The 72,089-nt window shown below is 37.3% G+C and overlaps 4 protein-coding genes and 1 long non-coding RNA gene across 5 annotated transcripts; 3 read left to right on the top strand and 2 right to left on the bottom strand.

Moving 5' to 3' along the window:
* Nucleotides 1-6,223: 6,223 nt before the first annotated feature.
* On the top strand, nt 6,224-7,956 carry LOC103335905 (2-oxoglutarate-dependent dioxygenase 19-like). The gene is made up of 3 exons (XM_089054977.1): nt 6,224-6,597; nt 6,768-7,331; nt 7,466-7,956. Exons 1-3 carry the CDS (start codon nt 6,346-6,348, stop codon nt 7,718-7,720), a joined length of 1,071 nt encoding a protein of 356 aa, XP_088911103.1. The 5' UTR covers nt 6,224-6,345; the 3' UTR covers nt 7,721-7,956.
* Nucleotides 7,957-25,649: 17,693 nt separating this feature from the next.
* LOC148916443 (uncharacterized) lies at nt 25,650-27,224 on the top strand. Its single transcript, XM_089053829.1, has 4 exons — nt 25,650-25,665; nt 25,737-25,832; nt 26,317-26,723; nt 26,819-27,224. Exons 2-4 carry the CDS (start codon nt 25,830-25,832, stop codon nt 26,961-26,963), a joined length of 555 nt encoding a protein of 184 aa, XP_088909955.1. The 5' UTR covers nt 25,650-25,665; nt 25,737-25,829; the 3' UTR covers nt 26,964-27,224.
* Nucleotides 27,225-38,962: 11,738 nt separating this feature from the next.
* On the bottom strand, nt 38,963-40,447 carry LOC107881436 (uncharacterized). The gene is made up of 3 exons (XR_016128033.1): nt 40,219-40,447; nt 39,966-40,133; nt 38,963-39,450 (listed from the first exon to the last, which is right to left on the bottom strand). It is a non-coding gene; the product is annotated as an uncharacterized LOC107881436 (long non-coding RNA).
* Nucleotides 40,448-42,982: 2,535 nt separating this feature from the next.
* On the bottom strand, nt 42,983-44,820 carry LOC103335906 (2-oxoglutarate-dependent dioxygenase 19-like). Its single transcript, XM_008238941.3, has 3 exons — nt 44,463-44,820; nt 43,796-44,362; nt 42,983-43,529 (listed from the first exon to the last, which is right to left on the bottom strand). The coding sequence occupies exons 1-3, from the start codon at nt 44,694-44,696 to the stop codon at nt 43,284-43,286; spliced, it is 1,047 nt and encodes a 348-aa protein (XP_008237163.2). The 5' UTR covers nt 44,697-44,820; the 3' UTR covers nt 42,983-43,283.
* A 22,316-nt stretch (nt 44,821-67,136) lies between these two features.
* On the top strand, nt 67,137-69,411 carry LOC103335907 (2-oxoglutarate-dependent dioxygenase 19-like). Its single transcript, XM_089055528.1, has 4 exons — nt 67,137-67,505; nt 67,662-68,225; nt 68,361-68,660; nt 69,224-69,411. Exons 1-3 carry the CDS (start codon nt 67,233-67,235, stop codon nt 68,613-68,615), a joined length of 1,092 nt encoding a protein of 363 aa, XP_088911654.1. The 5' UTR covers nt 67,137-67,232; the 3' UTR covers nt 68,616-68,660; nt 69,224-69,411.
* The last annotated feature ends 2,678 nt before the right edge of the window (nt 69,412-72,089 follow it).

Genomic DNA, 72,089 nt, shown 5'->3' with positions numbered 1-72,089 from the left:
AGAAAATTCATCGAGGAGTGTCAATCTCAAATAATAAAATCATCGCAAAACAAGATAAATTTATCTAATAACATAAAATCTTTAGTAATAACTCATATATGTCATTCCAATACATTCATAAGCATTCATCTCTTGAAATATTTTTATAATCACTTCATTATCAACAATATCAAATTTCAGAATTTAGATATTAAAGAAATCATATAAACATTATTTTTCTTAATTTGAGATAATAAAGAAATCATTTTAAAAAAAAGTGGTTTTGGGTTAATAATTCTTAAGTTATTAAGAGAGAGAGAGAGAGAGAGAGAGAGAGAGAGAACAAAAGGAGAGTTATAAGAGCTGGAAACTTCAGTCAGAAGGGTCAAATTTTAAGAATGAATTATAGACAAAAGGTAAATATAAACAAATGCAGAGTTATTTAGAGAACTTCAGAAGGGTCAGTTGACCCTTGTGGGCCTTCATTGGCTCCACCAGTGCCCATCGTAAGGACTTTGATGGTGATCTTCAGTCAAAGTATACATGTCAAAAGAAAAATAAATAAATGATGTTAAATACTCTTATTTTATTAATGATTCATATATATTTCCAAGCTGGTGGAAGAATATTGTCTATTTCATAAGACGACTTTGACCCTTTTTTGTAAAATTAATGACGGATGGAAGATTTATTTAATATATTGTTGTGTTTGGTAATTGGAGAAAATTTATCCATATTCGGCTCATAGTTGCTTTGTACTTTTATTTGTTCGTTAATAATATACCATCACTTATTTTCAAAAATGACAGATGGAAGGTATATATGTGGCATGATCAAATTAACAGTCAAGGAAGGTATATACAATATAGAATTAGTGCTAATCAGTTTTCCGATATTTTTATTTATGAACAACTGAAAATAGGCAAAAAAAAGAATAAATCAATGCCGTGCAAATTTTATGTTATCTATGAACAACTAAAACCATACATGTTATAATAAATTCTTAGAGTTCAAGATCCCAGTTTGGTTATAAATTCTTAGAATTCAAGATCCCAGTTTGGTGCAAAGACTTTAAATAATCTTTTGATGATCATTATGCCTGAGGTGATTTCTGGTGTTCAAAATGCCTTTGTTCCTGTCCAGTTCATTACTCATAATCTCTTACTTTTGGGCTCATGCATTCAGTCAACAAAAAAAGACAAATAAAGGAGCCAAACGTTGTTGTGAAGGGGATGCAAGATTGGACCGAAATGCCCCTCCATATTAAAGTAATTTGACGAAAAATTGGAGATTATCTTTAAATTGCTTAGAATTGAAACTACATTGACAAAATTGATTAAATTGAAACGACAATGACCAAAGTGGTAAAAGTAGCAAACTACAGAAACCAAAAATGACTTTTTGTCATATTATTATTTACTTGGTGAATGGAAAGATAATGAGTATCTTAGAAATAATGATAAGTAAAAAGATAAGATTTTATTTTTTGAAATTTCCATAGTAGATAGGAAGATAAAGTTAGTGGGACGGGAAATTAAGACATGAGTTAAAATAGCAGCACTCAAATAATATTATTTAAAACACGTGAATTGCCATTTCCTTCTCTGTTTCTTATCTCCAACATCTTTGAATCCACTTACCACCCGCATATTTGTTTTCACTTTTTTCTCTTTTTGTGAAAGGACATCGTAAGTCAACTTGAGGTGACTGCTCTTAAGAAAAGGGCACCCCAACACATCCAAAGGACAAAATAGTAGATTGTTTCTTTTAATGGTTTGTTTTTTTTGTTATTAATTCAAGTTCTCAAGTTTTTAAATAATATTTTTTTTTACATTAATTTTAATTGGTTAACACATGTTTTTATTTATTTTTTCATGCCAAGTGACTGAAAATGCAAACTTTGTAGAATAGAGTGACTAAATTGGCTAAACTTTTAGGAGATCAATTTTCATTTTACCATTTTTACTATGTCACCCTGTTCCTCTCTTATTTTTGTCACACCTGTCCTCTCACTTATCATTAATTAGCTTATCTTTGAATTAAAAAAAATATTAAAATTAATAAAACTAAAACCCAGCAGCCCAGCAGCGCCAAGCAACCACCCACCCGCCCAACTCCAACAACTGAGAACCACAACCATCCCACAGTCTCTACCACATGCCTTGCTCTCTCTCTCTCTCTCTCTCTCTCTCTATATATATATATATATATATCTCTAACTCTCTCTCTAAGTGAAGATGATCTGAGATCAACAATCTTGATCTGGTTCGGGAATTTTATGAGAAACAAAGGGAGGCTTGGGCGGTGGGGGCAAAGTTGGTTGCTGGTGAGGTGGGGGTGGTTGTGGAGAAGATGAACGAACCAGGTTTTGAAAAATTAATTTATTGAATATTAATAAAAATTAGTAGACTTAAAAAAGGAGTCTGTTAAGTTAAAGGACACGTGTCAAAAGAACAAGGAGGAAACAGGAGGGCACCTAGGAAATGGTAACAGGAAAATTGAACTCATAACTTAGTGGTAAGACTATTTAATTTCTTGCATATTAGTGGTCTCAGGTTGAAACCGCAATTACACCTTTCCCCTTCCCCCTCTAAACATTGACCCAAAAAAAAAAAAAAAACTAAACTCGAAACACAATGACAAAAATATATGAGTGCTGCTAAACGAACCCTAAAATTAACTGAATACATCCTACTACCAAAGTATTTATTGAATTACTAATTTACCCTAATATAAAATGACCAAAAAGGATATATGGAATAGTGAAACAAATATAATTTTAATAAATTCACCCTACTCACCATATTTAACCCTAATCAAACGTAGAGACGTTTTTGTATAATTTTAAGGGCCCTTGATGCTTTAAAGTTTTAGAGCTTCCTTACAAACACAACGAAAGACCAGTGTTGGCATTTCTCCATGTACTTGATTCTTCCTGATGCGAAAGATGGGCAGCCATATTTGAATGAAAAAGTTTGTTTCGTAGTCTCACTTGGCTCAACATCATCCATACAATAAAGTTGATGTGGATGACTTTGAAATCCTAGGGTTTAGACTTTTCTTCTAACTTAAAAGCATCCAAAATTCTCAAGGATTTCGGACTGGTGATGATGCATTTCACTAGTAATTTGACAGAGATGTTTGAGTCCCCTCCACATATTTCAAAGAAAATCACATGGATTTACAAGAATCAAGCTTTGAATTGAAGGAGCTAGCAAATCTACTCCCACAACAGCTTACAAAATTAAAGATTTTGATGCGAACCCAAAATCTGAAAAGAGGGCACGAATTCATGTAAAAAGAGAAACCTAGTTTAGGATTGGTATTAGGGTGTTGTGTGATAGAGTGTATTAGGGTGTATCCATGACATTTTTGGTAGTTAAATAGGGTGTACTTAGCTATTAATTTTACATTTTGATTAAAATATTATAATGTAATTAGATCATAGATTGTACTTAGTTAATTTTAGGGTTCATTTAGCAGCACTCAAATATATTCCAAATTAAAATACAATGACTAAAAAGATATTTAATAATTTGTCTTTCTATGGAAGGGTTTTATTTATTTATTTATTTGGTTTCCATGTATATATATTCAGTGTCATTTTGTAGTAAATGTCTTTTAGTGGTGCTTCTCTTTGGTAACTGTCGGGTATATATATATATATATATATATATATATTTTAGGCGAGGGTTTTTATCTTAAAAATCTCGTTACCACCCCCATATGAACACCCCGTGATATGAACAACCCCATTTTTGGTGTGTGATAATGGTATTCAATCCACAATTCCTAACACAATTTCCCCCTTTTGTTTATATAAGATATGAGTGCAAAATGCCGTTTTTGGAGTGCTAATAATTGTTTTTAACGCATCAAAATTATATATATTTTTAATGATAATTGTAAGTGTAATTTTATTTTATTTTTGTTATTAGCATTTGGAAAAGGGTTCTTTTTATCCGTTTATTTTATTTTATTTTTTTTGATAGGTTGGTTTTCTCGTCTTATAAGTCCAATAAATGGGGCTGTTTGCTTGACTTATATTCATGTTCCTGTCAACTCACAAACGCAGGAGGACAATTCAAAAGAAGGATGAACGTTTTCACAAAACCGATTCCTAAAGCATCTGTTGGCTACCCGTGGGGACTCAATCACACAAACTCCTAAAAAAATTAGTACGTACAGATCATATATTTTTTTTTTTTTTTTATATAAATGTTTTGGCATTTCTTCTTATCCCTAATTATATTTTTTTCTTGGCTGGCTTGTTTTGAATAATTGGGTTTTTGAAAATAACAGAACGACTACGTACAATCATTGACCACAAGGAACACGGGGCATTTATAGGTGTGAGTAGTCATTGGGCACTTGTACTGGCTGGTGCAATAGTCAAAATCTAAAGTGATAGCCATTATGTACATTTTGTAATTTTCTGATCAATACAAGCATACCTTTCATCAATAAATTTTTTTTATCTATTCGATGTATTTTAATTATTCTTTTTTATTCTTTTTTTTTTTTTGAGAAATTCTATGATTGCATTCATAATTCAGCCAAAAAAGCCATTAGCCACAAGGAGCCAAAACAAATTAGCCACAAAGGGCGATTACAATAACGGAGCGGTCGAACAACAAAATTAAGACAATCTGGTGCGCCTCCACTAACGATCACGCAGGATCGAATAAACTCTAGCATAGGCATTCTAACTAAGATTGCAAACTCAGAATAATCAAAAATAGACAAAGCTTGAAAAAACCAAGCCATAATAATACAAATAAAACTCTCACAAAGGAGAGATAAAAAGCTCTCACAAAGGAGAGGTGAAAAGCTCTCACAAAGGAGAGGTGAAAAGCTCTCACAAAAGGAGAGGTGAAAACTCACAGAGAACCTACAGAGAATAATTAATCTATATATATAAAGCAAACCACAGAGAATGGTGAAACATTCAAAATACCAGAAAATGCCATTGGTTAATTCAAACATTAATAATTAAAATTATTAATTAAATGAGGATAATATGGTAAATTCACATTTTTCATACTAAAAAAATTAAAATTTAATACAAAATCAGATAATAGGTCATATTTTTATGAAACATAACTACCCATATTATCTTTTCTTAATTCTAAAAAAAAAACAAAAAAACAAAAAAACCAATTGGCCAAGGGCTAGTAGCTTTTTAAAGTTTAACTTCTGTAAAACTTGTGGTGCTTCCACTTTCTAGTTTTTTTTTTGTTTTTTTGTTTTTTTTTCTAAGAGTCTTGTAATTTAAGTAGTTAAGAGTATTTATCTATGTATTCGATGTTCTAAGTTCAATTCCTTTTTCTCCCAATATCTCTTGTATAATAAAAAAAAGTAATGCAAAAAATGTACAAAAAAACACGTAAAACTAAGACTAAGAATCACAGTCTAATTCATTGTACTTTTGTGTTTTGTTCTTGTGGTTTATTCGTATTGCTGTTCTTTTGTTTCTGCCCACTGCATGTTGAATAAATCTTGTGTTGTACAAAGGACTATGTTTACATAGGAGGTCTTCTTTAACAAAACCTGAGAGGCGTTGGTGTGCTCCTTTGTTGGGTTGTGTTTTACTTTAGTTTGTTTATTTGTGTTTCGTTCCCGTGGTTATTCGTCTCGGTGTTCCTTCGGTTCTGCCCATTGCATGCTTAACAAGTCTCACGCTCTACAAAGAATTATGTTTACTTGGAAGGTCTTCTTTGACTATAACCTGAGAGGTGGTGTGTGCTCTTTTGATGGGTTTTCTTAATTTGTGTTTGTGGGTTGGGTAGATTTATTTTAGAGGTGTTTATTATGTGATTCTAGTTTTGTTTGGACTATATTAATGGAATTGATCTTCTCAAAAAAAAGAATTACAGTCTAAATTAATGAAATATACACAAAAAGGTTTCCTTTCAAATCAAATATACGCATCATTGTCCCACTTTGACCATTCAAAAAACCAACAAAAAAATAAAAATAAGCAGAAAAACGCGTTGCAGATTTATTAATTCACTAGTAGATTTATTAATTCATCTGAACATACAGGTTTAACTACAAAAAATATATATATATATATATATATTTTATTCTGTTGGAACTTGTTCAGCGTTGGCCAACTTATGTCTGTAAAATTTCTAGACCTTGTGGTGAAGGGCAACATTAAAATAGCAGCCCCCATAATGTAGAAATCCTCCACGTGTAAAATCAGTACATCCGTGCTATAAATACCCATTCCTTTTCTCTCAATACCTCCACAACTGCCCAACACTTCTCTCTCTCACTCAAAGATATACAGAAATATATCTCTTTCTCTCTCTCTCTCTCTCTCTCTCACTCTCTCCCCCAATAGCACCTACACGGACTTCAATGGAGGCATCTAATGGCCATGAAATACCCAAAGTAGCAAGCATCAAAACACTAGCTGACTCAGCTTCCTTCACTGTTGTACCTTCTGAGTACGCCTATACCAAAAATCCTAATGAACAAGGCGATGCAAACGACCCAGAGCATTCAATCCCCATCATTGATTTTTCCCTTCTCACGTCGGGATCACCTGATCAACGAGCAAAAGTGATCCAGGAGCTGCGCAGAGCTTGCGAGGAATGGGGCTTCTTCCAGGTATATACCTTAATTTGTTTGTACATGTGTACATTTATAGTAACGGGACTTATGTTGTTAGACAAATACTTAAGTTTACCTTATAATATCAACAAAGTATTTGTCAAACTGTACCTACAACTCTCATGATGAAAGCTAATTAAGCATAAATTATGTATGGGAATTATTAGGTGACCAACCACGGTGTACCAAAGAGCCTGATGCAATCAATGATCGACGCGTGTCATAGATTTTTTGATCTGCCGGAGGAGGGGAAGAAGGAGTTCCAAACAAGGAACCTGTTGGATCCAATCAAATGCGGCACCAGCTTCAACGTCGAGATTGAAAAAGTTCATCTCTGGAGGGATTACCTCAAGGTCATAACCCACCCTGAGTTTAACTCACTCTACAAACCTGCTGGATACAGCGAGGTTTCACTGGAGTTCAGCAAACGAACCCGAGAAGTAGCCACAGAAATATTGAAGGGAATATCAGAGAGCTTAGGTTTGGAGGCTGACTACATAGCAAAGGCCATGAACTGGGACCGTGGCTTACAAATTCTGGCCGCAAATTACTACCCAGCGTGCCCACAGCCCGATAAAGCCATCGGTCTACCTCCTCATACCGATCATGGACTGGTGACCCTCCTCATTCAGAATGAGATGGGTGGCCTTGAAGTCAAGCACAAAGACCAATGGGTGTTGGTGAATGCTGCTCCCGGAGCTTTTGTTGTTAACATTGGTGACCAAATGCAGGTACCAGAATAACACCCAACTTTTTTTAATCCAAGACCCATCTTATCTAAGAATTACAATCTAATAATTCTCTACTTATTTTCATAAATTAATGGTACCCATTATTTATGCGCATGGTTAATTTTTTGTGGCAGATTTTGACAAACGACAAGTACAAGAGTATATGGCATAGGGCTGTTGTGAACAACAAAGCTACAAGGATATCAATAGCTGTGCCCCATGGACCCTCACTGGACACACCAGCTTTACCAATCCCAGAGTTGTTAGAGAGAGAAGGCCAAGCCCCAAAATACATTGGAATGACATATGAGAAATTCATGGAGCTTCAAGCAAGCCCTGCTGGCCTCAAGAAACCTTGCTTAGATCACCTGCGGGTCAAACATAACTGAAGCTACAGCCTACGCATATATGCATATTCATTAGAGTCCTCTTATTGCCGTGAATAAGAGCTTTGTTGCTCCTATACATTGTCTTGATCCGATTCTGAATTCATGATATTTCGCAGTGAGACATTCTCATCAAGTATCGGATATATATAATGTAACCCTAGCACATGTTACTCGAGATTCGAATTTTACTTGTATCTTCTGTACTTTCATAATATTATATATGTTTATAGCTCTAACTATGCCATTTAGTGTCCCGATTTAATTTACTTTCAATTATATACCACAATCTCTGGTGTAAGAAAATTAACGGGATAGTGCAATGATTACTTGAGAACGTGACTACTGAAGAAGCAATAGCGGAACTAGAGCCTATATATTTAAGGGGCAGCAATAGCTGACATTTTTTTTAATATATAAATTGCACACAAATTGTCAAGTTTAATATAAAACGTAAAAAGAGTTTCTGAAAATTGGGGCACAACCACTTCTAGCCTTGAAACTGGGGAAACATTATTTTGCTATCCTCGGTCAATAACGCTTTGATATTGTGACACGCGTGTTAACACTTCTACATGACATAACATTATAGGGCCGGAATAGTAAAACAGTGCTATCCATGTTGTAAATAAGTTTTTCTTGAATTATGTGGCTCCTCCTTTGTGACAAAGGCTTCTTGCTTGAGTTGTAAAAAAGTATCTCCAACCGATGTGTCAAAAGTACTGCATAGACATTTAACTGCTAGAAATAACATCTCACATTACTCCAACCGATGTGTCAAAGCTGATGAATGAAGGCTGGAGGTTGAGATGTTATTTTTGACATCCCAAAAGCAAGATGTCAAATGAATATTTTATTATTATTATTATTTTTTTTTAATTAAAAATAAATCAACACCAAAATGTAATAAAATAAGAATTTAATTTGACATATCGGCTGGAGTGTAAAGCTATGTAAGATGTCAAATTGCCACATCCGCTATCAAATTTAAATTTGATGTTTGGTATTTGACATCTCCCTTTGAGATGCTGTTAGATTAAATATAAAACATTAAATTAAAATTTGATGACTTATTTGGCAATTTGACATATATTACATGATTTCATTCCACCTGATATGTCTTTTGTGTTCAGTAAAATAAGCAATCAATAAAGTAATGATAAATGAAGAAGGAGAAAGGCATGAAATAAAATAGTGATAAATTGTAGAAGTGGTGACTCCCATTTGTGCTCCTCTAACAAATGTAATAATTTTAAATAAAAGTCATGACGGTACAAAGCCCAAAGCAATGCTTTGTGGGGCATTTGGTTTAAAAAGTTGCAAATTATACGCAAATAACGCTGGAAGCTTGCAGCAGCAATTTTGAAGTTGTGAAGGGTCAACATGCTATGCCATGTCTAAATTAAGGTAGGTTTTGTTTTTTTGAAGTAAAATTAAATGTTTAAAGCATGATAAAGGAAAAAAAAACCTTGAATTCAACTTCAGAGTCTAGGTCATACTTTGGATGCCAATAAATGAAGGTGGGGGTTTTGGAAGGAGGGTGGGGTGTGACTTTGGTGGAGGAGGGGGTTTTGGGTCAGTGAGAGAGAGAGAGAGAGAGAGAGAGAGAGAGAGAGAGGCGATGGGGGATGAGGACGTTGCATAGTGGGTTGGAGAAGTGCAAGAGTTGTTATTAAAGTTGGTTTTAAATATGAACCATAGAAAGAATTGGACTGTTAAACTCTCTCTCTCTCTCTCTCTCTCTCTCTCTCTCTCTCTCTATCTTATCCTTACACCAGATAAGTTCGAATTGGCTTGGATAAAATTTTAACCTATGTTTGTTTTCACTTGATTATAGTTTTAAATGGGGATTGCTAATGTCGGCCCCACCAAAAACAACTCCTTATGGGGGAAGCGACAAATAAGCCTGCATATGCCCCAAACCCCACTGTCACCACCACTCAGTCAAACTCTATCTACACCTGCGATACCACCATCCATACCCAATTGAACCCCATCCCACCCATTATGTCAGTTCAAATATAACTCTATATAACCTTGAAACTGTAGTACACACACAAAATCAAACAATCACATCACCATCAACCATGAGACACACAGAGAGAGAGAGAGAGAGAAGGAAAAAAAGAGGAGAATGGGGATGGATGGGAACGTGAGGGTAATTGGGGTTGGGCCTAATGGGGTGGTGCTTTTGTTTGTTTTTTGTTTTATAACCGATGGTTAGGTTTGTTTTAATTTTTTTGGTTTAAGATAAATTTAGGTAATATTATTTTATTTTTTTAGTATATCTTTTTTTTTTGGATAAGATATTAATAATAAAAAATAAAAAAGACAAAAACATTTTGGTAGATTGATGCATTTTAGTGAAAAATTAAAAATTGAAGTGATACATTTATTATTTATGTTATTTTAACATTATCCAGCTTCTCAGTTTGGCTTTACATCAAACACCAGATAAGTCTTATTTAGCCTAAACCAAGCCTAGCCAATTGAGGACAGTCCCTAAGTATAGTCCATGCTAAAACAATAATTCGTGACAAACGAGGCCTTAGTTTATTAAAAATGAGTTAAACAATATTTAGGACAAAAATGAGAAACCAAACCACCACCACCATCCTTTGATGGAGAAACCAAGCAAGCAACACCATCATCCGATGAAGAATTACCCACCATCATCACACTGCCGTATAAATATCCATTATAATATCACAACCAACATGTTTGCTGTGACGACGAGGTTATGGTCACGAAACATGCCGACGAAATCATTTGTTGAGATTGTTCTGAAGTGTATCGTCGCCTTTATAGATTATCATGATACTACTAAACTGCTTAAAATGGCTTTCGGGATCGGAATCCCCTTTGAATGGTATGAAGGTAGGTGTCACGAATCGCCTTAGTGGAGCTGCTTGCTTAATCTCATCAGTGAATGACAAGGAATTAACCTAGTTTGCCTCTTTATGCAGGGCGTCTTCCATGTCTCCTCAGACTTTTAGGTCCCAGAGTTGATCATTCACAAGCTTCTCAACGTCCTACACTCGCAACGGTTGCGGTTCTTGTTGAGGGCGTCTATGGCGTTGGAGTCATTAGTCAACCTCCTCATTGGCTAAAAAGTGTTGTTCTACTCAGCTGCCCTGTCAGTGCAGTGTATTAGTGGATTGAGCTTGTGAATTATTTTTTGTGGCACGTAGCCTAGAATTTACCCTTTTGATGTGAGTCAGTGAGCATACTCCCTCACCTCTCCATGAAGTGGGGTACGGGCTGGTCTCCTTGTTGGCCTAACCTCAAATGAACACTTCCTTAAGGGCCCAAGCGAGCATGGACATCGAACTATGCCCCCAGCATTAAGTGGACATTGGTTCGCAGGCCCAATCTCGAACAGATACTCGACCTACTTTTCGTGACTCGTGGATGCTTGTGACATGCCAGCATGCTGGTATTTTTTTTTTATTGTCCTCATCCTTGCATGTTGATTCATACTCGACCTAATTGGGACCTCTCGTGTCCTCTACCGGTGCGTTCACCCATTGTTGGAGCTGTGCCGAGGAACCACGAATGTCAAGCTTGGAGGAAATAAGGGAACATTTGTTCTAAGATGGGGCTCTATTTCGTAACAGCAGCAAGATTGGCATGAGTGAGGGTACCACTGAGTGTAGCGGTGCCACTGTGGAGGTGAACTCCAGATCGGACTGTGGGGCGATGAGGGTAATTTCTGAGCTCCGCCGTGTGGGCATAAGGTGGAGCTGTGGTCTTGGCCATGAGGCCGTGTGCTGGAGCTGTGCTCACGGCCATGGGGAGGTGAGATGGGAAGTTAGCCTCGGCCTAAGGCCATGAAGAGGAATGGTGGCTTCGGCTACTGGATTGTGAGGTGGGCTCAGGCCTACACCTCAAGGTGGGTTCGATGTTGTCCCTTGGGAATGGTTCGGACCAATGCGTCGTAGTGGCCTTGATCTTGCGATTATGCTTCTAGCCATGGTTGTTTGAAAAGCTTCGAATGAATGATGAAAAGTTGGAAACGGATTTCCTTAGTTTAGAATATTAATGAAAGCACCAATTTGTTTGCACAAATAAATTTTGAGGAGAATATTCATGGATGATCCTCTCTTCTATCTTGATCTTCTTCTTCCTTGAATCCTACAAAATAAATGCGGTCAGGGGAGAACACTCGAGGAGTGTTGGCCAAAGGCCCTCTAATGCCCAAGTCAATAAAATGGTCTCAAGGAGATGCAGATTGAACTGAAAGGATGGAGCTTTCCTCTATGTGAAAGGAGGAGGCACGTACGTTGGGAAAGGAGATGACTGCGAAGCCATGAGAAAGGGAGAGAGAAAGAGAGTAGCGTGAGCTTTGCTAGGATTTTTGGAATTACCTCATCTGTGGTGAGATGCAATCTTTATATAGAGTCTCCATTGTTGGTAAAGTTTGTGGAGAATAATTCCCTATTTATATGAATTATTTTTTGGGAACTTCACTAATATACCCAAAATAGGGGCTGAAATTATTAAAAAAAACTACATGGAAAACACTTTATAAACACACCCAAAACCCATTTATTAAATAACAAATTAGTGTTGAAGTTCCAATAAATCACAACACTGCCACTATAAAGCCCAACAAAAAAAAAAAAAACTCAAAAAGCACCCAAAATAACCCCAGCCCAATTTGATAAAAAAGCCCAAAATATGGAATTCACTTTATAAACATACCCAAAAACATTTACTACATAACAAATAAGTGTTGAACTTCCTATATATTACATCTCTGTCATTGATTAACTTAAAACAAGCCCAATACAAAAGACACAAAAAAAAACCCCAAAACAAGCCCAACAAGCCTAGCTCAGATTTAAAAAAAAAATCCAAACTTTAAAAAAAATCACAAAAACCAAAGGCATGTCCCTCCTTCTCAACCGAACCTCCGCAAACCATTTCATAGAAGTACATTGTTAATACTATATCATAGACGTACATTGTTAATATCATGTCATAGAAGTACATTGTTAATGCAATTTCATAAAAAAAAACATTGTTAACATCATTTCATAGAAGTACATTGTTAATACCATGTCATAAACGTACATTATTAATATCATGTCATATAAGTACATTGTTAACACAATTTTATAAAAAACATTGTTAATATCATTTCATAGTTGTTAATACCATTTCATACAAAAAAAACTTTTAAAAAAACCCAGAAAAACATCCGATATCCTGTGCAGAAACCACCTCCAATTGTCCATAGTTTCACCAGAAATAATCGCAAAGACAAAAGGAAATACCTCTATAAGAAAAAAAAAAGTATACTATTAATACTATGTCATAGAAGTACACTGTTAATACTACGTCATAGAACTATCTTCCTAGTAAAAATCACATTCTGCATATCATAAACTTCAAGTGCACAGCTATATATAGAGCAAAATATGGAGCATGCTTTGTTATTGAAAAATCTGTTAATATTATAGAAAAGTAGTAAAATACTCATATTATGTCATAGAAGTACATTGTTAATACTATGTTATATAACTATCTCCCTAGTAAAAATCACATTCTGCATATTATAAACTTCAAGTGCATAGCTATATATAGACCAAAATATGGATCATGCTTTGTTACTAAAAAATCTGTTAATATTATAGAAAATTAGTAAGATACCCATATTATGTCATAGAAGTACACTGTTAATATTATGTCATAGAAATCAACTCAGTTGCAGGATATGAACAGTTCATACCACTTACTGGAAGTTAACAACTACATCATTTCCTTTGCATAATATGTACAATAAAAGTGAACAACTGCAAAAACCCCATGTCCGTAAACCAGCTACCTCAATATAGCACAGCTTTGTTGGAACCAGAAAATCTACAAGAAACTGAGTAAGAGAAAGTTTGATAGCACTTGTTTTGCAAGAAGAATTTCTTATTGAATTCAAAGATGGCAATTGCCTTTAAAAGCCTTACAAAGTAACTAAATGGAAATGCAACAACCCACGATTTTACGGCACCTAGAATCGAGGTATATGACTAGACTTTAAACTGAACGTGCAACAATACTTGTTCCTTAGAAATAGGAATTATTAACAGCTACGTAAGTATTAGACCTGAAAACAAGGAAGTCTAACCTTAGTGACTAAGAAAGTCCTAACAACTTCAACAAGCTTCATAGCTTTTGAAAGTAAGCTTTAGAGACTGTTTTCTACTAACTGAAAGTGTTACCTTCATTACCTCAGTTATAGTGAATGGTATCATGATGTGAATGGCCCGGCAATGGCTATGGGCACCTTCTTTCACTTGAGATTAAAGTTGATCAACTAAACAGAGTGAGTAACCAAACAAATACATCTTTGTAATAGATTCTTTCTTCAATAAAGTTCAGATCTTCTTTCCCGAATTTGCCTATGTGAAAGCGTTTCTTTTGAGATATGAAGATCCATCTAGGGAGTTTTCTTGAGATTCAAAGTGGGGTTTTTTGTATTGAACTTATGATCACAACAACATAAAAGACGAAAATCCCTAGGCATCATGCATAGATTGGATTCCATAAACAACAGAGAGCACAACACATAGTTAGAAAGTAGAACTGGCTCGCATAACCTCATTTTAGCACATAGCTTCTGAAAGTAAGTTTTAGATACTGTTTTCTACTAACTGTAAGTGTTACTTCATTACATCTAGGCTAATGTAACCTCACTCTAGCACATTAGTCCTACCCAAAGACCTTGACCACATGAAATGTCAATCTAAAATTTTTGAGCTGCTCTTGACTAAAAAGTAAACATAAATTAAACAAGCCTGCAGCTTCTTAAGGCAAAGAAGCAGAGAACTAAAAGACTCAAAGGTATTTAGTATGGTCCAGGGCATATGGCAATTAGTTTTTCTATTTTTCTATTTTGAAAAAGCCCATCTTTCACAGCAGTGTAGCTGCAAAGTAAGTTTACAATGAAAATTGCAGTCAACTCACAAAACAACCTTGGAAGAGTTGTAAATCCTTGATATTAAAAAAAAAATTAATTCAACTAAGCTAAAACCTAATCCAACTCAGAAATTCCAAGTACTAACCCAACCCTCCAGCACGAATATACTCAGATTCAACTGAAAAAGGATACCTCAATTAATATGAAAACCCAATCCAATATCACAGATTTTTAACCACAGCTCAAACCAAAACACAAGATCAAATTCACAACCAAACCGAATTTGAAATCAATCCAAATTATAAACAAATAAAAAATAAAAAATTAAAATCACAATTCAAAACTCAAATGAATATCAAATACAAATTACCTAAGTGGTCTATACCGAATCGTCATTGAGACGTTATCCCCACCGCCTTCACGATGGCCGCCACCTCAGTAGCCAACACCGCCATATCCTCCGCGGCTGTAACCTCCGTTACCGTCGCCACCACTGCCGCTTGCACGAGATTGGGCCTCATATACGATGATGTTACAGCCGTCGAGGTTCTAGCAGTTTATGCCTTCGATCGCGTCACTTATGGCCTTCTCGTTGTTGAAAGTGACGGCCGAAGCCCCTGGACCTCTCTGTCTCACGGTCGTTGATGATCTTCGATTCGATTATCTCACTGAACAGAGAAAATGCCTCTGCAACGCATCATTGTCGATCGAGGAAAGAGTCAACCTCATGGATCAGAACCCGAGTCCACCTCCTGAGTTGTAAAGCAACCTTGCCTGTGACTAAGATGCGAGAGATTGAGGTATGAGATCTAGAAATAGCTGCAAGATCTGTGAGAAAACAAGTGAGAGATCTAGAAAGCAAAGAAAATTAGAGCTGCGGCTCCGACAGTGAGGTTAGTTAAATCGGCCACTCGTCGATTTCTCACAAACCAACTTCGAGATTTTGAAGGAGCAATCGTCGATTATCTTAATTGAGCCTTGGAGCTGGGTTTATTTTGGGCAAAAGGGCAAAACAATAATTCAACATTGCAATTAAATTTAAAAAATCGACAGCTATCGATTTTTGGGTTTATTTTGGGTGTGTTTCTATACTTTAAATGGTATAGGGTATATTTATAGTTTCATGTCTAGGAATGGGTATTTCACTAATTTTGTATTATTTTTCTCCTTAAATGAGATGACACGATAATATCAAGGAGATTTGGCGTAAATCGGATCCTTGATTTAGGGAGATATTCCTATCTTAAATCAGGATAATTGGCTAATTAAATAGGATTTAATTAGCACAATTATTTGACCTAAAGAATATTCATTTTTTGACAGGACCCGACCCAAACTTCACTTTGGAATCCGAATGAACCCTGTGCGTGTCCGACATCTGGCGGGTGCTGGGCACAAATGACCTAATTGCCCTTCTATTCAAAATTCAATTTATTTCGAGTTTGGTTTCTACCGAAAATTTGGCAGAATCTCCCCTAGAAATTGAACATTTCCCAAAATTTCCACCAGTCAACAAACATTTATATATCCCAAACATTCAGCATGTATTAAAGTATACCCAAGCAAATCAAACATCATATCATTCTACCCCTAGGGCTCAGTAATTCAAGTAAATCATTCTATCAACTGGAACTTATTCTAACTTTCAGAACATCCATAGTGTATTAGCAATCTCAAGGACTCTCCAACTCGTGGATGCACCTTGTAGCTTCAAGCTGCCTACGTACCCTAACTGAGGGACACGTAGTTCTTCTATTTCATCTCAACTTCCTACTTCAAGCTTCCTGGCATTACTCACTTGACAATATGGTCAATTGAAGAAATAAAAGCATTTATATCAGGTAATCATGCTTGGAAAGCCATAACCATCAATTTCTCGTGGCACCAATGGTGACACGTCCTGACCTGTAATCCTCGCCGACTCAGGAGACATCCGTCAACCTAATCCGCAATCCTCGCTCCCACGGTCTGGATATATCTAAGACTCGTGAGGCAAAATATGCTAGAAAAACTTAAGCTATTTGATACTATATAAAATAATGGAAGATAAAGATAAATCAACATAATAAAATAAAATAAAATAAAATAAGTTAAAGATTTATAAGCTTCGAACACCCTTGTATCGAACTCAAGTAAAGTTCATAAATGAATATATATATATATATATGTATTTATATATATATATATATCAATAACTTGATTAGAATCTATATATATATATATATATCCATCTATAGCTTGTAAAACAAAGGTGACGCTTAAGAAAATAATGGTAACTATATAAAATCCTCAATTTAGTTTAAAAGCATCTCATAACTTAAATTCTCTCCACCTAGGCGTACCCCTATTTCTGATCCGTTAATTCCTTTAATACCGTCAATTCCATATATGCTGTCAATTCCACATATCCGTCAATTCCAATAAAAATCAGTTAATTCCAATGTTAGTTTGTCAATTCCATCCTCACAGGTCTCGAAACCATAAGGTTAACCGAGCCGCTTTCCTCACAGGTCTCAAAGATAACACTTCAATTTGAGCCGCAATCTTCGCACCACATGATTCAGGCGTCCCCGAAACTCGTGGGCATTATCATAAATAAAAATTGTCTCAAGGCAACCGGGGGGTACTCCTTAGGTGGGTTTAAAAACCATATTCTAAAACTTATCTCAAAGGTCCTCTTGTTTCACAAACCTTGCTTATATTCTCTCCTCAATTTTCCAGAAATCAATTCTCAATGGTACATAATCTCGAATTATCAAAAATACCCTTTAGGTTTACCATCACATACTATAATACACCTCCAAATACAAAATAACATAAATAGAAGTATATAATTTAGCAATCCATATGTATACAATCATATCTACTCACTCCATAGTTATATAATTTCATAATAAGTGATATGGTAATATAATCCATGAAATTAATGCCATAATTAAATCAATGAGCACTCGTACGTACAAGAACTTCCTAAAAGCTCACACACAAACAATAAAACTCATCAACGTTATTTTATCCGAAACCCTATCCCTGGGTTCCTAGAAGTACGTGCACCAACTTTAAAGTCATTTCTATCCTCACAGTAGCTCTTCCCAAGGTTTAGAGCGGTCTAAAGGTGCCTCGTCCACAACCTCAAAATTCCAATCCGAAAGTCCCCATCTGTTCCAATATGTCTAGGACACATGTCCGGAGAGTTTGGTCTCGATTGGACGGTCGGACTAATCACGATCACACGATCGGACAGTCGGACTAATCACGATCGCACGATCGGACAGTCGGACTAATCACGATCGCACGATCGGACAGTCGGACTAATCACGATCGCACGATCGGACAATTACTATAAACCTAGCCCTAGGGTTGACGTTCCTGGAGTATCCGGGACTCCGTTTTACAATCCTCGAATCCTACACGATCCTAAAATTATCTAGATCGACATATAAGAAATTGACTATGATCCAACAGCTCAAACACAACGAACCCGGAAATCGCACAATATGCGAGATCCGTTCGGGGTTTAAACGTTGTCCGAATTGAGATCTGCGAATTTCTACATGCTCGTGACAGAATAAGGATAATTTTAGAACCTAATTTCGGACCACCACTCTGCCACACACCGCCACACGGCAGTGCTTGGGTGGCTTGATAAATTTCTGGCATCTGGAAAAACTCTAAACTGTCAGCCCAAACTCCTACCCTAGGTAAAAAAATCCTATTTGGAACCACTTTTGTTCTTGGACCTACCCCAAAAAGTGGACGGAAGTGGCCTGAATCGAAGGCCGAAAACAGGCAGATTTTCCATCGCTTAGTTACCATAAAAAAAACACAGAAAGTTCTCCTATCCAACACAACCAGCAGCTAGAACATCTCGAGAGGTTGAGAAAGCATACCTGGATCGCAAAATTTGGCCTTCGGAAACACCCGAACGAGCTTCCAAAAAATCTGTCAAAAACTGTCCAAAACAGCCTGGATTTCATCACTTTTCGGCCAGAACCGGTGCTTCCAACGGCTGAGGTTGGTCGGGATGGGAAGAGGAAGGTGGCCCGGTTCTTTTGGGACAGGTACCACCCAAAACGGAGGCATGTGGTGGCGGTGGTGGAGGAGAGAAGTTGCTGGCCAAAGGTAAAACCCCCAGAAATTCTCGTTGTGTCGCTAGGAGGAAGAAGAGAAATAGGAGGCCCGGGTGGGGACTGTAGCATTACTGTAGCAGTAACAAATTCTAAAATTCCCATCACGCCCTTATGTTTCTTAACCTTTTCTCATTCGTTACAACTTGGAATTGGGCGTGCCACATGTCTACGAACTCAGTATCGTCGAGCTCAGTACAATGGTAACACCCAAATTCGCAAATTCCTTGCCAGTCAACAAATCAACTTTAAGCCTAATAAAATACTTTAGGGGTATAATTATCTTTTCATAGAATAAATTAATAATTAAAAATAAATTCAGGATCGGGTTGTTACATTTTTTCACTTGTCAGTTTCTGATTAGTTGTCAAAATTCATGTTCTAACAGGGTGTTTGGCTAGTTTAATCTTTTCTCCATGTTTTGGGTGATTTACGAAGATTATTGCCGACTAATGATGATGCTTTATTAATTGTCTCATGAGGATGGGCTGACATTATCATCAAACAATTAATTTTTGCAATATATTTGTGTTTGGTGACTTTAATTGGATTGGATTATGAGGTAGAATTAGATTACATTGGGCTGGATTGGATTTGAAATGATAACAGTAGTCTAATGATGTTTTTGGCATGCAATGGACTTGTATGCTCAAGGGTTTAAAAGCATTTACCCCTGCACTAGGAGAAACACTTGTGTGAAATGGGGATAGCACTATTTTGCTATCCCAGCCAATCATGGCGTACCATGCGAGATAACTTTTTCACGTGAAATTTTGTGATTGGTTGGTGATAGCAAATCAGTGTTATTCCCGTTTCATACGAAATTTTCTGATGCACTAGGGGTCCTAGGCTTGATTCCCCGTGATTAAAATGATGCATTTGGTACTACACATAATTAAAGAATTTAATTAATTGAAATGTGTTGTTATATGGGCTTAAATATTGTATTAGACATAATCCTACTATACTTAATCTTAGAAGGATTAGACATAATCCGATCCAGGTTGTTTTCAGGCCATCAAACCTTTGATAACGATTATGAATCCTACCGAACTACATAATTTAAACCAACAATATTGATTATAATTTGGTAGAATTGTGGGCGCATGTTATGAGAATTGTTGATCAATGCATAATTGTATATAATTTTGTACCCTTCTAGCTTAGAATTTCATTATGTTTTTTTTTTTAAATTTGTGCTTTTAATCTCTTTTGTATTTGTTTCAGCATATTAAGCTTTAAGACTCATTTAATGTATTTTGGAGTCAAGTTAGCTCAAAACTATGTCTACAGATCAGTCAATTTCACGGATTGGACTATATGTGCTCAGTAAGAACTAGCTAATGAGCCTTACACCATTAGAAAGATGTGGGAGTGTAGCTTCTATAACATTTTACGGTTCATGATTCCGAGTCTTCTAGAAGAAGTTATAAAAGTTTTGGCAGCTTAAGGTGAATTTTGGAAGCATCTACGCTACTGTGCCAAAAAAGCTATTTGAAGGCCTTTCCAATTTTTCCTTAAGTTGGGCTACATATGGTTGGAAAGATACGATAAAGAGCTTCAAGATCAATATTTTTCCAGAATTTTTGGAATGGAGGAACAAGCCCAAAACGAGCCTACAAGCATACTGCAATGCATTGTCATGCATGACCTATGCATGAGCTAATTGTTTTTTATGGGGAAGTTAGGTAAAGTTGGTGAAGTGAGTATTGTAGGTAGAAGCGATACTCAATTCATATTTTTCCTTTCCTTATACCTATAAATAGTGAGGTTCTCCAAGCTTACAAACACACCCTAAGAGGGGAGCTCTCAAACATCTCTCTAGAGCTCTTATCCCTTCTCTCCCTCAAATTCTCTTAGTTTTTTTCTTTTTAGTTCTCAATTGTTGCAACAAAACCCTTTGGCTAAATTTTCCTTAATTTTTTTCTTAATTGTACTTTGTTTTTCATTATCATGTAATTTCTTATTTTAAGTTTTAAAGTTTGATTAGTTTCCAAGTTTAAATTACGGTTCTTGTTCTTGTTGATTACGCTTATAAGTTAATATACTTGTTTGAATGATTGATCATCATCAAAAGTTGTATGTTAGCTATCTTGGTTGGAATTAGGAATAGATACCATATGCCTTAATTCGAATTGAACTATGAATAGGAAAAGTATGTATGGACATTCAATCGACAACAAGGATAAGATACATATTTGGTTATTTAAAACATTCTTTTATGCTTAATGGATTTCTAATTCTTAATTTAGGTTCGATAACAAATAATCTAATTAAGGAATTAGGAATACAAGGTTAGGACCAGACACTATAGCTTAATCATACTTTAGCTAGAATCAATCTGTAAATCTGAATTGAACTTGTTAACTGATTTGCTTAAGTTAGTTATTTTCTTTCTTTCTTGTTTTTGTTATTTTCTTTCTTGTTTTCTATTTTGTACAGGGAATCGAATTGAAAAATCTATCATCAATCCTCGTGGGATCGACCTCACACTTACATATGCTATACTATCTAACGGCTCGTGTGATTACATGTATCACAATTTGAGGATGCAACTGAATCAATTTTAACGCAACTAAATTGGACACAAAAATTATTTTTTGTTTAATTGAAGCCATAGAGGAGGAATGTGGACTCAAAATAGGACTGGACTTCAATTGCATGATTTTGCTCTAAATAATATTTTCATTGAATTGTGTCATCACATGACTATTTTCTGCGTATCAGTAATTTCTTATTGAATGTTGATGAACCACCTGGCATTAAAATCAAATAAATTAAATACTAACAGTCATGGGAAGAGATGAATAAATAAATTGCCGTCTGTCCCATCTAACAGCACACCAACACTGGAGTAAAAGAGACACATTGATTCAAAGTACATGGTAAGTTCCATATAAATCCAAATGAAATTTGGAATTTTCTTACCAAATCTTCATACTTGGTAAGCTAAAATTTGTAGAAGTCTCATTCAAATATTACCGTCTATAAAAAAACAAAAAACAAAGCCCAAGTGCCCCAAGGTCCAAGGCATCTTTTTGATAAATAAATGTTGTATATTATATATTCAACGCGGCGACTATAATGAGGGGTAAGTTATAAGGGGTTCACTTTATAGTCATTGGATCAATCCAAGGGCTGGGGAGAATTGAGATAAAGTTGTGCAATCGGGTAGGTGAGGAACCCAAACCCGAATTTAATATCCAGCAATGAAGTTGGTCCCAACAAAAAAAAAAAGAGAGGCAAGTTCGAAGTTTGAACAGAAAAAACTCATTGATCTCAAACTCATAGCTGAGAGAAACCGCTAAGCTCTGAGAAACGGTTGAAGGCAACGGGCAACGACGGTTGAAGGCAACGGGCAACGACGGTTGAACGCAACTCCACTATCTAAACCGTGAAAAAGTATTTATTTTGAGTGGAAGGAGCAAAGGCGTGGATTCTGAAACAGTAAAAAGACGAAGCAGTGGAAGGGGAAGGAGAGAAGCCGTATTCGTTGGAAGTGATAGGTTCCATTTGTGGAGCAAAGCCGCACAAAGACCCAACACAGACACCTTGCGATTGTTCAATAACCAGCATTTGGTGAGTAATTTATGGAATTTGAGTTTAGGGTTAGAGTAACCGTTTTCCCCAATTTGTACCATGAATGTTGTTAGATTTGGCATCTCTTCTTTGTGCTTCACTTGCATGTTAATTTTTGCTTGGGTATATGTTAAAAAACGAATGAATATAAAGTCAATAACATGTCAATAACATGTCAATAATGATATGAATAAGGTAATGGTGTTGAATTGGAGGAGGCCCTCAAAACCTTCCACATTTGAAGCAGTGCAGAGTGCAGATTATCTCTCTGGAGCTAGAATATATATAATTTTTGAAATAAATATTATTTCCGTTGTTACTAAATTTGCCTGTTAAAAATGAGAACAGATAATAATAAACTCATGAATAAAAGTGCAAAGCATTTGAAAAAAGGTTGATCTATGACGATTATGGCTGACTGAAGAAAAAGCTAGAAAGAAAGAAGGATGTGGCAATGGCTTAGCGAGCAGATAGCAGAGCAGATGCTTTGCTTTGCTTCCTTCCACCATCTTTCTCATTTATTTATTTATTTATTTTGTGTTGTGTATGAAATGACAATAATTGTCATGTGTGTGAAGTGCAGAACTTGCCTAGATTGCACTCACACTCACTCATGCATCAACCATTGATTGGAGTTTGGATCCATAAATAAAACACATGCTAGTGCTTGTAATTCACAGAATCATTGCATTAACAGGTATTTGCACAAAATATGTCATATTGCTTTGATGATGTTAAAGCCTGTGATCAGTAATCCCTATGCGCATGTACTTTGTAAAATTTGTAATGTGCTGGTTGACTAGTTGTGTAAATACCAATGTGATTGTGCAAATACGTGGTAGTATATGTGTTCACGTTATTTCATCTTGTATTTCAGGAAATGGGATCCAACGTTGAGCTGGTATGGCAGAGTCGAGGCATATTCCTCACGGGTGAACAACTGCTCACATGCAAATTCAGCCCTAGCTGTAATTCGAGCGAAGTTGAGTGCCGAACAATTAGAACAATTCAAGACATCATGCTTTGGCCATCTTCTGAATATAGATAAGATTCAGTTTAGCGGGCAGATTGTGCATGGGGTTGTGTTGCGAGAGAAGCGGGGCAGGTGTGAAAGACTTGGATGGACTGAGTTTCTTAATAGGGTGCGACGTTGCTCGTTCACTCGTCAGATTTCTATTTGATCTCGTGGCTTCGTTTTGGTGAAGTTCAAGTTTCCAGTGGAGAAAGTGATGAAATTAGACTTCAGAAAAGATATTTTATAGACGAAGGAATTACATGTAATGCTTTAGAAGAAGCATTTGTGAGGTGCACAGAGGAAGATGACGTCTACAAGCTAGCTCTTGTTTACTTTGCTGAGTTAGTGGTTTTGGGAAGGGACAAACATTTGAACATCAATCTAAATTACCTGACCCTTGTAGAGGACTTGGATGCGTTCAACAGGTTTCCATGGGGTTCGGTGTCGTTTGACAAAACCCAAGACAGTCTGTTTTCTGCACCAACAAAGTATGTGAAAAGCTTTAAAAATGAAGAGGGAAGAGGGAAGGGGAAATGTAAGGTAACCGGAACAAGCCGGAGAAATGAGAAGGGCAAGAAGGATAACCATGGTGAAGTGCAAAGGGGTGGCTGGAGTTTTAAAGGTTTCACGTATGCTTTCCAGGTACATGGTAATAATGTTCATGTCGTTATGTTTTGTTGACTTTAAAACTTAAATAATAACTTGTGTCCTGTGAATTGTGTAGATTTGGGTATATGAATTAATTCCTAGAATGGTGGACCTGAATTACTGCAAGGTTGTTGATCCGACAGCTCTCCCGCGTATTTTGCGATGGAGAACTACTACGTCGTTCCCGAGATGAGAAAGTTGAACAATTATTTTTTCCAAAGCAAAGAGGTTTGGTTTGCAGCCCTTGGAACTATTTATAAGATTCAATGAAATTATGAAGTAGAATGATTGCATATGACTCTTGTCTGTTTTCTGAAACAATCATTATGGCGCTATGTCCAAGTGAAGAGGAAATGAGACAACCATATTGGAGTTGGCCACAGGGTCGCCCTGCTGTTGTCTCGGCAGAGTCAATTCCTTCTTCATGTGCTGACCTTGATGAGTTGAACAAGGCGGTAAGCTTGTTGAGGTCCGAGTTGTTTCAAGTAAAGCGGGAAAAGGACGTCCTTGAGTTAAAGGTCATACGGATGGAAAAAATTTTGGGCCACTGTTTAGGTCCTCATTTTGAGCAGGAAGTGAGAAGGGACATAGCTTTACTGAAAGAGAGGACGAATCGTTGTGTCGTGTCACATCTATTTAAGGGATATGAGGAAGTGGATGGCATGCAATGGGATGAAGGGCCAAGTAATAGAAATGAAGGAGAGGAAAATGAAGAGGAGGACATTGAAGGGGGTGAAGGGCCAAATAACAGAAATGAGGGAGAGGACAAGGAAGAGGAGGGGATTGAAAGGGGTGAAGGGGCAAGTAAGACAAATGAGGGAGAGGAAAAGGAAGAGGAGGGGATTGAAGGGGGTGAAGTGCCAAGTAAGAGAAATGAGGGAGAGGAAAAGGAAGAGAAGGGGATTGAAGGAGGTGAAGTGCAAAGAAAACCAAGGGAGGTAGAGGAGGCTCAAAGGAAAAGAAGTGAGGGAGAGCAAGTGAAAATAAAAAGCAGCAAAGGAGAGGAAGCGCAAAGAAAGAGCATTGAGGGAGAGGAAGAACTGCAAAGAAAAAGCAGTGAGGGAGAGGATCCAAAAAAAAAGGAAGGGCAAGGAAGTGAAAAGACAGAGAAGTGAGGAAAAGGAAGTGCAAAGAAACCAATGTGAGGAAGAGGATGATGAAGTTATGTTGGTTGGCGATGACATTGGCGAGAGCACGGAGGGGACAAAGGTTGAGGTTACTGTCGGGGAAATGGATTTGGATCAACCTACAGCTGTGTTATCTCAGTTGAACGTTTGGTTGAATGATGAAGGTGAAGGTGTGGAACGAGGGGTCCAATTACGGAAGAGGAAGAGGATTATTCCTATGTGGAAGATCGTTGAAGCTAGTGAAGTGGTTAAAAAAAATTTGCCAAAGACAACCGGACTTCGGACGTTAGACCCAATGAAGGCGATTCCGCATGATGATATGGTGAAATTGCTGAAACTTTGTTCGGAATGGCGCCATAACCCAAAGTAAGTCCTTTGTTTTTTGAGATAGAAGGCATGAGTGTATATATTTTTTAATTGTTGTGTTCTAAAACTTTTTTATATTCATAGTTTGGTGATGCAATTTGGCAACGTGGAAGCTGAGATTGAATTCTTCGCTTCCCTCGTCAAAGCCTGACGGTTGGCTGAAAGGAGATGTAAGTTTAATTGATTATGCATTTGTTTGAATGTGCATAGATTATGAGATTGACAAGGAAAACATGTGCAGCACATTGATTTGGGCTTGTATCTCATCCGGAAGCGACAACAACAGTTGGAGGAAGTAGAAATATCGGATTGGACAACGACCGATGTATTTTTTATGGTATGTGATGCAGGATGCATAGGACCTAAATTGTTTAGTTTCCTAATTGATTTGTTAGTTTCCTATATTCTTTAGTTTTCCAAATCCTAGTAGGATTTCTAAGTTAGTTTTCCAAATCCTATTAGGATTTCTAAGTTTCCTATTTTATTAGGAATAGGATTTCTGTTTTACCTGGGGATTTTAATTCTATTCTCTCTAGGTTTTAGTTTGCTATAAATACCCCTATGTAGTTCTTTACAATTCAGATTTGAATATTGATTAAACATTCCTTTAAACTCTCTGATTTCTGCCTGCCTTCTACCTTTTCTTCCCTTCAGCTTTTCTTATCTGTTATGTCTTATTGCTCTAAGTGTTTAAACTAACACACCCAGGGCTGTGCTACATCAGTATGGCATAGGCCTTGACCAAGTGCAGTTAATAATTACAAATTATCCATACTTGCTTTGTGGAGTTGTTTAACCATTGATTGTTTTCTATTTCACAGAATCACATCCATACTTGCTTTGCGGATAATAAAAGGAAAAAAGAGCAAGTTGGGTGGAAAATTAGAACCAGTTTAGTGAACGTTGTAAATGGCAAGGTTCCGGCTTGTGGATTGGAATGGCAGAACACGTATAAGGTGTATGTACCTTGTATGTTGCAAAAATATAAGCATTGGGTGGCTCTAGAGATTGATCTGATTCAGTGTGAAATCAAAGTCTACGATTCAATGGTTTCACTCATTCCAGATCAGAGCTTAAAGGAAGAACTCGGCCCCCTGTCAATTACGATTCCAAATCTTCTGCACACCCTCGACTTTTATGAAGAAGGTGTTTACGCGAACGAGTGCACCCGAGATTGGTGGTGTCCATGGCCAATACATCGTGTGGATGTTCCACAACAGGCTAATCAGTGAGCACAACTTTTTATTTAATTTTATTACTTTAATTTGTCAATTATGTTAGAATGTCATTAGTTGAATTGATCGAGTTCTTGTTTTGCTTCAGAGGCGATTGTGGTATGTTCGTGTTGAAGTACATTGAGCTGTTGAGTGCTGAGATTTCCTTAGCTACTTGCACCTCGCAGAACATGCCATTTTTTCGGTTGAAGTTGGCTGCAGAAATTGCACGGGGAGATGCTTACATGCCATGATATCGGTTGAACTTGGTTTAGGCACATGATGATGAAATAGGTTTTGGGAATGTCAAATTTCAAAGTCATGTAAATACACAATAGAGACCCATGGGTCCTTTTCGAATTCCACCTCTGCTCCTGAATTCTTCTTCGTCTTTCTCAATCTTAGTGTATTTGTGTACAGAAATTTAGATTTAAGTTACTGGACAATAACAATTAGAACCAAAATAGTGGCAAATATTATAGCGGATGCATGCTTTCATTTTGATTAGTGTGATATTACGCTATGTTTATTCTCATATTGTGCGAAATGTATATGGAGCTGGTTGCAGAGCATAGAAAAATGAAGACTCTGAAATGGAGATGCTTGAGGTTGGAGAGGAGAAAAGTAACTGGATCTGTAAATCTATTGCACGTGGGTTATCTAAATGGATAGGCAGATGCGTTTTTGAAGTTAGACACATGCCATTCCCATACATAGAATGTGCATATGGAGTGTAAAGTTTTTTTTGATGTAATGAAACAAACATCGGTGTAATATTGGCCTAACTCCTTGACGACATTTACCTAACCTCAACCAAACTGCATTGAATTGGGATTTGAAGACTGCATATGTGAATTTGGATTTGAAGAATGCATATTCACATAGGGACTGATGGCTTTTTAAGTGTATTACATCATTGCAAAGTGATATGTCATCATTTATCCAAGCCACCATTCCAAATATCAGATCCCAATCTTTAAGCCGTTCAACATGCCTTGACTTAATCGCAATGGGTTGCATCTTAATAAGGTAATTCTGTAAGGGGAATAGGCTGCTATGGCCTCGCCTCCAATATTTTATTCAACCATGCCCTCCTTATAGAAACACATGAAAAAATGTCCCCAGGTGCAATGCTCTAAAAACTCCCTATTGGTTCCGCACTGCCCCTCGGGTTTGAATCCCTCTCTCCTTTATAATCGGTTAATAAATTGGTTGATTTTCTTTATTTTATTGGTTTTGGGCAGCTGAGTAACATAACAGTAATGTATATTGGTGCGTCTATATTGCATGTCCATGGGTCTATATTGCTTGTCTATTGCGTGCATATCTTTACATTTATTGCGTCAGTATTGGCCCTGTATTGTCATTTTATCGCCTTCGTATGACTTTATTTTTGTAAAGTATGTTGAAATATAATCCGCACTGATTTCTCGATTCACTGATTTCTCGATTCGCATGATTTGTTACATTCACCTGATTTCTCTGATTTGTTCTGTTCTGCCTGATTTCTTAGAGCAGAAGTAATTTTCTATTTTCTGTTCTGTCTAGTTTAAATGATGTAATGAGAACCATTAGATCATAGTCTAGGTGGATTCTCTAGCTTAGATTTGGTCTGACACGTGTAAGCACCTAATAGGGTGACAGTTGTAATTCTGCTTGAAGAGAATCACATTTCTCTCTCTATCAGACACACTATGTAAGCGGCAAATTGTAAGAATTCAATAGAACAGTGCCTTCCTCATTTTCTCTTCAAGCTCTCTAGCTAAATTCTCCAGAAAATACTTCTCTTCCTAATCTGAAAATACATATACTAATGGCGAATTCTAACAAAGTAAGTCTAGGAAAGTTTTTACTGGGTTTCTGACAAGTAAATGCTTTTGTTTCAAACAATAATTTAAACTCAATGCTAATCCACCTATTTCAATAATGAAAATTACAAATTGGGTTTGAAAAGTCATTGGTGGTGCGTGCAACATGTGTTTTTGGGGAGAACTTTTACAATCCTTGAAACCGTGCACTTAATTGGTCATTAAAAGAACAAATAATATGACAATTGATACAACTAATAAAACTAATACCAAGTCCTTAATGGACTTCAGCATATTAAGCACTGTAGCATCATACGTGTCACTTGCTGATCTGCTTCACGGAGGTTACATCAACCCATTCGAATCCATTGCAACTGGTGGCTCCCTAATTGCAGGCATCATATATGCAAAATAATTCTGTCAGAGTTAGACCTAGGATTTTTTTTTCACCCACATACATATTCTGGAAATGAGAACTTACATAGGAGGTTAGACACTTCCAAAATGGCTTCCCTCGATTTTTATCTGATTTTGAAACCCGAAGCACCATTGCAGCTCCACAATACTGACACCTCTTTGTTTGAGCGGGAGATGAAGACGAAGACATGTTGAATCTTATCACTTGTACCTCTTCTCACTCAGATCTTCTCACTAAAACCTCTTCGGACTCATACCTTCTCAGTTATACCCCTTCACTCATAAGTCATAACCCTAAACTTCTCACTCAGCTCTCTCTCATCTCTGCCCAAATCGAATTATATCCTTCTTTTCTGTGTGTGGGTGGGTTGGTCACGATCCGACACTGTACCGTCAGAATTGTGACACATTTTACTCCGATAAGCGTTTATATACTATTTCACTACCAATTAATCTTACAATTGAGGGGACACTGCTTTAAATATATTATTTTCTTTATATTTCATTAAGGCAACTAGTTGGATAAGAATCCGTCATTTAATAGGGGTAGTGTGGTGTGGGAAAATGAAAAAGTATCTGATGGGACCTTCTGTCACTAGTCAGTAATCCATCACATTTGTATCAATGAATTTAATGGCGGGAAAAGCCTAACAATGGCTATGGAAATAGGTTAGTAATTGACTTTTGGACGGTCTGATTCCCTTTGCATTTTGATGACGTTTTCCCTTCGCCTGTCTTATGTTTTGGGTGTTGAGTTCAGTTTCTTTAAAAAGGGTCAACTTGGTAAAACCCCAAGGAAACACCTTTTCAGAACAGTGCAACCAGAGGCTAAAACAAACCCAAAACCCCGTATATTCTCATTTCTCCCCTCTTGCAGTCCTCAAATCGTTCCATTCCAAAAATATTTCAATGAATTCCAAACATTACACTACAGTCGGAGGAAAGAGAAGGAAGCATCTCCATCTGGATGTGCCTCAAGCCTTCATCCCGGAATTAGCTTGGTTTAAAGTGATGTTATACGTGGCAACCAACTCCTCGGAAGATCTCTTTCGTATGGCATGTGTGTGCCCATTGTTCAATACGTTGGCAAACACTCCACAAGTGTGGAACACAATTTCAATGGAAAAGTACCAAGACCATCCTAACTGGTACTATGCCGCAACGCAAGTCCGGCATTTCGTGGACCAATGCAGGGCTTGCCGAACCCCGAGGCGATATTTAGAGAAGCGTTCGACATGTTTTTCGGCAGGTAATGTGGAAGCATTGTGCGGGATGCGCGTTGCAGCCACGGCAGGCCATATGGAAGCGTCATATATAGTTGGACTACTTGGCATGTCCGGAATTGGTCAGTCAAAAGAGGATGCATTAGAATTCTTGTGTTCTTTGAATCAACGTAACAACATTGATATGAAAGGAACCAGGGATGCTTTGAGACGACGATTAAGCGGAATTTTCTCTGTTGGAAGACATATCGTAGATATGTTTCACTATCGGAAGATTAAGTTCAATCAGTGCAGCGCTTGTAACAACAACGACTGGTGTTTTGTTATTCCAGGCTGGCCTAGTGAAGAAAAGATCAATCCTGCCTTCTGGACTTGTTGCAATCGATGCAAATGGCACCGTGAGAGTGTTTTTTGGTTCAAGGTGATGCGTGTCTATGTTGTGCCAGGGAATCCATACCCTTATAATTAGTTGGAGTATGTTTCTACGGTTTTTATGCGTGTCTATGTTCTACAAATGTTGTTTTCTATTTCATGTTTTAATCTATTTTGTCTGGTGTTTGTGCTGTCCTAGCCCGTTTTATATATAAATGTATAATATTTGCTATATAGTGGAATTATTACTGACATAATTGACGGCTAAGAATGACATTTTACTGACACAGATATTTTGCACAACTGCAATCTTAATATTTGGTAAACGAAAACGCATGCATGAAGTGAGTATGTGTCTTTTCACCGGTTATTGGGAATGACATTTTCCCACTTAGCATATCCCAAATGATTGGGTTACACGTTTCTTAAGCAAAACTTGAACAGTGAAAGACTTTGAATAATTATTTCCTGATGTTGTAGAATGGATGGCTTGTATATTTCCATTTTATGTTTGAAAACATCCCTTAAACCTAATAAAGGAAAAACATTAACAAATTGAAGAAGAGAGAAACTGATTAGCACCAGAAATGGTCTATTCACACGGAAAATAAAAATAAAAATAAAAATTTGGAGTAAATATAATTAACAAATGTACAAGCTAACAAGTAATATAACAATAATAATAAAAATAATTTTGGATAAATAATAATAAAATACTAATGTAGCGTAACCATGAAACAGGGAATTCAGGAGGAAGATGAAGTCTCAATGAGGTCGTAGCAATTTTCGGAACATTATTGTGATTTTTGTGTATTTAGTTATGAATTTTCTAAGAAAAAGTCATAAAATAATAATTTAGGGTAAAAGGTAAGGATGTGGCCATGTTGACTGACGACACTTGTCAAGGGGTGAAAGGTGAGGGTGAGATCGCGTTGTCCATTTGGCAATTATTTTGGCTTTTTAGTGCAAAAATCTTTGAAAAAATGCAATAAATAGTAGAAAAATCCTAAAAATGCCCCGAAAAATACTCCGGCCTCCGTGTCACGTTATAAAACGAGGGAAACCCATAGATCATCCATTTCACAATTAAAAATTCAAAAATGATTGACATAACTCACTTTCCTCTTAACCCTAACTATATATGTTGTTCACTTTAACTTCAATAACCTACTTCAACAAGCATCTCCCGTTAATGTTCGGAATTGTTTTTTAAAATGCGTAACCACTAATCGGGGAATTCAGCAAGGGAGATGGAGTGTCAATGAGGTCGTAGCAATTTTCGGATCATTATTGTGATTTTTGTGTATTTAGTTATGAATTTTCTAAGAAAAAGTCATAAAATAATAATTTATGGTAAAAGGTAAGGATGTGGCCATGTTGATTGACGCACACTTGTCAACGGGTGAAAGGTGAGGGGTGAGATCGCGCCAGGTGTCCATTTGGCAATTATTTTGGCTTTTTTAGTGCAAAAATCTTTGAAAAAATGCAATAAATAGTAGAAAAATCCTAAAAATGCCCCAAAAATACTCCGGCCCCGTGTCACGTTATAAAACGAGGGGAACCCATAGATCATCCATTTCGCAATTAAAAATTCAAAAATGATTGACATAACTCACTTTCCTCTTAACCCTAACTATATATGTTGTTCACTTTAACTTCAATAACCTACTTCAACAAGCATCTCCCGTTAATGTTCGGAATCATTTTTTAAAATGCGTAACCACTAATCGGGGAATTCAGCAAGGGAGATGGAGTGTCAATGAGGTCGTAGCAATTTTCGGATCATTATTGTGATTTTTGTGTATTTAGTTATGAATTTTCTAAGAAAAAGTCATAAAATAATAATTTAGGGTAAAAGGTAAGGATGTGGCCATGTTGTGACGCACACTTGTCAAGGGGTGAAAGGTGAGGGGCTGAGATCGCGCCAGGTGTCCATTTGGCAATTATTTTGGCTTTTTTAGTGCAAAAATCTTTGAAAAAATGCAATAAATAGTAGAAAAATCCTAAAAATGCCCCGAAAAATACTCCGGCCTCCGTGTCACGTTATAAAACGAGGGGAACCCATAGATCATCCATTTCGCAATTAAAAATTCAAAAATGATTTACATAACTCACTTTCCTCTTAACCCTAACTATATATGTTGTTCACTTTAACTTCAATAACCTACTTCAACAAGCATCTCCCGTTAATGTTCGGAATTGTTTTTTAAAATGCGTAACCACTAATCGGGGAATTCAGCAAGGGAGATGGAGTGTCAATGAGGTCGTAGCAATTTTCGGATCATTATTGTGATTTTTGTGTATTTAGTTATGAATTTTCTAAGAAAAAGTCATAAAATAATAATTTAGGGTAAAAGGTAAGGATGTGGCCATGTTGACTGACGCACACTTGTCAAGGGGTGAAAGGTGAGGGGCTGAGATCGCGCCAGGTGTCCATTTGGCAATTATTTTGGCTTTTTAGTGCAAAAATCTTTGAAAAAATGCAATAAATAGTAGAAAAATCCTAAAAATGCCCCGAAAAATACTCCGGCTTCCGTGTCACGTTATGAAACGAGGGGAACCCATAGATCATCCATTTCGCAATTAAAAATTCAAAAGTGATTGACATAACTCACTTTCCTCTTAACTCTAACTATATATGTTGTTCACTTTAACTTCAATAACCTACTTCAACAAGCATCTCCCGTTAATGTTCGGAATTGTTTTTTAAAATGTGTAACCACTAATCGGGGAATTCAGCAAGGGAGATGGAGTGTCAATGAGGTCGTAGCAATTTTCGGATCATTATTGTGATTTTTGTGTATTTAGTTATGAATTTTCTAAGAAAAAGTCATAAAATAATAATTTAGGGTAAAAGGTAAGGATGTGGCCATGTTGACTGACGCACACTTGTCAAGGTGAAAGGTGAGGGTGAGATCGCGCCAGTGTCCATTTGGCAATTATTTTGGCTTTTTTAGTGCAAAAATCTTTGAAAAAATGCAATAAATAGTAGAAAAATCCTAAAATACCCGAAAAATACTCCGGCCTCCGTGTCACGTTATAAAACGAGGGGAACCCATAGATCATCCATTTCGCAATTAAAAATTCAAAAATGATTTACATAACTCACTTTCCTCTTAACCCTAACTATATATGTTGTTCACTTTAACAAGTATATTTCCTTAATATTCGTTATATAATTTGTACTAATACAAGAATTAGTTTCCTTTCATATATAAGGATGTAAAATTATCTGTTTTGGTTATAATAATGTACATATATAATAAATGCACCACTACTTAGAAGCCATAATTGGAACTGCGCATGCGCCTAGAGCTTTGAGGACGTCAGAGATAGTCAATAAGTTGTCCATATGCACCTGCACCTAGAGTTTTCAACACGTCGGCGGTATTCAATAAGTTGTCCTTCTGTCGCCGCATTGGGAATCAGTAATATATTTTCTATCATGTCCAATCGCATAAACATATAATATAAAGAAATAAAGCAATAGTAGGAGATGAACCAGTACAAAAAACAATATATAACTGGTACAAAATAATGCCATAACTTGTCACAAAACCAGTCACACATGCTTTTCCATAAACATATAATACATAAAGGCAACATTGCATATGATGCAACCATGTCCAAATCTGATACGTGATCACAAAAAAATGGACATGGCAGCAACATATGACTGAAGTAGATGCGCACTTTGCATCGTGTTATCGTAATTAAAGACATGAAAATATGAAGGTTGAAATATTCTATAATAGTAAGCATCAAAATAGGTTTGAAGCAGAGCTTAACGAAAATTCCAGTTCCTCTGATTTGCCTCTACTCAAACACGATAACCAAAATGGTTACTTCCCTTGCTGAGTATATTTGTTAACATCGGAAACGGTAATAGATGACCAATCAAACCCGGATACGACGAGTTTTGCATAGGATCGGAAGTAGTCGAATCCAGCTTGCATCACACGCTTCTTTGACTCCTTTGCATTAGATGAGTTCTTGTATTTTTGAACAGCTACACTCCGAAGTCGTTTGTGTCTACGCTTCATGCGCTGCAACTTCGCCCTATCCAGATTGGCCTGCCTTTTGTCATCTTCAATTTGGCCTTCAACAAATTCCAAACGTACCCTTGCCCTTTGGATTTCATCACCAAGTTGAAGATGCATCTCCTTCCAGAAAGCAAGAACTCTTTCAGACTCAAAACTTCCAACAAAATGGTCATTCTGTCTAGGAAAGTGACATTGCTTGTCTGGTGACTCACTTGCGTTTCGAAGGCGGTCTTTGTTTGGAGGGGTGTTTATTACGCTCACATCAAACTTGGTTAGTAAATCCATTCAATGGGGAGAGAGTTTCTGTGGAGGAGAGAGTGTCAGTAGATGGAGACAGATTCGGTGGAGGAGTGAGTTTTTGTGGAGGGAGAATTTTTATGAAGGGGGTGATAGTAATACCAATAAAAAAGGGTTCCCGCCAAAAAAAACATTTGGTTGACAATGTATAAATGAAAAAAGGTCTCATACAATCTAAGTTTAATCCTAACTAGTTTGTTTAGTTTGGTTGGGTTCACTAACTAGATGTCACTTCCATTGAGTTTCTTTCAACCACTAACAGTGGTGTAAGGAGAGTGTGAGGTTGACATGCTTGAAAAGCAAAACCTGACACCTCTTTTTTTAAAATTGAAATAAAGTAGATATGTTGACTAACGCAAGCTTTGGTATGTTGGTCTATAAAGCTATGTTCCATTTCTCAAACGAAATTGCATCTGCAATCCTCATCCTCCAAAACAAATAGGATTATTCAAGTATGTCAACCTCTTCAGGCGCCAACAACACAATCGAAGATGAAAAATTGGAGTCGCAGGTTCCGTTTCCACGTTGTACTCGCCGACCCCTTCCATTTTCAACATCATTTGGGAGTGAGGGGGACTCCGATGATCCATTAGAGGCAATAGATGCAGTCAGTACCAAGCTGGATTATAATTCTAGACTGATCAATTCATGGTACGAGAAATGTGTTGAAGACGAGGCCATTTTGGCTGATCTTAACATTAGAGTGAACAAAGCGTTCTCCCAAAAGAACAAGTACTTGAAGCTGAGTCATAAAAGGAAGCTGAAAGCTGAGGAGTTGGATGCAGTAATGAATGATGAAATTAAAGGTTGTTTGATGAACCATATGCGATGCGAAGAGCACCACAGTGAACTGGAGTTGGCATTCAACGAAGGATTCGAAAAATTCCGAGCATTCGCGGCAACTACTCATACAAGTTATAATTGGGACTATGTGTCCCCTGATGCTGTGAGAGAGATACTAGACGATGGTGGTGACATGAATGAGCGTAAGCACGTCAAAGCTGCTCGGAAGAAGCGACCGATACGACTAAGTGATTGCGGCTACAGCTGTTCATTGGTTGGGGGTGATCGTGGTATTGCACAAATTAGAACTATATTCCCTTAATGTCATTATCTAATATAAAATAATACAAATATCAGTTTCATTTGCTTCATATATAATTATTGGGACTATGTCTTGCAAGTCATCATGTGTTCCTTCTGTCTACCATTATATTTTGCAACTATGGAAATATTATTCAATAAGCAGTCAATATCACAGCACGTTGGTAATCAGTAAAGCCCCATTATCATGACACGTGAGTCATAAGTAAAATGCCATGTGCTATACATTGTGTAGTGAATGGTTTATGGTTTATGTATATATAATAAAATTCCAAATATTGCTGAATATGTATTTTGTCTAAATCACTGGGGACATGAGTGACCATAAGCATGCGAGACCTGCTAAGAAGAAGCTGACCAATACGACCTAGTGATTGTGGCTACCGTTGTTCAGTTTATTGGGGAGATCGTGGTATTGCTAAGAGGGAGCACATAAAATGCTTTGCAATCAAATTTCCTTTTGTGTGTGGAATTATGAGTAGTTCAAATGTTAGTGTACCCTTTCATATTACCCAACCATTCGAAATGTGATTAGCTGCAATGTACTTTTTTACACGTTGCTTTCTAATCTTTCTGTTCCAACAAAGTGCTTCAAGTATCCTTCAGCTACGAATGTTTGCAAAATCGTGCACCTAATAACCAGTCCAGCTCAGATCTTAATCACCAGTAAAACACTAGAACATAACATTCGCAAAAAGTGGGTGCTGCTACAAATGATGCGTCTGCTGGAAATCATTACGTAATGGAAACAATAGCTGGCTGTGGAAATGCTGCATTAGCCTGTCATATAATCAATAAATCTCTATTCAAACATAATTCACCATAAACTACCCATTTTACAAGGTAAAAGTCATTGCTTCTTCACATAAATCAAAATTTGATGCTTTATCTAATGTCTATGAAAATTTCTAAATAGGGAGAAGACGTAAAATTAACATGTGTCCAAATTTCATGCAAGAATGAAACCAAGCAAATTTTCATTTCAATTATCAATGGACATAGTCAGAGCTCATCGGTGGACATGAACAAAAAAATAATAATAATAAAACTGCATCTAGAAAACTTCACCTGATCATTAGTCTTCATAATAACCGGGCTTCGTATAATAGAAACCTAAATCATTGAGTTGGTCCGTGCATCCTTGTAAAATTCGTCAAATAATGGGTCACTAAGATCTATTGGAGTTGATTCGTCATTGTTCGACGGTGATGTCCTGCATAAACATCAAACAGAAGCACATAAGAACTTTACCTATTCAAATTTTAGGTCTTATTATAAATAGTGTTAACATCTTACGGTGTGTTCAAATTTCTTGGGCATTGTCTTCTATCATGACCAATGTGTCCACACTCCCGACAGTGTCTAATCCCTCGCTTCATTGCCTTTTCCTTTGCTCCCGTTACTCGTTTCGACCCTCCATTGCACCTTACTCTCTTAGGGTCTTTCATATATTGTGTTTGAGAGCTGGACCCTCCAACTTCGTTATTACTTGGTCCATCCTTCAACAACTTCAACTTCACCTGCAAACTTTTTAGAGTCTCTGACAGTAGCTCACATCCTTCTTCACACATTAATGCATCCTCAACCACATCTGAAGCAAGTCGGGACATTGTACTCCGCTTTATTAAAAGACCAGGATCTGCAGAGTCTTTAATTTCGTTGCCATTTGCATCTGACACCAATCCAAATTTCGCAGTTTTCTTCCACCTCTTCAAAATGTATTTATCGGGCATATATTCAATCTGGTCCCTTCTGAACAATGCTAGGATGTGCTTGCAAATAATTCCAACAAATTCAAATCTTTTGCAGCTACACGATGCGTGGTCAGAATCTTTGACATATACGACTTCTGCCACTCTTGTTTCCCAATTTTTCCTTTCGCTCACATTAAAGACAACTTTAGAAGCATCCTCTGTTTTCAGCTCTAGGAAACATGCTGTACTTTGTATTAGTTCTTGCTCAAACTTTTGAAACATTGTCCTTGTGTACAAGGTAGCCATTTGTTTGTTCATTGGCATCGGTAGAATACATTGAGCCACTTCAAATGCATCTACGTGATCAGCAACTAACTCTTTTTGACGTTGATGAGAAAGTGCCCTCTCAAATCTTATTATGAAATCCATCAACGAATTTTTCCTTAATATGTATTGCTTGAAGAAACCATGAGAACATTCAGCTCTTTGGCTGCTTGACATTCCAGCAGCAAAAAAGTGTCGTGCGTAGGCTGGAACCCAAGATTCCCTTAAATCAAACATTGAACTTAGCCATGGATGGTCAGTCAAACCAGCCTTTGTAACCACAATATTCCATTTTGCATCAAACTCATCCTTATTGTCAGTATCCCATATGGCTTTCTGGAATTCACCCCAATACTCCTTATAAGCAGAATGTGGTAACTTAACAGAGAACTTTGATGTGATGTGCCATATGCAAAGTCGATGAAATGTAGTCGGGACGGCTATTGAAATCGCTCTGCTCATTGCCGCATCTTGATCTGTGATGATCGTTTTAGGTTCGCCACCGCAAGGCTTTCTTAAACTCCTCAAACATCCAAATAAACGACTCAGTCGTTTCCTTGCTCAAAAATGCGCATGCTAGGACAATATTTTGACCATGGTTATTAACTCCCAACATTGGTGCAAATGTCAAGTCGTATCTATTCGTGTTGAATGTGGTATCGAATACAACAACATCTCCATAAAACCCGTACGCCCGTCTAGAAGTTGCATCTGCCCAAAAACATCGACTAAACCTGTTATCGCCATCTCCCTCAATCTTGAAATAAAAAGCCTCATTTTTTTTCTGTTCAGCCATAAAATACTCGGTCACTAGTTCAACATCGTGGTTCCTCAGCTTCCCATTCACACTACATTCAAGATTATACATATCCTTTTTGATAAAACCGATTTTATCCATTCCTCCGGATTGTACCTCGAAAATACTTACCTTCTGATTAATGGGAATATTAACCGAACCCAACTATTTTGTAAGTACTTTTGTAGAATCTGAAATACGACGGTGTGATCTCAGTAAATGCATTCTTCCTGAGGGTGTCATCTTATGATTGTGTCCCTCTGCAAAAAGAGAGATGGTATACTTCTTGCTCCCATGTGTCTTCACAACCACAATCTTAGCTTTGCAATTGCATCTACTTATTCCCCGCTGTCTTTTTCTCTCCCGAGTTTCATCATTCCGGTATACACCTTGTTTGCAACATACAAATTCTTTTCTCAGAATCTCTTTCTTATTTTTCCCCCAAAAGCTGGAATGAAGTCGAATACCAAAGCCAGCCAAGAATGCATATCTATTATAGAAATTATAAACGAGGTCAAGCGAGTCGAACTTCATCCCAACTGCTGGTGTTTCCTCATTTCTTACTTCAGGAATGTAAACCCTCCCATTAGCTGTTACAGAGTCATCACTCTCTGAGCCCCCAGACATTTTATCCACGTATATTATTGATCTACTTCTATATTACTGCATAGCAAATGTTAATTCATTAATCAATCATTACTGCATCACAACTTATCAATGCATTCCACTTACACAAAACATTGCCCAAATTGACACAATACACGCATAGCCTAGCTTGTTGGATTCTGATTACACAAAACACAAGCAAAATTTAATAATAGTTACGTCATCTCTTGTGAAATAATCTGGAAAAAATAACATTAGAACCAACATGTTCAACTAAGAACTCAAATGTAATTCAAACCAGCAATTACAGAACTTCACCCAATATCCTCTCCAAATGCTTACTTCTAATGCCATTAAGCCTAAGTTTAGGATCTTTTACCTACATTTCATAAATTTCCAATCCCCCTCCAAACAAAAATAATCAACTAAGTATATTGAATATTCATAAGGAAATGACGCATTATTGATAGCAGAGCAAATGACGCATTATTGATGCCACAAATGACAAATTTCTCACCCTCACAAAAAACAAATCAAACCCAACAAAATCAATCCAGCAAGAGTGAACTTACCTCTCAAAGTCAATCGGGAGTTCCGAACTCAGTCAGCTTCAAAGAATATGGTGGACATTAGAGAGGATTCTTTCGTAGTGGAGACTCCATCTCTACCAAAATCCAGGAACAACTGCAGCAGCACGAAAAAGAGATATGCTACTTTGCTTTCATCTGGAATCTCTTCTGCTGAACGAAAAAGAGAAGGGGTTTTCACTTCAATCATAGAATCAAAACAGGGCAATAGCTAGGTAAAAGCCATTAATCATCATACCGAGGATACCATAGATCGCAGGCCTCCCAAGGAGCTGATGACAATGGAGCGATTATAGAGTTTGGGAGCTTTGGATCTTTCTAATTGTGGATTTGCATTACATTAAAAAAGAGAGGATTGTGTTCTTGAGTTTTTCACAGAGAGGGAAAAATCTTCAGCTGAAGTTGGGTTTCCAAACGGGTCAGATTTCAACCCGGTTCTACATGCACCCTCTTTTAAAAACTCACCGTTGGATGAAATCCAACGGCTCTTCCATACCCCTCAAAAAAACCCCTTATAACTTTCCACTCACTATAGAAGCACTCTATATTCAATGCCCAATTGGTTTCTACTTGGCCCAACTTTCAATTACCTTGTGTGGGCTAACTTCCAATTACCTAGTATGACCCAAATTCCAAGTACCAAATGTATTTTAAAAGTATGGCCGAGCGGCAATACTATTTTTTAATGAAATTAAAAATAAACCCCCCAGTATAGCCGCCCGGCTATACGTTTGAAACGTATTATGTTAATTTTAGTAAAAACAAAAGGTCAAAAAATACAGTATAGCCGCACGGCTATAAAAGTACCAATTTGTTTGTACAAATAAATTCTAAGTAGAATATTCATGGATGATCATCTCTTCTATCTCGATCTCCTTCTTCCACGAACCCTGCAAAATAAATGCCATCAACGGAGAACACCCAGGAGATGTTGGTCAAATGCCCTCTTATGCCTATGTCAGTAAATGGTCTCAAGGAGATGCTATTTAATTAAAAGGATGAAGTTTTCTTCTATGTGAAAGGAGGAGGCGCGTGCGTTGGGAAGTGGGATGAGAGCGCGGAGCCGTGAGAAAGGAATAGAGAAAGAGAGTAGCGTGTGCTTTGCTATTTTTTTTGGAATTACCTCATGTGCGGTGAGATGCCATCTTTATATAGAGCCTTCATCTTAGGTAGGGTTTGTGGAGAATAATTCCCTATTGATATGAATTATTCTTTTCCTTAAGTGAGATGACACGATAATATCAAGGAGATTTGGTGGAAATCGAATCTTTGATTTAGGGAGATATTCCTATCTTAAATAAGGATAATTGGCTAATTAAATAGGATTTAATTAGCACAATTATTTGACCTAAAGAATTCCTTTTTCCACGTTTTAGTTTTTGATTGGTTGTCAAAATTCATCTTCCCACAACGTGTTTGACTAGTTTAATCTTTTGTCCATGTTTTGGGTGATTTACGAAGATTATTGCTGACTAATGATGATGCTTTATTAATTGTCTCATGAGGATGGGCTGACATTATCATTGAACAATTAATTTTTGCAATATATTTGTGTTTGGGGACTTTAATTGGATTGGATTATGATATTGAATTAGATTACATTAGGCTGAATTGGATTTGAAATGATAACAGTAATCTAATGATGTTTTTGGCACTCAGGGGACTTGTATGCTCAAGTGCTTAAGAGCATTTACCTTTGCACTAGGAGAAACACTTGTATGAAACGGGGATAACACTATTTTGCTATCTCCGACAAATCATGGCATTCCACACGTGATAACTTTTTCACGTGACAGTTTGTGATTGGTTGGGGAAAGCAAAACAATGCTATCCTCATTTCATACAAGTTTTTCTGCTACACTAAGGGTTCTAGGTTTGATTCCCCATGATTAAAATGATGTGTTTAGTACTACACATAATTAAAGAATTTAATTAATTGAAATGTGCTGTTATATGGGTTTAAATATTGTATTAGACATAATTCTACTATACTTAATCCTAGAAAGATTAGACATAATCCAATCCAGATTGTTTTCAGGCCATCAAATCTTTGACGACGATTATGAATCCTACCTAATTACATAATTTAACCCAACAATATTCATTAATATTATAATTTGGTAGAATTGTGGGCGCATGTTATGAGAATTGTTTTTTTGTTTAATTGAAGCCATAGTGGAGGAATGTGGACTCAAAATAGGACCGAGCTGGGCTTCAATTGCTTGATTTTTTCTCTAAATAATATTTTCATTGAATTGTGTCAACACGTGACTATTTTCTGCATTATTAGTCATTTCTTATTGAATGTTGATGAACCACCTGGCATTCAAATTAAATAAATTAAATACTAAGAGTCATGGGAAGAGATGAATAAATAAATTGCCGTCTGTCCCCATCTAACAGCACACCAACACTGGAGTAAAAGAGACACATTGATTCAAAGTACATGGTAAATTCCATATAAATCCAAATGAAATTTGGAATTTTCTTACCAAATCTTCATACTTGGTAAGCTAAAATTTGTAGAAGTCTCATTCAAATATTACCGTCTATAAAAAAACAAAAAACAAAAATCTATATCCGGCATCTAGATCTGATGAGGAGACTCAAGTGTCATGGAAGGTTCTATTTAATTAAACTATTTATTTCCAATGTTAAAAGAACAAGTAGATGTTATTTTTGGTCCGTTATTCTTGATCATGATTTTCCTACACGATGTTGGTACCTCCGATTCTATAGTCCGTAACCACAGGATCTAATCCTCTTATTTATATACCTCACTCTATTTTGACTCGATAAATATAAATTGTGCATTTCATAAAGTGTGCGTGATTCTCTCTCGATCAATTCAACTTGATGTTGTATTTGGTCACAGGTGAAAATTTATCAATATTCGATCAGCAACTTAATTGCGTGATCTTGACTAGGAGTTCATACATTCTCTTAGTGAAGATCATATGAAGTCTGCTCCAAAGAAAGGACTTTTGTTCAGAGAAGAGTTATTCACCAAGACGGATAATATAGTGTGTAAACTAAAAGGATTCCAAGGAGCGATTAGAGAAATTTATAATGAACCCCATTTCTAGAAATATAGGCTTATATGTGGAAAGCCCTGGGGATTATCAAGCATAAATAATCATTAATTGTTGGAGCATAGTCCAACTGCAAGAAAACGCCAATAAAAATGCAGGACGAAGATGACATGATTATTGACAGAAAAAACAAAAGACGAAAAAAAAAAGAAAAAGAAAAAAGATGCTGCAGCTCTTTCATTATAGTTGAAGTGTCGTTGAAGCAAAATGCTTAGGCTCGTATGTGATCAAAGGTATACTTCATGTAGATCTTGCCACTTCGTTGAAGTTGTATATATTCCTTATAGTTCATTGCAAGGTATTTAGGAGCTTCACCTTCTTTTTCCATTAACTCTGGAGCTGGGGCAATAATTGTATCCACAGATGGTCCATGTGGTATGGCGATAGAGATTCGTGTAGCTTTGTTGTTCAAGGTGGCCCGATGCATCACACTCTTGTATTTGCCGTTAGTAAGAATCTGTTGAAAACCATGAATTGAATCAAACTTGAATCGTCAAACATGCGATTGATGCATATGACCCAAGTTTCCAAATGCAGAAAGCAATCTTACAGAGAAAAAGAATAGGCAACCAAGTTGAGCTAAGAGAATCTACCCATTTCCCTCTTTCCTTGGAGCATGAAAATGCTGATGTGGCAAGGCAAATGAGGTTAGCCTACTCTTTTGCTTCTTCTTGAAGTTGTTTAATGTGAGATAAATAAAAATAAAAATAAAAATAAAATTACCTGCATCTGGTCAGCAAGGTTAACAAAGAAACCGTTGGTAGGGCCATCGACAGTGAGCCATTTCCCGTTGTGCTCAACTTGGAGGCCATTCATCTCATTCTGGATGAGGAGAGTGATTAGGCCATGATCAGTGTGATGAGGTATACCAATTGCATGTTCTGGCTGAGGGCATGGTGGGTAGTAGTTGGCGGCCAGCATTTGCAAGCCACGATCCATGTTCATTGCGTCGTATATGTAGTTTGGCTCCAATCCCAGGCTTTCTGAGATTGCTCTTGTTATCTCCAATGCAACCTCTCGGCTTCTCTTGCTGAACTCCCTTGATATCTCACTGAAGCAACTCGGTTTGTAGAGGGAGTAGAACTCTGGATGTACTCTCACCTTGAAGAAGTCCCTCCACAGGAGGACTTTATCCGTGGCCGGATTAAAGCTGGTACCATACTCGAACATCTCTAGCACATCGTTACCCGATTTAAACTCCTGCTTCTCCTTGTCAGGAAGAGTGAAAAATCCATGACAAGCGTCAATCATCGCCTTCATGAGGCTCTCTGGCACTCCATGGTTAATGGCCTGGAATTAAAATTGCATCGCAATGGTTAATAAATTGTCAATCAATTATTAAATTTGTAATATAACTGCTGTAGATATAATATATGTAGATCAAAATTACTATGAAGAAGCCCCATTCTTGACAAATTTTTATGAGGTCGTGAATGATTTTTGACCGTTGATCAGGAGACCCCGAGGTGAGAAGAGACATATCAACAATGGGAATTGCGAATTCAGGATCGTTTGGATCTGCTTCTTCTTTGGGGTTTATGTTGAAGGCATATGTGGAAGGAACTGAGTTGAGGGCAGGGGATTCAGCAAGTGATTTGATGCTTGTTACTTTCAATGTGTCCATGGTTTGTGCAACAGCAAGTGGAGCCTTCGCTTAAAACTTAACTCAGAAGATGATGATGAGTATACGTACTATTACAAGATGTAAATTGGGAAGGACACGAAAGTGTGTTGAGTGGTTGTAAATTAAAGAAGTGGTTCCTATTTATAGCTACTTCGAGGAGGCAGGTATCTCAACTTTAACACGATGTAAAATATCTTTTAAAAGTGTCGGCCATAATTAAAAGCCTTCTAGAACATCCACGATGTCAAATACACGCACGAGAAAACGTGGATTTGATTTTTAAGCTCGATTTATATTTAGGTGTAACAAGTTAACGACTATTTTTATTTTCATATTTTAGATTGTTTAAACATCTACTTTTCACCAAAAGACCAAGTCAAAATACCTTGATCAACCAAGCATTGAAGAAGCAAAGCATCCGGACATGATGCAGATCGATGACAACCCCAACTGGCAAGATCTCATTATTGACTACTTGGTGAACGAAAATTTTCTATGAGAGAAGTCCCGAAGCCAGAAAAATCAAGCAGAAAGCTCAAGGGGTCGTGGATCATATTTTGGTCCTCAACTCGCATGCATAAAATACCCGCGAGCTCTAGAAGTGCTCTGCAAAATCCACGATGGAGAATGTGGAAATAACATTGGGGAAGGTCACTCGCCCAAAAGGCTCTCAGCATAAGCTACTTCTGACCTAACATCATCTACTGGTTTGGCTGTCCATAGTCCCTGTTTATTGAAAGGAAAAATCTTGGCTCCTTAAAATCTCCTCCTCACAACAAATAGAGTTTTGGCACTTGTCAAATTCCTTGAACTTTATTTCTTTTAAATTCCTATAACTTTTTGTTTTAGTTTGATCCAATCGTATATCTTTGGATGCTATGCCACTTTGTAAGCGGTTACGTCATTTACTTATTTGAAATGAGGATTACTCGTGAATTGGGAAAATCGAAAATATGTATGGGATTATGGGAATAGGTATGAGATCAACTACCCCAATTAATATAATTTCAGTTTTTTCATAAATTGTGGATTACATATTGTAAATTGAGGCCCACATATTTTTTGATTTCGTAAGTGTTAGTAAACGGAAAAGAAGTCAGAATTTGAAATATTTGCAATACATATTTTAGATAAAGTAAACATGTCATTATTCTCTCTCGAATCACGTTTATGATAGAGATTCCGTATTCCATATGCATTCCATCAGTTGATTCACAAATCAAAGTTCTATGCAAAAGTAAACTCGTCTGTCCAAATCCAAACTTTATTCCAATGTGAAACCATAAATGTTGTGAAAATCAATGGTTTGACAACAAACTAAGAAGGCGAAAAGAAATATTTGGAAAGAGCTAGTCATAATAGATACAGTACTTTAACCATACTATTTGTAGTCGGCAACTACATTTAGTTCTGACGAATAATTATCTATTTGATGATTAGTCAAAAAATTAATAATATCAGTGGTTCTAGCTTTCGTGGTAGAACAAGTACTCTCGCGATGTGTCGTTATATTTATTCTTGTTGATGTTGCTCGTAATAATAATAAGAAGAAAGTAAAAAATCAAAATCAAAATTGTTCAACATTAATTTCATATTGGAGAAATATTCGACTAATTTTTCGTTGGTCATACATAAAATTAAGAAACTGGGAATTGATTTGGGGTAGTGAGGTTAAAGTATGGACGAGATTGGCTTATGACGGAACTTGTGTTTTGTAAAAAGAGTTGTATTTTATTTTCCAATACCTTCCAGGAATAATCTATAGAGTCTGGTAGAGTCCTTTTTTTTATGAGAAATTAAAGAATACTATTCGATTACGGCCACATATGTTGATATCTTCTTCTAAATGACCCCAAAAATGATAAATTTAAAAAGAAGAAACAGAAGCCTTTTGTCCCAATGGTAGTAAGATATAGGGCTCGTTAATGGGCCGGGCTAGCCCGCCTAAATTTAACGGGCTTGGCGGGCGGGCCGGACTTTAAAGAGGAGAGAGAAAATATCGGGCGGGCGGGCCGGGCCGGATTTTTTAGAAAATTAAACCAAGCCCGACCCATAGGTCGGCTGAGAAAGCCCATTGGGCCGGGCTGGGCTAAGCCCAACGGGCCGGGCCGAAACGGGCCTACTTCATTCGAAAAAAATCATAAACTTAATCATAAGGGCATTTTAGTCTAAATTTGAGATTAAACTCACTTAATTCCAATATTTTCACATCAAACCAAATTCATAAAATACTCAATAAAGTCACACAACTTAATAAGATTTTCCACAAAAATAATAAAACAAAGTATTATTTTTGAGGTTATTACATAATTAGACCATAATACGTTTTAAGAAATAATTTAAAAAAATAATAAGTATCAAAAAGATATTTTTTTTAAAGGATGGTATAAATAAATATGTAAATGTTTGGTGATGTGTTCAAGAAAAACATGATTATATTTGGTGGTAGTAGTACGATCATGTTTCGTGATATGATTATGTTTAGTGATATGATATATTGTTCATCTTATTTATATATATATATATAATTGTTGTATTAATAATTGACACAAATTAATGTGCTAATTATCCAATTATAAACTAGGAATGAGTAAAGAAAAGTAAATGAAATGAAACAAATTATATATGTGATTTAAGTGATATAATCCTAATCCTAAACTCTTATTTATACATAATTATATATCTATGCGGGCCTAACGGGCCGGGTTTTTGTGGGTGGGCCGGGCCGGGCTTTCTTGGGCTTAATCGGGCCGGGCCTATGGGCCGGGCCAGACACCCAAGCCTGGCCCAAGGCGGGCCATCTCAAAGCCCATAACGGGCCGGGCCGAGCTTTTTCCAATGGGCCGGGCGGGCCCCCATCGGCCCATGAGCCCGCGGGCCAAATGATGAGGCCTAGTAAGATATCTGTCCCATTGATATCTTCTTCATGATAGTAGAAGATATTTGGCTTCTAATAGAGTTCTAAATGCAAATTATAGAAAATTACAAGAAACCGATGTGAAACTAATGGTGAAGTAAGCTTAGGGGTTTTACTTTCATATCCTTGGTTCTTCAAGAGAGAGTCACAAAAGCAAGTCTTTGTTAAGTTTTCAAATAGACAGACCAATAGCCCACTACTAGCAGCATCGATATTCTCCCAAACTTAACCGATACCACTTAAAGATTCCAAGATTTGAGTGGTAGTAGTAGTGGATCCCATTCAATATATATTATCTTTATTTCTTATGTACGACTGCCACATAATGGGCCACACATGCAACCAAATTCAAGGTGGAGTCAATTATTCAAGCCTAACTCGTTAACACCACTTATTGAGTAAGGGATAAGGGTAAATATTCAAGTACGTCATGTGAACACCACATATTGGGTTCAGGATTAAGATCTCTTGTGATAGGACCCTACGCTTTTTGTTCGCACGAGACATCAAAAAGGAAGAAGAAAAATGAAGACTAATGACAATTTTCGAGTACCCAAAATAAATTGTGGTTTACCTAACCCTGAAAATGTGTATTTTGGAAGTAGCACAAAACCGTCATTTGTGACCGCAACAAAATTAGTCAAAAAATGGTTCTGCATTTCTTATATTATTTCAACGCTACTGCCCCCATTAAAGGCCAGTCCTGTACCCAGCTGATCTATCATACACATAAAATGCATTGCAGAAGCAACAAGGAATTCATGATATGGCAAAATGAAAGTCACTTTTGCAATTAGTGTGATTACGTCAACTTCCTAGTCACAATCCGAATAATATGATACGAGACCATTGAAAACTTGTCGAATCTCAAAGTAAGTGTGCTGTCTTCAGTATTATCATGATAAGGCATATATTTAGGTCTTTAAAATTATTATGGCAAAGTTTGAATGGGGTCACTAATTTTGCATTATGTTTGTTTACAAGTTTTATATATACTAGCCCTTTGGCACATGCTCACGCATATGCCAATTGATTTTCTTTTTTTTTTTCTTTTTTTTTTAGAATTAAGAAAATATAATATGGGTAGTTTTTTTTTTTTTTTTGGTCTGAAATATAATATGGTAGTTATGTTCCATAAAAATAGGACTTATTATCCGATTTTGTTTTTAGAATTCTGGCGTGAAGTTTCTGCATCTGAGAAAAGGTCTGACAACAAACAATTTATATATAAAATTAGAACAAATTAAATCTTTCTTGAGATGCACCGTGCACGTGTGGGCCTACTGCTTACATTAAACAAAGTTAATGTAATAACATGCACGTGTGAGATGCACGTCAAGTTTCTGCTTCTGACGAAAGGGCTGGCGTCAAGTTGCTGAAATGAAGAAAATAACGTACATGTAAAGTTACATTTCATTTCCCTTATGATGCTTCTGAGACACCTTCTATCTATGTTCAAGACTGCAATGACTCAAGGCCACCTGCTCTAAGACATGTATAATTGGAACATTCTCATGCATATTGTTGTTAAGAAAACCAGATACTTCTTCAAAAACCATTAACCATATACCATGAACAATTATTACAGTGTCTACAGAACAATTCAAATCCAAGAAGGAAAAAAAAAAATTCAAATATTTTAGGAAATTTAATAATATTTAGTAGACCAAATAAACTATATTGTGGAACTTCTTCTCATAAAGCTAGTAATGAATGAGTCAAATTTGCATGCTCTAATGGATTGAAATGTGTCAATTTCAATGAGCCTAATGGATTGGAATGTGCGGGGTCTGAGAAACCCTTACACATTCTATGCTTTAAGACACTTTCCTAGAGTTCAAGATCCCAGTTCGGTGCAAAGACTCTAAATAATTTTTTGATGATCATTTTGCCTGAGGTGATTTCTAGTGTTCAAAATGCATTTATTCCTGTTCAGTCCATTACTGATAATCTCTTACTTTTGAGCTCATGCATTCCATCAACAAAAAAAGACGAATAAAGGAGCCAAAGGTTATTGTGAAGGGGATGCAAGATTGGAGCGAAATGCCCCTCCATATTAAAGTAATTTGACAAAAAATTAAGAATTGTTCTTAAAGGCTCTCAGCATAGGCTACTTCTGACCTAACATCATCTGCTGGTTTGGCTGTCCACAGTCCCTAGTTATTGAAAGGAAAAATCTTGGCTCCTTAAAATCTCCTCCTCACAACAAATAGAGTTTTGGCACTTGTCAAATTCCTTGAACTTTATTTCTTTTAAATTCCTATAACTTTTTGTTTGATCCAATCGTATATCTTTGGATGCTATGCCACTTTGTAAGCGGTTACGTCATTTACTTATTTGGAATGAGGATACTCGTGAATTGGGAAAATAAAAAATATGTATGGGATCATGGGAATAGGTATGAAATTAGGGATGACAATGGGTCGGGTAGGGGCCGAGTATGACAATATCATCCCCGTCCCCGCTCTCCATCCCCGCCCGGTCCCCGAACCCATTCCCATTTAATAAGTTTCGGGAATCCCGTCCCGTTCCGTCGGAGGATTATCCCCATACCCGCCTCGAATCCCCAATTTCTTTTTTGCAGAAATTTTTTTTTTATCATACATTTTAACATTAAGTTTCATATTAATTTATCATTCAACACATCCAAATTAACTATAAAGTTCAACTCAACTATTCAAAATCACTTCAATATGAAATTCCAAAGAAGATTAGAAAGAATTAGGAGAGAGAGGTTAACTTAGGGTTAAACATAAACATTATAATTATTTATTTAAATATAAACATGTATATTTTCGAGTCGGGTTTGGGGATGGGGACACCAATACCATCCCCCCAAAACACCCGTCGAGGATTTTTCAAGTCCGAGATCTTCGTTCCCGATACCCATTTTGCCCAAAATCTCCCCCCGTTATGGTCAGGGACCCGATGGGAACCTGCCCCCACAGGGATTTTTGCCCCTCAATCATAGATTTTTCATAAATTGTGTATTACATATTGTAAATTGAGGCCCGCATATTTTTTTGGTTTCGTAAGTGTTAGTAAACGGATAGGAAGTCAAAATTTGAAATATTTATAATACATATTTAGATAAAGTAAACATGTCATTATTCTCTTACGGATCACGTCTATAGTAGAGATTCCGTGTACTCCACACGCATTCCATCAGTTGATTCACAAATCAAAGTTCTTCTATGCAAAAGTAAACTCATCTGTCAAAACCAAACTCTATTCCAACGTGAAACCATTAATGTTTTGAAAAACAATGGTTTGACAACAAACTAATTAGAAGCCGAAAATAAACATTTGGAAAGAGCTAGTCATAATAAATACAATACTTTAACCATTTTTAGTTGGCAACCACATTAGCTCTGACGAATAATTATCCATTTGATGATTAGTCAAAAAATTAATAATATCAGTGGTTCTAGCTTTCGTGGTAGGACAAGTACTCTGGCGATGTGTCGTTATATTTATTCTTGTTGATGTCGCTCATAATAATAATAAGAAGAAAATAAAAAATCAAAATCAAAATTGTTCAACATTAATTTCATATTGGAGAAATATTCGATTAATTTTTCGTTGATCATACATAAAATTAAGAAACTGGGATTTGATTTGGGGTAGTGAGGTTAAAGTGTGGACGAGATTGGCTTATGACAGGAACTTGTGTTTTGTTAAAAGAGTTGTATTTTATTTTCCAATACCTTCCAGGAATAATATATACAGTCTTGTTGACTCCTTTTTTATGAGAAATTAAAGAATATTATTGGATTACGGCCACATCTGTTGATATCTTCTTCTAAATGACTCCAAAAATGATAAATTTAAAAAGAAGAAACAGAAGCCTTTGTCCCAATGGTAGTAGAAGATATCTGTCCCATTGATATCTTCTTCATGATAGTAGAAGATATTTGGCTTCTAATAGAGTTCTAAATGCAAATTATAGAAATTTACAAGAACCCGATGTGAAACTGGTGGTGAAGTAAGCTTAGGGGTTTTACTTTCATATATCCTTGGTTCTTCAAGAGAGAGCCTCAAAAGCGAGTCTGTGTTAAGTTTTCAAGTAGACAGACCAACAGCCTACTACTAGCAATACCGATATTCTCCCAAACTTAACCACTTACAGATTCCAAGATCTAAGTGGTAGTAGTAGTAGATCCCATTCAATTTATATTATCTTTATTTCTTATGTACGATTGCCACATAATGGGCCACACATGCAGCCAAATTCACAGTGGAGTCAATCATTTAAGCCTAACTCGTTAACACCACGTATTGAGTAAGGAGTAAGAGTAAATATTCAAGTACATCATGCGAACATCACATATTGGGTTAATGATTAAGATCTCTTGTGATAGGACCCTACACTCTTAGTTCGCAAGAGACATCAAAAAAGGAAGAAGAAAAATGAAGACTAATGGCGACTTTCGAGTACCCAAAATAAAATGTGGTTTGCCTAACCCTGAAAATGTGTATTTTGGAAGTACCACAAAACTGTCATTTGTGATTGCAACAAAATTAGTCAAAAAATGGTTCTGCATTTCTTATATTATTTCAACGTTATTCCCCCCATTAAAGGCCATTCATGTCCCGTGCACATAAAATGCATTGCAGAAGCAACAAGGACTTGGACTTGCTGCATAAAGAAAACATGGCTCCTAGGCCCATCCTTGAAATCAGCCTAGGCTTGGCGAGAGATGTGCTCAATCTCCACAATCGCTATGAAGATCTCAAGCCTTCTTTTAAAGCGTCTGAATTCTGCAAAGCTACTCATGAAGCTAACCTGGTTGACTACCGTAAATGTATGCGAATTGGATATGATGGTTGCTGATTACAAGGAGACCAAGACTGCTGCTAATAAACTGGAAAAGTACATTGAAGAACTTCAGAAGAAGCTGGCTAGCTTGAGGGGCAAGCAGAATTGGCTTGGGCTGGTGAGTAGTAAGACCAAGACGACCTTCCTTGTGCAGAATATGGTGTCAACTTCTGTGCCAGCATTGGAGATTGCGAAGCCTCAATCCACCAGGGGGTGCTCCTCCAAAAAGAGCTTTTGATCAAGAAGACCAGTTTGCAAGAAACCCTTAGGAAATTAGGGTTTTAAATTTGATTTATGAAATTGTAATAAACTTAGTCATAGAATGACTATTTCTAATAAAAGTTATTTATTTTTGTGGAATTTTTTATTTCTCTTGACAAAAAGAAAACAGAAATAATTTAAAAACGTACTTAACAAATTACAACAAAAGTAAATTTTGAATAGAACTCTAAACAATAGTTTCATTTTGCTGCCTGTCTATTCCAGGATCTGTTTGCACAGCCTGTGAATCCCACATAGTTGGATAAAATTTCTTCAACCACTTGTCATTGATTGGTGCAGCATGAACATCCCCATCTCGATCCTGTAATCTGAATGGCTCCAATCCAAGGATTTGCTTAATTATGAAAGGACCTTCCCATGTAGGTGACCATTTTCCATAGCCAGCTATATGTGTTCCAAGGGGCAGAACTGCTTTCCAAAATATTTCTCCTTCTTCAAAACTCTTGTTTTTAACTCTTTTATTGTAGGCCCTTGACACAGCCTGTTTCCTTGCTAAGAGTTTGTTGAGGGTATCAATCCTACTTGCATCCAATCCTTCCAGTTCTAGCAGCATGGCTTGAGAGTAGTCTTCTCCAATCAAAATATGTTGATGAGCAATTATGAGAGACTGGACTGCTATCTCGATAGGCAGAATTACATTATGGCCATATGTTAGAGCATATGGGGTCATGCCAATTGCTTCTCTCTTTGAAGTCCTATATGCCCATAGGGTTTCTGATAATTTCTCATGCCACTGTTTTGGATTTTTCTCAAGTATTTTCCTGATAATGTTGATGATCACTTTGTTACTCGATTCTGCATGCCCATTAGCTTGAGCATAGTAAGGAGTGGATTGAAGTAGCTTAAACTTGAATGCCTCCGCCATATCTAGCATTTCTCCCGATATGAAAGAAGATCCCCTGTCTGTTGTGATTGATTCTGGAATGCCAAACCTTTGTATAATCTGCTCTTCCATGAAAGTGATGATCTCTTGAGATGTAGTGAATTTGACAGGCTTGGCTTTCACCCATTTGGTGAAATAGTCTATAGCTACAATGATAAAACAGTGTTGTTTGCTACTGGCTGGATAGATCTTGCCAATAAGATCCATTGTCCATCCTCTGAATGTCCATGGCTTGACTACTAGATTCATGGGAACTGAAGGAGCTTACTGGATTGGGGTATGCTTTTGACAAGCCTCACATCCTTTGGAATAGTTGATGCAATCCTTCATCATAGTTGGCCAGATGTAGCCATACCTCCTAATTAGCTAGCACATTTTTCTTCCTTCTTGATGAGCTCCACAGATTCCTTCATGAGTTTCTACCATGACCTTCATGTATTGTTTCTTTCTAAGGCACCTTAGAAGTACCTTGTCTTTACTTTTTTGGACCAAATCTCCATTCCACATAAGGTAGTTCAAAGCCATGATTCTGACTCTTTTCTCAAAAGGCATGGTTGGATACTATAAGTAATTTATGATGAGATTTCTCCAATCATCTTTAGTGATTATGGCAGAATTGACATCTATCTCCATCCCTCTGGTTAGAATAGATGGTAGACTTTTCTTTCCTACCTCCTAATTAGCCAACACATTTTTCTTCCTCCTTGATGAGCTCCACAGATTCCTTCATGAGTTTCTCCCATGACCTTCATGTATTCTTTCTTTCCAAGGCACCTTAGAAGTACCTCGTCTTTGCTTTTTCGGACCAAATCTCCATTCCATATAAGGTAATTTAAATCCATGATTTTGACTCTTTTCTCAGAAGGCAGGGTTGGATACTGCAAGTAATTTATGATGAGATTTCTCCAATCATCTTTAGTGATTATGACAAAATTGACATCTATCTCCATCCCTCTAGTTAGAACAGATGGTAGACTTTTCTTTCCTACCTTGATGATTCTTTGTACACAGTCCTCAGACATTTGTATTCATGTTGCTACCTAAGCCAATTCATTGGCTGCAAAGTTTTCTTCTCTTGAGATATGTTCCCAAGTAGCTTCTCTGAATTTTGTTAGAAGGTTTCTGGCTGCCACTAAATAGACAGCTAAAGAAGGACTTAGACACTTGTATTCTCCAACAATCTGTTTTAACACAAGCATAGAATCTCCCAAGACTTCTACAGATTAGATTCCTAATTCCACCAATATTTCAAGGCCAATGATTAAAGCTTCATATTCAGCCCTGTTGTTGGTGTATTGGAAATCTAACTGGAAAGAATAACAGAGTCTGATCCCTAGTGGCTCCTCTAAAGCAATCCCTGCCTTAGAAGCTACATCCGTTTTTGATCCATCAAAGTACAGCTTCCAAGGTGTGAGGTAAACTGAGTAGATGGGATTGTTAAGACAAGTATGAGCTCTTGTCAATAGATCTGTATTTGCTATATCCAAAGAATCCATGTTTTCAATCTCTTCCCCTGGATGATCTGCTAGGAAATCTGTCATAGCTTGTCCTTTGACAGCTTTTTGAGGAACATATATGAAAGCAAATTCTGTCAAAGCCAAAGTCCATTTTCCAATTATGCCTCTCAACATTGGCCTTGTTAGCATGTACTTGATTAGGTCTATCTTGGCAATGATGTAGATAGTGAAAGGCAGCATGCAGTGTCTAAGTTTTACAGCAGTGAAGTACAAGGCTAGACAAAGCCTTTCAATTGCAGAATATTTCATTTCTACTTCTGTCACGAGTTCTGCTCAGATAGTAGACTGCTTGTTCCTTCCCCTCATTGTTATCTTGAACTAACAAACTTCCAATGGACACTTCTGATGCAGAAACAAAGAGTTTGAGTGGTCTGCCCCTCTTTGGTGGGGACAAAACTGGCGGATTTGAAAGTTAATGTTTGATTTCCTCAAAAGCCTATTAATGCTGTTCCTCCCACTTAAACGTCTGTTTTTAACCTTAGCAAGGAGGAGAATGGCTGGATTTTTCCTGCAAAATTGGATATGAATCTCCTTCGAAAATTAATTTTTCCTTGGAGACTCTACAGTTCTTTCTTGTTCTAAGGTGGCAGAGCTTCTATGATGGATTTTGCTTTATTTTTGTCAATCTCTATGCCCCTTTGGTGGTCCAAGAAACCTAAGAAATTTCTTGCTCGAACTCCGAAAACACATTTCTTGGGATTCATTTTCAACTTATGTTGTCTCATTCTTAGGAATGCCTTTATCAGGTTTGATACATGATTTGTCACATCCCGGGATCGGCTCCGTAGTAGCACAATATTGTCATCTTCGAGCCCCCCTCTCTGCCATCACGATTTTGTTTCTGGGAGCTCACGAGCAACTTCCCAATGGGTCACCCATCCTGGGATTGCTCTAGCCCAAACTCACTTAACTTTGGAGTTCCCATGACTCCGAAGCCAGTGAGCTCCCAAAAGGCCTCGTGCTAGATGGAGGTGGGCATATACATATAAGGCACATAACCCCCTCTCTGTTGGTCGATGTGGGATGTTACAATCCACCCCTCTTAGGGGCTCGACGTCCTCGTCAGCACACTCGCACCACACGGTAGAGTGGCTCTGATACCAAATTGTCATATCCCGGGATCGACTCCACCGTAGCACGATATTGTCCGCTTCGGGCCCCTCTCTGCCCTCACGGTTTTGTTTTTGGGAGCTCACGAGCAACTTCCTAGTGGGTCACCCATCCTAGGATTGGTCTAGCCCAAACTCGCTTAACTTTGGAGTTCCCATGACTCCGAAGCTAGTGAGCTCCCAAAAGGCCTCGTACTAGATGGAGGCGGGCATGTACATATAAGGCACATTACCCCCTCTATGTTGGTCAATGTGGGATGTTACAATCTTGCTCAGCAATCTGTGAGGTAGAAGATTAATGGCTGCACCTCCATCTACCATCACCTTGGGAATAGGAATACCCCCAAAGTTTGCTGTTATGAACAGGGGCCTGAGGTGATTGGTCATCTCCTTGGTTGGTTTGGAGAAACAGAGCTGTTTTGCAGCTAGTTTCATGGCAGTTCCGCCTGTCTGGGCAATAGGTGTTTGCTGTTCGGTGCTTCCTCCGCTCGCCAACCCGCACTCAAAGCTTTCCTGGGAGAACACGTCTCCTTCAGTGTTTTCTTGTCCTTCTACTGCCCTGAATTTTTCTGGCAAGATGAATACCATGTTAATGCCCAGATCATCCTACAATAAACTTTGTAATTCTGCATCAAAAGCCTCAGTTTCCTCATCTAGTTCTCCATCATATTCCATCTATCCTTCCCCATACTCCTCTGTCTACTTCTCTTATTCTCCAGTTTCGAGGAGTCCAATCAGTCATCTGCAGATGGTTCATAGTCTAACTGCTCCTCTTCACACTCTTCGGTCCAGTCTTCTTGTCCTTGTACTAGGATAGGTTCGGATTCAACTTGCATTTGTGAAGGTTTGAGCTGATTGGCTGAGGATGAGGCAGGATGGATAGAAAGTCTGCCAGGAGATTCTACTTTTATCGGCTTTTGTGGTGAGTTGTTTGTTCTGTCTCGAGGAGCTATTTTTGGACTTTTCTCTCTTTTGCGAACTGGTCTCTGGAAGTACCTATGTGTCATCCGTGTTCTTGAGGAAGGTGCGATGTGCCTTTGAATCCTCTTCTTCCGAAGTTCGGTCAATTCGAGTTGGTGCCGCTTTTTCGACGTAATACCATCGCCTTCTATGATAGTTGCCAAAGGCTTGTCATTTCTGGCATCTTAATTGGTATTTCTTTCTTTGGCTGTTGTGTCATCCTTCTGCTGACCGGTAGGCCTTAGATAGTCCTACATGCGGCTCTATCCTTAGATGTGGCCCGGGCTCATGGTATGAGGTTCCGCCTGTCAAAAACGCTTAGGCGTGGCTGATTCTGCATGTTCGAGTTACTTCCACTCACTCTCACACTTGCACTTGCTGCACAACACTACCCCAGCCGAAATGGTTGCCTTTGGCCTTTGATTAGTTTCCCTTGTGACCCTTACGCCTCTACTTGAGCTAGCTTACATTTGTTAGTTTGCCTCTTTTCTATTACTGGCCAATTTAGGTTGACCATGTTGACTTAAGGCTGAGGAAAGGGATCTGTTGTAATTGATGGAGGTTTCTCCCCTAGTTTTAGCATTCCTGTTGTTATTCCTTCCTGTATGACATCCCTGAAACAACACAGCTGTTGGTGGAATGGTTCCAAGAGTTATGCCACTTGCAATCTGTCGCCCTTGAGCTCCTCCGGCTTGGGCAACTTGTGGGGTGTTTCTATTGCTTTTTGTAGCAGCATCTCATCAAACAAAGCATCAACCTTGGTTAGATCGAACGAATAGACCTTGTTATGGGTTGGTTTGTTTAAAACAAACCCTCCTGTGAATGGTGGCGGCTTCTGGTCTTTTAGTGGCTTTGTAAGGACCTTGCAGCTTATGGGATGTTTCAACTTTGCCATTTCTGCCACTGCAATTTCTCTTTCCTCCGAAACTTGTATCTTCTTCAGATTCTACCTCAACCAGATGTATTGAAAAAAGAAGTGGACTTGTAGTATGTGCCTTTAGAAGAGTTCCTCTTTTGTTGTTCTTCCCTACGCAGTCCTCGTATTTGGATGTTTTATCTGCCAATTCTGCTAGATCTCCAAACAACATCCCGTCAAATCTTTTTCTCAGCGAGATTTTAAGGGCGGTTTGAGCCATCTGGATGAAGTGCCTTTCTTCCATAGGGATCCGGTATTTCATCTTGAGCTTTCAACTGTTATGAAGTCATGAGCCTCATCTTCATTCATTTGAGGCGAGCAAGATCACGATGGTAACTTTTGGCTAGATCCGAAATAGTAGTCATGGAAAATATTTTTCATTTGCTCCCAGGTTTGAACAAAATTAGTGGTAAACAGATGTATCAAGTGAAGGCTTGCCCAGATAGAGAATTTTCGAAAAGCCTTACCTTTAACAGAGGGTTATTTTCTATGGCTATGCACTGGACAGAGAACCTGCCTATGTGCTTAATTGATGAAGCATGGGGATCTTCTCCGTTGAACAAGGTGAAGTTAGGCACCTTGAAATCCGGGGATAGAGGTATCTTATCAATGTAAGCCGGATATGGCATTTTGTAAGTAGGCCTTTCTCTTCTTTTAGCTTCAGGTTCCATCATCTCCCTGATCATTCTTTGTAATGCCCCCATGTCATTTAAAGCATTGATAGGTGCGGATTTCACCCTTGTTCTGGTGAGCGTGGTCAATCCTGTGCTCCATTCTGTATGGCCAGGCAGACCTTCCTCCTGTGTTCTTCCTCTTCTTCAAAATCTGGATGATTCCTCCGTTTGCCCCTGCCATTCTGTCATTGTTCGCAAAGGGTTGATTCCCCATCGCCTCTTACTAGTGGAGGGAATGGATTGGGATCCATCCTTCTGGGTCTATAAGGCAACACAGCTGGTACCTCAGGCGAAATGCCAAGGATTGATCACGCGGGGCCACGGGTTGTGGAATAAGTGGAGGTTACGGCTAATTATGGGGACTGAAGTGCAGGCCTTTTGGCCGACCGAGCCTCATGCTCTTGGATGGCAAGGGCTCCTCCCCTCTGTCTAGCTTGGATCTCTCCATGCTTTGGTATTCCAGCTATCTGTGCGATGAGAGGGTTTTCCTGATATGGCCATGCCAATCATAGTGGAGGACCATAAGGGAGGTCTAGTTGTTGGACTACAACATATGGGTTTGGAATCCTGGCCATAGCAGCCTCTCGATCCTTCTTGAAATGCCTGTTGACTTGCCATTGCATCATGGTTGTAATGTTATTCAGAGTATCCTGGCTTCTCTATGTTGTGGCCTCCTGTCGAACATAGCTTCTCAGTATCGATTCAACCTCCGGAGCTAGTCTCGAATGTCTGCTCCCGGTACTACGGTGAGTGCTGGCGTCACTTTCTTCGACTCAGTCCTTCCAGGAGAAGCTGCTTGGTCTCTCTCCATGGCGTAGCGTGGGTTCGCTAGAACTTCCAATATTCATATACTTTAGAAGATTTCTCTAGGAGTATGTATACTGAGAAGTCCTGCTGGGTGTGCCAAATTGTTCGCCCGTTTTGTGTTTGCTCTGTGACGGAAGGGTAAATTTCCCCATTGCCTTGAAAACCATTGACTGATCAACAAGTCAACTTTCTTTAGTGTGCGAGCGTGCCACTGCTAGCAATAAAAATCCTAGTAGACTTCTTAAAAATAGATAACTTGTGCCCCAAGTTACTGATTTCTAAACAAATAATTGTGAATTTGGGTGAGGAATATCTCCCAAGTAAGTTCTTTTCATGCCTCAGACTGGTGAGGACTTCACAATTTTTCACAGTACAACACTAGTAGTTCTAGCCAGCATGAATGATAAGATAGTAAATTATTTTTAGGCAGAAGTGCCTTTTACAAAATTGAGAACGGAAAAATCAACTTTAGAAAGACAAAAAGAAGGTTGGACTTCCATTTCTGCCTGGATAGAAAACTCTGATCTAGGCTGGACTAGGTAAGCATGTCTTTGGATGAGCTATTAATAACTTCAATTGCTAAGCTTCAATGAATCGATACCAAAGTTCGAGTTTGGCGAGCTTTAATCTATTTCGAGCCCGAGAGGCTTTTTGAATGGGCAGTGCGACTCCTTCGATCGAAAGGGAAAGAAGTGGTTTGGACTTGTGGATTACTGAGTGGAATTGTACTATGGTACATGTTCTGCTTCGTCAGGGCTCTCCATAAATTTGTTGAGGTTTTCATATTTGTAAAAACTCAAACTCTGCTTGTTTTGACTTTTGCTGAACCAAATTTATAACGAGAGAAATCTTGTTTTGAATGATTTATTTTCTTAAGTCTAAATTGGAAGTTCTGATTTATAGTTGGCTTATTCTGGGGCTCAAATGAGATTTTGGTTGCTTCAGTTTGTTTGAAGGTTCTCAAAGATCAAGTGATCATTTTAAGCTTTTGTCTTGGGTTGATTTTTAGTTGTTTTTTGATTGATTGTTCTTTTGCTCTGTTCACCCTCTCTTATATTTATAGGAAATGCTAGAATAAGATTTCTAATCTTTTAATAATGGGCAGCAAAAATCCTCAAAGATCTTTCATTTTTAAATGTAAAGAAAAAAAGGGGTTTTATCACTTCTGGCAGATAAGCTCTCAATAGTCAGTTCCTATGGCAATCACTTCCTTGTGCTTTTTTGGAAAAGAACCTAACCCATCTTTAATTCCAACTGCCCCTATAAGAGTTCAATCTGTGATGGTTAGTTTGATTTTCCAGTTTGAGCAACTCCCTGTTTCCTACTTATCTTTTTTAAAAAACATAGCCTGCGTATCCCTTGAAAGATGGTGCCTTCTTTGGAGTAGAAACAATATCTCCGAATATATAGAAGGGATTTTGATTTTCTGGTGGCAGAGATTTCTGAGATGTCCCTTCTTTTTGCCTGCCCTTGTCAACTCTTTATCATCCCAGTTAAAAATATTGACTTTTCAAAATTCTTTCAGACAGTCACATGGGTGCCTCTGATTTTTTGGGCTTTTTCTTTAATCATGCCAAATCCAGTTTTGGGTTTCTTTGAAGCCCAAGTCATTCTTGTGTTTCGATAGGTTCTAGGCTGGGCTATCTTTGATTTGGCCTCTTGATTCCGATTTTAGTCCATACTGCCTGGGTATGATTTTGCCTCGTCCATCTGGGCCTCCAATGTTGGGCTAAGTGCGTAATCTTTGGCCCAATTTATAAGATAACGCTGGTGGCTGTCAAAAATTGTCATGGGCTTTTGTTCTCTTGGGCTGAGTGTGCCAAATTAGGCCCAAACAAATGCTTTTAACAAATTTTGTTATGATTAAATGTGAATGGCTTAGAAAGTGGAAAAAGAAATGACAACGGGATTTACGAACTGAGTGAGAAACAGTATTATAATTTTACAGGAAAGATTTTTAAACCACCATAGGTACCCAAAATTTTGCCTTTGAATAAACTATTGCCTTCATATATAATGATGTCCATGAGCATCCTAGGGATACCCGGACCATGAGGAGCGAGGAATGTTGCTCAGGTTGATCAATTGTCTCCTGAGTTTTGCTAGGAATGCGGCTCAGGTTAACTTTGTGTTCGGAGTTTTGCGAGGAGGTGTCGCCTATGTGACACTTGGAATTGACAGTATATTGTGGGAAATAAATAGAAAAATCATGGAATTAACGAATTTATGAAGGGTACACCTAGGTGGAAAGAAATTATTATTTTTGAATACTTGCAAATGGTTTTGATGAATTGATTGAATGCATGAATGGTTATATGAATATAAGTATGCATGTTTGATTTTCGTACGAATATAGAACATGGATTAAATGAGTTTTCAAATGGTTTTTAACAGTATGTTGATATTATATTTTTCAAAACTTTCTTTTGTCCACAAACGCTTTAATGTTTCGCGCCCCCAGGCAATAATCGAGTACTGGAGCACCACTACTAGGCATTCATCACCCACCACCCACCACTCATCCACTTATATTATCTAGGATATTCTATTGTACTCGTACTATTTTTGTAGGCTCTGATATTGCCCTAGGATCTCTGTAAGGCCTGAGGCCATACATATTTGATGTTGAATTGTGTGTGTTCTAATATTGTTCATGCTGAATGCTTGTAGATATATGAATTGCATTTTGTACAGGTGTAAATTTTGGAAAACGAGCAATTTACAGGAGACTCAGCCGATTTTTGGGCAAAAGTCAAACCTTAAAAGAATTTTTGGGTTTTAGTTTAAAGGAAATTTGGTCAAGTGTGTTTGGCACCTAACAGGTGTTGGATACGTATAGGGTTTGACGCAGATTCCAAAGTGGGCTAAGTGCATAATCTTTGGCCCAATTTATAAGATAACACTGGTGGCTATCAAAAATTGTCATGGGCTTTTGTTCTTGGGCTGAGTGTGCCAAATTAGGCCCAAACAAATGCTTTTAACAAATTTTGTTTTGATTAAATGTGAATGGCTTAGAAAGTGGAAAAAGAAATGATAATGGGATTTACGAATTGAGTGAGAAACAGTATTATAATTTTACAGGAAAGATTTTTAAACCACCATAGGTACCCAAAATTTTGCCTTTGAATAAACTATTGCCTTCAGATATAATGATGTCCACGAGCATCCTAGGGATACCCAGACCATGAGGAGCGAGAAATGCGGCTCAGGTGGATCAATTGTCTCCTGAGTTCTGCTAGGAATGCGGCTCAGGTTAACTTTGTGTTCGGAGTTCTGCGAGGAGGTGTCGCCTATGTGACACTTGGAATTGACAGTATATTGTGGGAAATAAATAGAAAAATCATGGAATTAACGAATTTATGAAGGGTACACCTAGGTGGAAAGAAATTATTATTTTTGAATACTTGCAAATGGTTTTGATGAATTGATTGAATGCATGAATGGTTATATGAATATAAGTATGCATGTTTGATTTTTGTACGAATATAGAACATGGATTAAATGAGTTTTCAAATGGTTTTTAACAGTATGTTGATATTATATTTTTCAAAACTTTCTTTTGTCCACAAACGCTTTAATGTTTCGGGCTCCCAGGCAATAATCGAGTACTGGAGCACCACTACTAGGCATTCATCACCCACCACCCACCACTCATCCACTTATATTATCTAGGATATTCTACTGTACTCGTACTATTTTTGTAGGCTATGATATTGCCCTAGGATCTCTGTAAGGCCTGAGGCCATACATATTTGATGTTGAATTGTGTGTGTTCTAATATTGTTCATGCTGAATGCTTGCAGATATATGAATTGCATTTTGTACATGTGTAAATTTTGGGAAACGAGCAATTTACAGGGGAGACTCAGCCGATTTTTGGGCAAAAGTCAACCTTAAAAGAATTTTTGAGTTTTAGTTTAAAGGAAATTTGGTCAAGTGTGTTTGGCACCTAACAGGTGTTGGATACGTATAGGATTTGACGCAAATTCTAAAGTGGAATTTAGGTCGGGTCCTGTCAATGATTTACTTGATGAATGAAAAGATAATTGGTATTTTAGGAATAATAATCGGTGGAAAGATAAAAGTGTATTTTTTCAAATTTATATAGTAGGTGAGACGGAAAATTAGGGCATAAGTCAAAATAACAGCACTCTAATAATATTATTCAAAACATGTGAATTGCCATTTTCTTCTCTGTTCCTTATCTCCAACCTCTTTTTTTTTTGTCGAATATCTCCAACCTCTTTGAATCCACTTACCAACCTCTTTTCTACGCAAAAAGGACACCGTAGGACAACTCGAGGTGACTGCTTTTAAGAAAAGGGCACCCCCACATCCAAAGGACAAAATAGTAGATTGTATCTTTTAATGGTTTAGTTTTTGTTATTAATTCAAGTTCTCAAGTTTTTAAATAATATATATATTTTATTAATTTTAACTGAACACACATGTTTTAAATTTTTTTTTTCTTGCTAAGTGACTGAAAATATGAAAACTTTGCCTGACTAAATTGGCTAGAATAAGAGGGAAACATGAGGGCACAGAGAAAATGGTAATAAGAAAATTGAACCCTCCCTTCTGAAAAAAAAACTAAACTCAAAACACAGTTTAACAGTTTTTCTTTCCATGGAAGGGTTTTATTTATTATTTATTTGGTTCCCATGTATATATTCAGTGTCATTTTGTAGTAAATATCTTTTAGTGGTGCTTCTCTTCGGTACTGTCGGGTTTTTTTTAATATATTTTTTTCAGGCGATTTTATAATTCCAAACACAAATTCCCCCTTTTGTTTATATAAGAGATGAGTGCAAAATACCTTTTAGAGTGCTAATAATTGTTTTTAACGCATCAAAACTAATTTTTTTTCAATGATAATTGTGTCTTTTTTTTTTTGTTATTAGCATTTGGAAAAGGTTCTTTTTAGCCGTTAATATATATATATATTTTTTTGGGTTAATGATAATTGTAGGTTGGTTTTCTCGTCTTATAGTCCAATAAATGGGGCTGTTTGATTGATAAATTCATGTTCCTGTCAACCCACAAACGCAAGAGGACAGCAGAAATCGCTTGAAAATTAGAAGTTCAAAAGAAGGATCACCATTTTGTGGTTAGAATTGGTTTGACATTATGTCATGGTTTCGGATAACGTTCTAGAAGTTACACGCGAGTGTACACGTGCATTAATTGTGCACTAATCTGTGGAGGAACTTTCATGTACTCTTTTCTTTCATAAGAAATTCCTAAATGTTGTTTACTTTGCGAAATGAAACACGCGTTCCCATTCAAAAGTTTCTAGACACATATAGGATTGTTCATGTTTGAAAATGGTCATCAGATATATAACAATGTAATAATTTATTGTTTTGAAACTTATATCATGTAATATATTTTTTTAATAAAAAGGCACTTTCTAAAATTTTGCTCCCTCAAGACAATTTAGTGTATAAAAAACGTTAGGGCATCTAAATTTCAAGGACCGAACATTCTTTCCCACACGTACAACAAAAGTTCAATTTTTACTTATTAATTTTTTAAAAAAAGTTCAAGGAAAAAAACAGATAGAGGGATTATGAGGATTAACGTTTTCACAAAACCGATTCCTAAAGCATCTGTTACCTACCCGTGGGGACCCAATCACACAAATTCCTAAAAAAGTTAATACGCACAGATCATATATTCCATTGTGTGTGTGTGTTTTTTTTAATAGCTTTTTTTGGCGTTTCTGATCCTTAATTATATTTTTTTCTTGGCTGGTTTGTTTTGATTAATTGGGTGTTTGAAAATATCATCAGGACAACCTCGAGGAAAATAGGGCCTTTGTAGGTGAGTAGTCATTGGGCACTTGTACTGGGCGGTGCAATAGTCAAAATCTAAAGTGAAAGCCATTATGAACATTTTGTAATTTTCTGATCAAGTACAAGCATGCCTTTCGTAAATAAAAATATTTTATCTATTCGATGCATTTTATTTAATAGCTTTTTAAAGTTTAACTTCTGTAAAACTTGAGGTGCTTTCACTTTCTAAATTTTTTTATTTTTTTTACTGTAATGTGTAAGGGGTTTGTAACTTAAGTAGTTAAGAGCATTTATTTATGTATTCGATGTTTTAACTTCTATAAATAAAAAATAAATAAAAAGGTAAAGCTAAGACTAAGAATCACAATCTAATTCATTGTACTTTTGTGTGTTTCTTTGTGTTTTGTTTATGTGGTTTGTTTGTATTGGTGTTCCTTTGTTTCTACCCACTGCATGCTGAACAAATCTCGTATTGTACAAAGGACTATGTTTACATAGAAGGTCTTCTTTGACAAAACCTAAGAGGCGTTGCCGTGCTTCTTTGTTGGGTTTTGTTTTCCTTCAGTTTGTTTCTTTGTGTTTTGTTCCCGTGCTTGTTCATCTCAGTGTTCTTTTGGTTTTTCCCATTGCATGTTGAAGAAGTCTTGCGTTGTACAAAGGATTATGTTTACATAGGTAGATTTATTTTAGAGGGGTCTGTTATGTGATTCTGGTTTTGTCTGGACTCTTTTGTTAGTCTGTTGTATGTGTGGTACTCTTTCCTTGCTTTGAATTTCCTAATAAGGTTTTAATGAGGCTATTGTTGTCATGCAGGTTCTTCTGTGATGTTATTCAGATATTAATGGAATTGATCTTCTTCTCAAAAAAAGGATCATAGTCTAAATTATTTATTTTATACATGTTCCCTCAAATTTTCTCTCATCTCTCCAACATCAATCTCGTCACTCTCCTTTTCTTGGTTCAATTATATAAATTCTAGATTCAATTTTTAATATATTAGAATGTGAGCATTTAATATCAAATTAATTAGAAACGTGAAAAGGCAAATATTTTAAGCTCTTGCGCTTAAACTTACATAACTTGAAGTGATTCTTTCAACACACGCTCCTCAAGTGCGTTGTCTTTTGCCCCTAATATATTGACAATTATTATTAAATGACGTGAGAGTATGTGTGACAGTTGAATGTGCCACATGAACTGTTACATGAAGAATGTGAACCTACCAACCAAAATGCATTAGCAACCAGTGTTGAAACCAAAAAATCTTTTCCACACTTAAAGGTAGGTATCCGATTAAATCCAACACCCAAGTAGTCAACAATCGTACGACAAAAATGTCCAATTTGAAATATACACAAAAACGTTTCCCTTGATATACGCGTTATTATCCTATGTTAAAATTTACTTTGACCATTCTACCTAAAAATACCGATACTTTCTCATTACAAAAAACCCAAAAAAAAAAAAAAAGGCAGAAAAACGCGTTGCAGAAGCATCTGCTGCCGGTAAAAGCACTCAACAGTAGATTTATTAATTCATCTGAACATACAGGTTTAACTACAAAATATATATTTATTTATTCTGCATTGACAAGATTTTGGAACTTGGTCAGCGTTGGCCAACTTATTTCTGTAAAATTTCTAGACCTTGTGGTGTAGGGCAACATTAAAATAACAGGCCCCAAGTAGAAATCCTCCACGTGTAAAATCAGTACATCCTGTGCTATAAATACCCATTCCTTTTCTCTCAATACCTCCACAACTGCCCAACAGCTTCTCTCTCTCTCTCACTCAAAGAAATACAGAAATATCACTCTCAAAGGCTCAGTACTCTCTCTCTCTCTCTCTCTCTCTCTCAATGGCACCAACGGTTACTTCAATGGAGGCATCTAATGGCCATGAAGTACCCAAAGGAGCAAGCATCAAAACACTAGCTGACTCAGCTTCCTTCACTTTTGTACCTTCTGAGTACACCTATACCAAAAATCCTAATGAACAAGGCGATGCAAACGACCCAGAGCATTCAATCCCCATCATTGATTTTGCCCTTCTCACGTCGGGATCTCCTGATCAACGAGCAAAAGTGATCCAGGAGCTGCGCAGAGCTTGCGAGGAATGGGGCTTCTTCCAGGTATGTACCTTAATTTGTTTATAGTAACAGGACTTATGTTGTTAGACAGATACTTATGTTTACCTTATAATATCAACAAAGTATTTGTCAAACTGTATCCACAACTCTCATGATGAAAGCTAAGTAAGCATAAATTATATATATGGGAATTATTAGGTGACCAACCACGGTGTACCAGAGAATCTGATGCAATCAATGATCGACGCGTGTCATAGATTCTTTGATCTGCCGGAGGAGGAGAAGAAGGAGTTCCAAACAAGGAACCTGTTGGATCCAATCAAGTGCGGCACCAGCTTCAACGTCGACATTGAAAAAGTTCATCTCTGGAGGGATTTCCTCAAGGTCATAGCCCACCCTGAGTTCAACTCACTCTACAAACCTGCTGGATACAGCGAGGTTTCACTGGAGTTCAGCAAACGAACCCGAGAAGTAGCCACAGAAATATTGAAGGGAATATCAGAGAGCTTAGGGTTGGAGGCTGACTACATAGCAAAGGCCATGAACTGGGACCGTGGCTTACAAATTCTGGCAGCGAATTACTACCCGGCGTGCCCACAGCCTGATAAAGCCATCGGCATTCCTCCTCATACCGATCACGGACTGGTGACCCTCCTCATCCAGAATGAGATGGGTGGCCTTGAAGTCAAGCACAAAGACCAATGGGTGTTGGTGAATGCTGCTCCCGGAGCTTTTGTTGTTAACATTGGTGACCAAATGCAGGTACCAAAATAACACCCAACTTTTTTTTAATCCAAAACCCATCTTATCTAAGAATTACAATCTAATAATTCTCTACTTATTTTAATAAATTAATGGTACCGATTATTTATGTGTATGGTTAATTTTTCGTTGCAGATTTTGACAAACGACAAGTACAAGAGTATATGGCATAGGGCTGTTGTGAACAACAAAGCTACAAGGATATCAATAGCTGTTCCCCATGGACCCTCACTGGACACACCAGCTTTACCAATCCCAGAGTTGTTAGAGAGAGAAGGCCAAGCCCCAAAATACATTGGAATGACATATGAGAAATTCATGGAGCTTCAAGCAAGCCCTGCTGGCGTCAAGAAACCTTGCTTAGATCACCTGCGGGTCAAACATAACTGAAGCTACAGCCTACACATATATGCATATTCATTAGAGTCCTCTTAGGCCCCGTTTGGGATTGCTTTTTTTAAAAAGCCCTTTCAAAAGAAGCAGAGATGAACATTTAATGAATTTTTTTAATTCTCAAAATATCATCATTCATTTTAAACAAATGACACCACCTCCACTTTTACATTCAACTTCATCACTTGCACCACCACATTTACTACCTCCACAACCACCGCCACCACCACCACCACAACCACCACATCCTCCTCTTCCTCATCCTCCGCCACCACCACCTCCACCACCACCACCTCCACAACTGCCATCCCCACCACCACAACCATCAACTTCGCCTTCATCTCCACCACCAACTCCACTCCATCATTATCACTACCACTACCACCACATGATTAGTGCATAACACTTTTACCATCATGTCTATTTTAGTCATTATTCACAGTTACAACAATTTTATATTAAAATTTACCAAACGATTTTAACAGCTTTTTGTACTAACACACTTTAAAAATAGTGTTTACCAAACATGGAGCTGCTTTATTCTAATTATTTTTAAAGCACAGTAGAAGCAACTTTTTAAAAGTCAATCCCAAACTAGGCCTTAGTGCCGTGAATAAGAGCTTTGTTGCTCCTATACATTGTCTTGTTCGATTCTGAATTCATGATATTTCGCAGTGAGACATTCTTGTCAAGTATTGGATAACCCTAGCACATGTTACTCGAGATTCAAATTTTTACTTGTATCTTCTGTACTTTCATAATATTTTATATGCGATTCGAAGACCCTATGCCATTTAGTGTCCCGATTTAATTTATTTTCAATTATAAACTACAATCTTTGGTATAAGAAAATTGACGAGATTGCAAAAGGATTACTTGAGAACGTGAGTACTGAAGAAGCAATGGGTTTAGGGTGAAGGACACAAATTGACATTTTAAAAAAATAAATAAAAATTGCACACAAATTGTCAAGTTTTATATAAAACGTAAAGGAGTTTTTGAAAATTGGAGGTCACAACCACTTCTAGCCTTGAAATGGGAAAAACACTGTTTTGCTATCCCCTCAATAACGCTTTGACACAGTGATACATGTGATAACACTTCCACGTGACATAGCATTACAGGTCGGGGATAGCAAAACAATGTTATCCACGTTGTAACTAAGTTTTTCTTGAATTATGTGGCTCCGCCCTTGTGAAAATGGCTTCTTGCTTGAGTTGTAATCTTAGAGTATGTCCAAGGGAAATGTCAAATATAAAACATTAAATTGAAATTTGATGGCTTACGTGGCAATTTGACATATATTGCACGATTTCGTTCCGCCTGATATGTCTTTTGTCTTTAGTAAAATAAGCAATCAATAAAGTAATGATAAATGAAGAAAGAGAAAGGCATAAATAAAATAATGATAAATTGTAGAAGCGGTGACTCTCATTTGTGCTCCTTTGACACATATAATAATTTCAAATAAAAGTCATGACGGTACAAAACCCAAAGTAATGCTTTGTGGGCCATTTGGTTTAAAAAGTTGAAAATTATATGCAAATAATGCTTGAAGCTTGCAGGGGCAATTTTTGTTGACGTGAGTCTTCCTAATTAATTAAGGAGATTTATTTCCTTGAGTAATTAAGGGATTTACTTTCTTATTTTATATAATTGACAAATCATTGTATAATTTGGAGATACTATCTCAATTGGTTATGGTATCTATTTCTTTGTAAAGCTCTCATGTAAACTCTTATATATACCTCCTTATGGAGAAGAATAAAACTTAACCTAAAGAATTCAAACCATATTCATATTTTAGCATGGTATCAGAGCAATCGATCCTAGGTTGTCTTTAAACCTTAAGTCAAATTCCTCATATTTAAATTCCTCAAATCCAAATCCCTCAAATCCTCTTATCAAAATCCTAAATACATACCCTCAAATCTTATACACATACCTCTCAAATCAAATTCCTACATCAAATTCCTCAAATTAAATTCCTCACATTTTCATATCACATCTTACTTCTGCTGTGATGTCAGACCCCTTACGATTCTCTCACTTCTTACAGACTCACAAAAGCATGCAGTCAATCCTGCTGACTCGGCTACCCGGACTAGTGCCTCTATCGTCACCACCAAAGTTCTGTTTTTCATACACCCTCTAAAAAGTCCACATGAATTATTGACTCGGGTCCTACGAATCACATGACATTTGATCCTGGCCAACTTATTAGTTGCAAATCATCCACTTCATTGGTGGTGTCTAATGCTAATGGTACCCCTCCCTTGTACTTGGGGAGGGCTCTTTATCTCTCTCTAATTCCTTATATCTGGATTCTGTGTTGCTTGTTCCATCCTTGGACCATAACTTGTTTTCTGTTGCATAACTTACTATTACTTTGGGGTGTACTATAACATTTTGGCCGAATCATTGTGTTTTTCATGACATCCTCACGGGAAAGACGATTGGTTGTGGTATTAGGTGGGGCAAACTCTACTACTTGGATTGGGCACCGAATAATGAGACTAAGGTTGGTCAAGCTTTCACAACAAGAGGAACTCGTTCTGAGAGAGAGAGAGAGAGAGAGAGACAAAGTTTGGTTATGGCATAAACGTCTTGGGCATTTGTTCGGTTATTTGAAGAAGTTGTTTCCATCATTATTTTTTAGTCTTGACGTTTCCAGCTTCCAATGTGATACGTGTGAATTGGCTCAGAGTCATCGTGTCCCGTTCTCATTAAGTTTAAATAAGAGTTTGGTTCTGTTTTCTCTTGTTCATTTTGATATTCGGAGACCTGCTAAAATTGCCACTCTGGTAGGAGCTCGATAGTTTGTCACATTTATAGATGATTGCACACGTATGACTTGGGTTTCCCTTCTCAAAACTAAAGGGGAAATCAGTTTAAAGTTTCAACAGTTCCATAAAATGGTGAGAACACAGTTTCAGGCCTGAATCCAAGTTCTCCGTTCTAACAATGGCAGAGAATTTCTCAACCATGATCTTAACAAGTTCTTACAAGATCATGGCATCATACATCAACTTTCATGCCCATACACTCCACAAAAAAATGGAGTGGTTGAAAGAAAGAACAGAGATTTATTGGAAGTAGTTTGTGCCTATCTCTTTGGTGCCAATATGCCTCGGCCTTTTTGGGGAGAAGTTGTCCTTTTTGCAACTTACCTTATTAATCGGATTCCCTCTAGTATCTTAAATTTTCAAACACCACTTCAAACACTTCACCACCATATGCAAATACCTCCCACCCCAAACCTAGAACCTCAGATTTTCGGCTGTGTTGTATTTGTACACTTACATGATCACCAACGAAGCAAACTAGATCCTTGAGCATAACAATGTGTTTTCATTGGCTATGCTCCTTATCAGAAAGGATACAATTGTTATCATCTATCTCTCTCTCTCTCTCTCTCTCTCTCTCTCTCTCTATATATATATATATATATATATAATCCTTACACCGGAT

This window comes from Prunus mume, linkage group LG6, assembly GCF_029339155.1.
Source record: "Prunus mume cultivar Tortuosa linkage group LG6, ASM2933915v1, whole genome shotgun sequence".
NCBI classification, from domain to species: Eukaryota; Viridiplantae; Streptophyta; class Magnoliopsida; order Rosales; family Rosaceae; genus Prunus; species Prunus mume.
The sequence above is the reverse complement of the archived record's forward strand: the minus strand, read 5'-3'. Positions and strand labels throughout refer to the sequence as shown.

Bases quoted from the DNA above. Each gene is read 5' to 3' on its own strand.
- LOC148916443 (XM_089053829.1), top strand. The intron at 26,724-26,818 runs GTGAGCACAACT...GTTTTGCTTCAG, and splicing joins GTTCCACAACAGGCTAATCA to AGGCGATTGTGGTATGTTCG.
- LOC103335906 (XM_008238941.3), bottom strand. From the start codon at position 44,696: ATGGACACATTGAAAGTAACAAGCATCAAATCACTTGCTGAATCCCCT. The intron at 44,363-44,462 runs GTAATTTTGATC...TTTTAATTCCAG, and splicing joins AAGAATGGGGCTTCTTCATA to GCCATTAACCATGGAGTGCC. The intron at 43,530-43,795 runs GTAATTTTATTT...GGTTTTCAACAG, and splicing joins ACCTTGCTGACCAGATGCAG to ATTCTTACTAACGGCAAATA.
- LOC103335905 (XM_089054977.1), top strand. From the start codon at position 6,346: ATGGAGGCATCTAATGGCCATGAAATACCCAAAGTAGCAAGCATCAAA. The intron at 6,598-6,767 runs GTATATACCTTA...GGGAATTATTAG, and splicing joins AGGAATGGGGCTTCTTCCAG to GTGACCAACCACGGTGTACC. The intron at 7,332-7,465 runs GTACCAGAATAA...TTTTTGTGGCAG, and splicing joins ACATTGGTGACCAAATGCAG to ATTTTGACAAACGACAAGTA.
- LOC103335907 (XM_089055528.1), top strand. From the start codon at position 67,233: ATGGCACCAACGGTTACTTCAATGGAGGCATCTAATGGCCATGAAGTA. The intron at 67,506-67,661 runs GTATGTACCTTA...GGGAATTATTAG, and splicing joins AGGAATGGGGCTTCTTCCAG to GTGACCAACCACGGTGTACC. The intron at 68,226-68,360 runs GTACCAAAATAA...TTTTCGTTGCAG, and splicing joins ACATTGGTGACCAAATGCAG to ATTTTGACAAACGACAAGTA.